At 35.9% G+C, this 72089-nt stretch overlaps 1 protein-coding gene, 1 long non-coding RNA gene and 1 pseudogene across 2 annotated transcripts; 2 read left to right on the top strand and 1 right to left on the bottom strand.

Moving 5' to 3' along the window:
• LOC116537305 overlaps nt 1-14453 on the bottom strand; it is a 22637-nt pseudogene extending 8184 nt beyond the window's left edge.
• Nucleotides 14454-19756: 5303 nt separating this feature from the next.
• LOC116537254 (UDP-glucuronosyltransferase 2B4-like) lies at nt 19757-36360 on the top strand. The gene is made up of 6 exons (XM_032259310.1): nt 19757-20526; nt 22127-22275; nt 26389-26520; nt 29169-29256; nt 30184-30403; nt 35905-36360. Exons 1-6 carry the CDS (start codon nt 19776-19778, stop codon nt 36182-36184), a joined length of 1620 nt encoding a protein of 539 aa, XP_032115201.1. The 5' UTR covers nt 19757-19775; the 3' UTR covers nt 36185-36360.
• A 6107-nt stretch (nt 36361-42467) lies between these two features.
• LOC116537263 lies at nt 42468-48930 on the top strand. Its single transcript, XR_004263047.1, has 2 exons — nt 42468-42551; nt 48762-48930. It is a non-coding gene; the product is annotated as an uncharacterized LOC116537263 (long non-coding RNA).
• The last annotated feature ends 23159 nt before the right edge of the window (nt 48931-72089 follow it).

Here is a 72089-nt window from a genome sequence, read left to right as displayed (position 1 = left end):
TCAGAGCAGAACTGAAAGATATAGAGACACGAAAGGCCTTCAAAAAATCAATAAATTCAGGAGCCAGTTTTTGAAAAGATCAACAAAATAGATAGACTGCTAGCCAGATTATTAAAGAAGAAAAAAAAAGGGGAAGAATCAAATAGACAAATAAAAATGATAAAGGGTATATCACCATCAATCCCACAGAAATACAAACTACCATCAGAGAATACTATAAACACCTCTACACAAATAAACTAGAAAATCTAGAATAAATTGATAAATTCCTGGATACATACACCCTCCAAAGACTAAATCAGGAACAATATACCAATAATATACCAATAATAAATTCTGAAATTGAGGCAGTAATTAATAGCTTACCAACCCAAACAAGTCCAGGATCACACAGATTCATAGCCAAATTCTGCCAGAGGTATAAAGAGGAGCCGGTAGCATTCCTTCTGAAACTATTCCAAACAATAGAAAAAGAGGGACTCCTCCCTAACTCATTTTATGAAGCCAGCATCATCCTGATACCAAAACCTATCAGAGACACAACATCAACAAAGAAAATTTCAGGCCAATATACCTGATGAACATTAATGCAAAAATCCTCAATAAAATACTGGCAATCTGAATCCTGGAACACGTCAAAAAGCTTATCCACCACAATCAAGTCTGCTTCATCCCTGGGATGCAAGGCTGGTTCAACATATGCAATCTGTAAACGTAATCCGTCACTTAAACAGAACCAATTACAAATACCACGATTATCTCAATAGATGCAGAAAAGGCCTCTGATAAACTTCAACACCACTTCATGCTAAAAGCTCTCAATAAACTAGGTATTGATGGAACATATCTCAAAATAATAAGAGCTGTTTATGACAAACCTACAGCCAATTTTACACTGAATGGGCAAAACTGGAAGTGTTTCCTTTGAAAACAGGCACAAGACAAGGATGCCCTCTCACTACTCCTATTCAACATACTATTGGAAGTTCTGGCCAGGGTAATCAGTCAAGAGAAAGAAATAAAGGGTATTCGAATAGGAAGAGAAGAAGTCAAATTGTCTCTGTTTGCAGATGACATGATTGTATATTTAGAAAACCCCATCATCTCAACCCAAAATATGTTTATGCTGATAAGCAACTTCAGCAAGTCTCAAGATACAAACTCAATGTGCAAAAATCACAAGCATTCCTATACACCAATAACAGAAAAATACAGAGCCAGATAATGAGTGAACTTCCATTCACGATTGCTACAAAGAGAATAAAATACCTAGAAATACAACTTACAAGGGATGTGAAAGACTTTTTCAAGGAGAAGTAAAAATGACTGCTCAAGGAAATAAAAGAGGATGCAAACAAATGAAAAAAAAAAATTCCATTCTCATGGATAGGAAGAATCAATATGGTGAAAATGTCCATACTGCCCCAAGTAATTTATAGATTCAGTACTATCCTCATCAAGCTACCACTGCCTTTCTTAACAGAATTAGAAAAAAAAAATTCTTTAAATTTCATAAGGAACAAAATAAGAGCCTATATATCCATATACCCAAGACAATTCTAAGTAAAAGAACAAAGCTGGAGGCATCATGCTTCCTGACTTCAAACTATACTACAAGGCTACAATAACAAAAACAGCATTGTGCTGGTACCAAAACAGATATGTAGACCAACGTAACAGAAGAGAGGCCTCAGAAATAACACCACACATCTACAACCAGCTGTTCTTTGGCAAACCTAACCCAAAAAAGCAATAGGGAAATGATTCCCTATTAATAAATTTTTTCAGGAAAACTGGCTAGCCATATGTAGAAAAATAAAAGTGGACCACTTTCTTACAATTTATACAAAAAATTAACTCAAGATAGATAAAGATTTTAACATAAGACCTAAAACCATAAAAACCCTGAAGAAAACTTAGATAATACCATTCAGGACATAGGCATGGACACAAACTTTATGACTAAAACACCAAAAGCATTGGCAACAAAAGCCAGAATTGACAAATGGGACCTAATTAAACTAAAGAACTTCTGCACAGCAAAATAAATTATCATTAGAGTGAACAAGCAACCTACAGATTTGGAGAACATTTTTTGCAAACTATCCATCTAACAAATGTTTAATATCCATAATCTACAAAGAACTTTAGCAAATTTACAAGAAAAAACAAACAAAAAGTGGGTGAAGGATATGAACAGACACTTCTCAAAGAAGACATTTATGCAACCAAGAAACATACAAAAAAATAAAAATAAAAAAAAATTTAAAACTCATCATTCCTGGTCATTAAGAAATGCAAATCAAAACCACAATGAGACCATGTCATGCCAGTTAGTATGGTAATCATTAAAAAATCAGGTAACAACATGCTGGAGAGGATGTGGAGAAATAGGAACGCTTTTACACTGTTGGTGGAAGGGTAAATTATTTCAACCATTGTGGAAGACAGTGTGGTGGTTCCTCAAGGATCTAGAACCAAAAATACCATTTGATCCAGCAATCCCATTACTGAGTATATAAAACCAAAGGATTATAAATTATTCAACTATAAAGACACATGGACACATATGTTTATTGCAGCACTGTTCACAATAGCAAAAACTTGGAACCAACCAAAATGCCCATCAATGATAGACTGGATAAAGAAAATGTGCCACAAATACACCATAGAATACTATGTAGCCATGAAAAAGGATGAGTTCATGTTCTTTGCAGGAACATGGATGAAACTGAAAATCATTATTCTCAGCAAACTAACACAGGAACAGTTCTAAACACTACATGTTCTGACTCATAAATGGGAGTTGAACAATGAGAGCACGTGGACACAGGAAGAGAAGCATCTCACACCAGGACCTTTCAGGGAGTGGGGGACTAGTGGAGTGATAGCATTAGGAAAAATACCTAATGTAGATTATGGGTTGATGGGTATGGCAAACCACCATGGCAAGTTTATACCTATGTAACGAAACTGCAGTTTCTGCAAATTATCTCAGAACTTAATGTATAATAATAATAAAGTGAAAAAAAGCAAAGAAATAAACAGAGCCTAAGAAATTTTTGAGATATTATCAAATAAACCAAGATACGCACGTGGGAGTCCCAGAAATAGAAGAAATAAAAAACACAAAGAATATTTAAAAATCTAATGGCAGAAAATAACAAAAATGGAATTAAGTACATAAAACTACAAACCCAAGAAGCTCAACAAATCTCAAGAATAAAGTAAAAAAGATTCACACCAAGACACATTATAATCAGGATGCTTGCAGTCAAAACAGTCAGAGAAACGAAAGCAGCAAGTGAGAAATGACTTATCATAAACTAGTCATTCTTCATAAGAATCTCAGCCAATTTCTCATCTGAAACATTAAAGCCAAAAGTACATACTTGAAGTACTAAAAAATGTTAATAAAGAATTGTATGTCTGTAGGAGTTCAGTCAAGGTGGTAGGGTAAATTGTAAAATAGATGCAAACCTTCTTGGAAGGCCAGACGTTCTTGCAAAAGCCTCAGAATGGGATTTGGCTGAAGGCAGCTAGATTCTCCTATCTGGTGCCTGAAAGCTTAGGTTAGATAACAAGGGGATATAAAGAAACTGATTTAAATAAGTTAGTTTACTTAGGCCTCAGAACCTGGCCTTTCATTATCTGTAAAACTGTTGTCTCTGGGGAGGGTAACCATGTTAATTATCCACAAGTGTGTTGACTCAAAGCTCTGTCATTAAATCTATACTGAATAAATGCCCACAGCACCAGCTGGTGAGGCCCTTGGTTGCTGATTCTTTACAGCGCCCTCCTTGGTGCCTGTAAGTGGCCTGGACCCCTAGCCTGCTCTTTCACTGGTTATCTGTGTCTGAGTGCATTTGTTCATTTGTTGCTGAGTCAAGGTCTGTGGGTCAGACCTGACAGCTGATGCCTCACATGAGAAACAGTGTAACAGATCATGGATCATGACAGAACCCTTGAAAACAAAGGTGAAGAAGACTGCACAGTTGGTAAGTCAGTAAGATGGTAAGTCAGTAAGTCATTGGTGCCCGCTTAGGATTCCCAAGTTGGAGAGAATTGTTCCGGCTAGGGTTTCATCAAGGGACAACAGTTGTCAGCACAACAGAAGCAGTATATAAAAGTATTGAAACAGCTTATCTAATGTTATGGACCTTAGTTAAGGCTGCTATGGTCCCACTCTACACAGAAGAATCCAAAAAGGAAAGGGAAGAGGAATGGTCACCTACCTTACGTTCTCCTTCAGCCCAGCAATTACCAGGTAAAAATACCAAAGAGGAAATGGAGATTTTGCCTGAGCCCCCTCCCCCAATAAATTGGAAAAAGGACAGGGTAGACAATATAACTATGGGACTCTGTCTTAGGCAAGTGGCATTAGAAGGCGAGCTCTTGGCCTGCCCAGTAATGCAAGATCAACAAGGCAATCAGGAGTATGCTTACAAAGAGACAAGAAAAAGCATTCGAGAAAATGAAGTGGCTAGCCCATTTGCAAAAGGATTAATGAAGGCCATAGCAAACAACTTTCATATGAGCCCATAGGACTGGTCAGTGCTAGCTAAAACAACTTTAAACACCAGTCAATACATCCTTTGGAGGGCAGAATAGCAGCTAATAAAGACCACTGTTTTTCCTCCTCTATCCCTAACATAGCTGTCTCAAAATCGTATCTGGGTAGAATAAAAGCCTTTAGAAGGAGAGAAATTACAAAGAGCCCATGAATTAATTGAGGAGCAATTAAAAGCCAGCCATATAGAACCATCTAACAGCCCTTGGAGTTTGCCCATTGCCTGCATTCCCAGAGTCTGGCAAATGGAGACTTTTGCATGACTTATAGGCTATTAATGCTAATCTGCAACCTATGCAGCCCCTTCAACAGGAACTCCCCTTCCCCATGGTGATTTCTCAAGCTTGGCCTATAATGGTTATTGACTTAAAAGACATTTTATACGATTTTACTTGCAGAACAGGATAGAGAAAAATACAATACCAGCTATCAATAATGAAAGTCCAGCTTGTCAATTTCATCGGCAAGTGCTTCCTCAAGGAATGCTGAACAGTCCTACCATGTGTCAGCATCATGAAAATCAGGCTTTACTCCCCAGTAGAAAATAATTTTCTAATTGCAAGACTTTTCATTTTACGGATGATATATTACTGGCAGCCCAAAGGAAGCCAGTACTTTTACGTTTATATGCCTCAGTCGTAAAGAATACACAGTTAGGAGGTTTAATCATAGCACCTGAAAAACTGCAGATGTCTTCTCTTTGGAAATATCTTGGGTACATATTAACTTCTTGGTCAGTAAGACCTCAAAACGTTAAATTAAATATTAGTAACTTATATACCTTAAATGATTATCAGAAATTGCTAGGCAATATTAACTGGCTTTGACCCACCTTAGTGATACTGACAGATAAGTTGCAAAACCTGTTCTCCATCATAAAAGGCAATACGGCCTTGGATTCTCCAGGTATTTAACCCATGCTGCAAAAATGGAAATTGAGGGAATAGAATAAGCCATTTCTCACAGGCAACTAGGTGGCATTGACTTGCACTATTCAGTTCAATTGTTTGTCTTTCCTACCAAACACACCCCTACAGGGTTAATAGGACAATTGACCCCAGAGCTACATTTTGTGGAATGGGTTTTTTGCTCACATACAGGACGAAAACACTCTCTCCCTATATCCAGGTAGTTAGTAAAGACATCTATTCAGGCCACAGACGATGGAATCAGTTGCTAGGTTATGACACTGATATTATCAGGATTCCTTTAAGTAAATAGCAATTCAAAAGAGTATTGCCATTTTCTATGGACCTGCAAATAGCTCCTTCTGTACACAGGCCATATAGAGCATGCCTTTCCTGATGACAAGCCTCCTTCAGTTCTTATCTCATACTTCTGTGGTTTTGCTATAAAAGTAGTTCAATCTTCCGTATCTAATGCTTTAACACAGTTTATCAGTGGCTCTGGTAAACATGGAAAAGCAGTTGTTTGATGGAAACCACATAATTCCCTCACTCAGTCTGGATATGCTAGCACTCAGAGAGCTGAAGATGAAGCTTTAACATTGGCCCTGAAAACTTTTTCCACTTGGCCTAACAATACTGTTAGTAACTCTGCTTACTCTATTTATTGCAGAACCTTGAGACAGCCCTCAATAAGTCCACTATGGAGCCCATCTTGTGTGCACTTTTTCTCTAACTTCAGCAATTGCTAGATCAACGCACATATCCTATTTTTATCACATATTCAGGCCCAGAGCTCACTGCCTAGCCCATTGGCTTATGGAAATGATCAAGCAGATCTATAGTTTATGACATCACTGCTTGACCAAGCTGCCTAATTGCAGCAATTTTTCCACCAAGATTGGAGAAACTTAACTAAACAATTTTAACGTACCAAAAGACTAGCTAAATACATTATTCTACAGTGTCCGGATTGTCAGCTCATAGGCACATCCGCTCCTTCAACAGGTGTTAACCCTAGAGGACTAGAACCTAATCAATTATGGCAGACAGATGTTACACACATCGCTGAGTTTGAAAAACTAAGATATGTACATGTATCCATTGATACCAACACTCAGCTAATTAGTGCACACGCCCTTCCTGGAGAGTCCACTTCATATGTCATTAAACTTCGTCCTATAACTTTTGTATTTATGTAGCAGCTCACAAAAATTAAAACTGATAAAGGTCCAGCTTATGTTAGCTCACAATTTCAACAGTTTTGTCATACATAAAACATCCAACATTCCGCAGTCATCCCGTATAACCCCCAAGGACAGGCCATTATAGAACGTGACCACTCCCCCCTTAAAAATATGCTCAGAAAACAAAAAAGTGGGAATATGAGTAAGGACTCTGAAACACTACTAGCACAGCCTTATTTATGCTTATTTTTTTTTAATTTAGATGACAATTTAAATTAGCTATAGAAAAGCACTTTGCTAAAACCTCTCCAGACATAAAACCCACATTTTTATGGAAGGATGTAAATAGTAATAAACGGTATGGTCCAAATGATTTGCTTAAATGAAGAAGAAGATATGCTTGCATTCACACCCCCTAGGTCCTCTCTGGATTCCAGCAGGACAGATCAAACCATACCATGGTGTGGATGGGACACAACTGATACCAGAAATGAAGGAGATGACCCTGTAGGACTCACAGCTCCAGACAATGTGGATTCCTCGGACAACACAGGCCCCAAATAGAATGCTGAAGAAGGCAACTTAGAAGGCTAAGTGAATAACACTCTGGACACAAACACCATTCACTCCAGATAATTTTTTCCTTTTTTATTCTCTCACTCTGCCTGCAACCTGTACCTGCTACACTCTATTGAGCCCATTTTTAAACCTGCTTTTTTCCCCACGTTACTTAGGCAGATACGCCCTTACCAGCCCTCTACCGACATGACTGCTTAACTAAGAGGAATTAACATATCCCCAGTGGTGTCCCTCAGTAATGGCACACATTAGACTGAGGTGCCAAGTAATACTGCATGTCACTCCTTGATTGGAAAAAGATGTTGTTGATTATACTCGTGATTGTCTTATGTTATTTACTAATTCTAGGCTGCAAAGCCAGAATATGAGCAGTGACCGCCACCTGTGACAGATCTGTTGCTCCACACATCTGTGCTCTTCAATCAACAAGACCTTATGCAACAAAAAAAATAAAAAATAAAAGAAGAAGAAGAAGAAGAAGAAGAGGAGAAAAGAAAAGAAAAGAAAAAAAGAAAAGAAAAAAAGAAGATGTAGGAGCTCAGTCATGGTAGTGGAAAAAAATGTAAAATGGACACAAACCTTCTTTGAAGGTCAGAGGATCTTGCAAAAGCCTCAGAATAGGATTTGGCTGAAGGCAGCCAGATTCTCCTATCTGGTGCCTGAAAGCTTAGGTTAGATAACAAGGGGATGTAAAGAAATTTATCTAGATAAGTTAGTTTACTTAGGCCTTGGAACCTGGCCTTTAATCATCTTTAGAACTGCTGTCTCTACGGAGGGTGATCATATTAATTAGCCACAAGCATGTTGACTGAAAGCCTCTGCCATTACATCTATACTGAATAAATGTCTGCAACACCAGCTGGTGAGGGCCATGGCTGTTGACTCTTTACAGCATCCTCCTTGGTGTCTGAGAGTGGCCCAGACCCCTAGTCCACTCTTTCACTGGATATCTATGTCTGAGTGTATTTGCTCATGAGTTGCTGGGTCAGCATCTCTGGGTCAGACACAACATATATCCAGAAAAACTGTTCTTCAAAAATTAGGTAGAAATTAAGACATTTTTAGATCTTAAAAATGCAGAGAAAGTGTACTATTTCCAAACCATATGCAAAAGAAAATATTTTAGTTCTAAATAAATGGCTGCTCTTCAGTAACACAAACACATGTAAAGGAAAAAAGATTTGTAGTGAAGGTAAATTCATGACAATTTTATAAGAAAATACTATTGTAATGTTGCTTTTGATTCTACTTTCTATTTTCTTAATAATTTAGAAAACACTTGCTTAAAAGACAATTAGTAATCCATGTTATTGGGCACCCAATATACAGAGATAATTTGTCACTTGAATAGCTGAAAAAGAAGAGTGATGAAACTATATAGGAGCAGAGTATTTTTATGCTATTAATGTTAACAACCAACAGGTCAAAAAAAAATCACAAGAGTAATTAAAAAATACTTTAAAACCAATGAAAACACAACATATCAAAATTTTGGGGATACAGTGAAAGCAATGCTCAGAGGAATACTTATATCTATAAATGCCTATATTAGAAAATGATTAAGGAAGAAACTCTGATTTTCTATATGTTCACTCGCAACATAGAACTTCCAGCCAGCAATATATGAACGTTTTACCTTCACAATTCAATTTAATTTTCAGCTGACAACTGTTTTTTTCTACAATTTAACTCAATATGACAGTATCTATCAGGCAATAGCACCAGAATCCAGAAATAAAGGGCTTAATTTCACTGCTCTTCAATTCAGATGCCAGTTGCAAGCAGCAGGTCTCCGAGTTATCCACTAACAATTGTCTGTCTTTGCTACAAATTATGACCCCATTCTTTAGCAGAATAATTTACTAGAGTTACTCACAGGCTCTTTCCAGGGGATAGGCTCTAGCATTATCCAACATTGTTTAGACTGCCTGTCCCACTTAGCTAAAGCCTCATTATCTTTCCAGGATGACTCTCATTTTTTATTTCCTGGAAGAAAATTTTCTATAATTATTTTTTTTCCCTGAATGCTGCTTCTCACTAAAAGCAAATCCAGCCATTCCCAGGAGAGATGAAATGGCACTCATCTCTCCTAAGGCACTCTGTTTCATGAACCAGTATCATTTAATCCACTAAGCATGTTGTTTCCACTGTATAGTAATAACCTGAGCAAAGTTAGAATACATGTTTTGCACCCCAAAATATTAGACGCCAGACAATGTGTATAGATAAGTGGTAGTCATACAAAAATGTAATTTAGTTTGGGTATACCAAAAGGCCTCCCATATCCTTCCTTATTTTAAGGTGGAGCTGTCTCCCAGGGGAACTCAGATTCAGCATAAAATGCCTACTGCTTCACTTCTGCCAGGAATCCATTGTTTTTTTACATTCACATTTGTGGATAACTTTCTATCCATAAAATCAAAAGTGATGTGTTTTTAATAAGCACACTGTAGCATGTTGGGCATGCTGTCATTATATCGTGTCCATTATAGAGTTTCTAAGCATTTTGTAATCAAAATGTGCAGGTATGCAATTTTCTGTTTTCTGATAGCCATATAAAAACACAATTTAAAGTTCTAGTAGAAAGAAAATCTCAGAAATTTCTTCCCAAATGACATCCTCTGTAGTAGACAGAGTCTGACAAACAGGAGTCAAAAGACTGGCTATTTACTAGAGTTCCTTTTAGTCATTAACAGTTGGTCCATTAACAGTTCATCAAGGTATGGTACAACAGAGTGTCTCCCAATGTGAGGTCACTCAATGTTACAGGATACCATTTGACTTTGTCAGGTTCTAAAAGTGGGGCTGATCTTGGCAAACATACAGCTTTACACTTCGACATCTAGTATAATTTTGCTAAGAGATAATATGATGCTCTTGCTTTGAGCCTTTCTGGAGATAATAATATATTGCTGGATTACCTTCATTGTGTAACACACTTATTCATTTCATTGTCCTCAGCCATAATTTCTCTTTCTCTCAATCTGTCATTTATTTTTACCCCAAATTTTCTATCTCTAGAAGTGTTGTGAGGTCCACCTGCTGTGCAGGCCCTGGTTGCTAGCATCAATTCTAGTCTAGAAAGTTATTTCTCTTCAGCCTTCTACCATTTTTATAGTATATGGTTCTATAAATACAGAACTAATGGACTTTTTTGACCACTATCCACCATAGTAGTGTTTACTGTTCCAACCTCACCAGGTAGGGTGAATGCACACTCAACTTTATCAGGTCCTTAAAAATTCTGAAACAAAGGTTTAAAGTTATAGTTGCAGATTCTGACTTGGGGATTATCCCTACTTTTGGCAGGGACACTTGCATCCCTGGTCTTGGGACCTCTGTGGCAGGTGCAGAAAAAAAAAAAAGTTGAAATTGAGGGAAAAGTGTATAGTGGCGCCAGCATCCTCCTCATTCCCTCTTTCCCAGAGCCCCCTCCCCCCAGAAAAGTAGGGGTATGTGTGGAGTGGACATCCTTTCTTGGGAGGGATCCCCCTTCATGTTGAGTGTGAGCAGACACTTATGAAGGCATGTAGGCCCATCCTTCCTGTTTTTATATCCCTCTGATTTAGATAGTGTCTTACATTATTTGTGCTGCTTTACAAAATACCTGAAGCTAGGTAATCAATAAAGGACAAAAATTTCTATTTCACATTTGTGGAGGCTGGGAGTCCAAGATCAAGGACCAAGCAGATTCAGTGTCTAGTGAGGGCTGCCCTCGCTTCCAACATAGGCCCTTGTCCCTTTGTCCTCAGGTGGTAGAAGAGACATACGGGACAAACTTGTCCTCAAGTTTTTTTTATAAAACACTACTGCATTTATGAATGTAAAGCCTAATTATCTCTGAAAGGCCCCACCTCTTATTGCTGTTGTGTTGAAGATTTAGCCTCGGCGTTAATTTTGGAGGGAACACACACATTCCAACCATAAGAGAAAGTAAATGTTTTAACTTTACATTTAAATTATGTACTAAACTCTTACTCAGAGAATGATATGCAACATCATATGTTCATCTGAGATAATATTTCTGCCAGCTCCTGGACATGATGGCTGTACAATATGTCTGTACTGTGTGCAAAAAAAAATAATAATCTCAAAGTGTTTCTATTCTCTTACTAAACAACAATCAAAACGGAAGACTTCTGTGACAAAATGTTAATGTGTAGAGGGTGTTCCCCACACATCAAACAAGGAATCAGTTATTCAGTTATTCAGTTATTCAGTAGACAGCAACTGGGTGTCCTCCAATTCAATTCTGATGCTACTTGGAAGATAGCATCAGATTTCACTGGTTGTGGGCTCAGCCAAACAAGACATTCCTTAATGCCAGTTAGAAGCCCCAATATATTTTACCTATGCTTTAACCAACCAGCTGCAAATCAGCATTCCCCCAACTCCTTCCTTGGTTTCAATTAATTTGCTAGTGCACTTCAGATAACTCAGCGAAACACATTTATTAGTTTATTATAAAAATTATTGGCCAGATGCGGTGGCTCATGCCTGTAATCCTGGCACTTTGGGTGCCCAGACGAGTGGATCATGAGGTCAGGAGACAGGGACCATCCTGGCTAACACGGTGAAACCCCGTATCTACTAAAAATACAACAAAAGATGAGCTGGGTGTGGTGACATGCACCTCTGGTTCCAGCTACTCCGGACATGTGCCTCATCCCGCACTGCACAAGGGTTCAAAGACCTAAGAGGTCCTTGAAGAAAGACCCAGACATAGAGATGCAGAAAGCTGCACCATGCGGTCTGAGAGGTGAGAATGTCACTCTCACAGCCCCAGCCTGTCCTAATGTACTTTATTTTATAAGTTCATAAAGCACATAGCAAAGGGAGGGTACAGTTACTTAGAACAGCCTGTGATTATTATTCTCATATTTCAGCTAAAAGCTGTCTTGCAGCAAGGTCAAAGTGGTTATCTCTCTGGGCCTGTCTGTTCTCTCTCAGGCATACACATTCTCCTACTGTGGTTTCACTCCCCTGAAGTTCAACGAAAGTTCACAGCAGCTCTGCTGCTGATCTCTACAGATAGGGTATGTTGCTTCGGCTCCCTACAGGGAGGCTGAGGCAGGAGAATAGCTTGAACCTGGGAGGCAGAGTTTGCAGTGAGCCAAGATCACGCCTTTGCACTTTGGCCTGGGTGACAGAGCAAGACTCCATACCAAAAAAAAAAAAAAAAAAAAAAAATACAGGTACAGTGGAAGAAGTATGGAGCCTGTGCAGCCTCCTGAGATGTGCCATTCTCCAGGAACCTCCATATGTTTACCTCCACATATCTGGAAACTCTATGGATGCTGTCCTTTTGAATTTTTTTTAAAGGCTTCATTATGTAGGCATGGTTGATTAAACCATTGGCCATTGGTGATCAACTTAACCTTTAATTTATCTACCCTTACTGGAAGTTGAGGGATGGAGATGAAAGTCCCAACTCTCTAATCCTGCTTTGGCCTTTCCAAAGACAGTCCTTCATTCTGAAGCTACATAGAAACTGCCAGCCATCGCCAATTAATTAGATTACAAAAACACATCATTTTGCAGATTCTAATGACTTTCGTAGTTTTATGACAGAATACTGGGTGGAAGACCAAATATGTATTTTTCAATATCACACCTACATTAAATTTTTCTTACAATATCACTCTTCATGAACTTTGTGAATGTCTTTTTCATTGTGATAATATGCCACACATTACCTCTAAATAAAGAATACATTTTTCAAGATGAGAGTTACGTAAATAACTTCATTGGTATTAACACGGGTATTGCACTTGAACTTAAGTTTCAACTTAATTTTACTCACACTGCCCCAAAAACTCATCTCATTGAAATGTAGCATAAAGTCACAGACTAAGGAACAAGTTAAATGTTTTTTTCCTCAAAAAGTTACATGACTATGTAAACAAAATATATTAGACAGGATAGTAAGAATTTTAAATCTCCAAACTTGTCTATCTATCTTGACTGACAGAAGGTGTCCTCTTCCCAGTGATATTCCTTAGAGGGACCCAGGGAGCTGAGTACATGGAATACTCAATGAGAAATAGCTTGATGATGTTGTGGCAGGTTAGGCTTTTTTTCACAATCTCCAGACAGGTACTGGGAATTGTTGTTATATCCCACTTCCTTTGTTTCAAAAAATCTAAATTAGGTTACATGGTTAGAGCTCCATCATGATTCTTAAATGCTTCTTGCCTTGCCATATTCTGAACTTTCCATTGAGAGGTGGCCATGTGTTTATTAGGATAGTCCGTTTCACAGAAGTAATATAAATCAATAATTGAGTTTAGGGTCAAATAACTTTACACCTAAAAAATCTCCCACACAAGGCCATTGAAATAAATAGTCACAAACAGGATGTATCAGCTTTTGTGATATTTTGAAAACACATACTATAGTATGCCCAATCACTTAAAGCAATTAACTCTATATTGGTAGATTGATTAACTAAAAGCTAAAAGATGATATCTTCTATAATGAAAAAAATTATGTCCTTCTTGTCCTAAAGAAGGAGGTCAATGTAGCATGTTATCACCTCTGCAAGTAGAATGCGTAAGTCTGGAACTAAGAAGTGGATGTAGCCCCTTATACTATTGCAAGCAATAGATGTTGTAGTAATTTATTTGTACAGTCTTCAAGACCTTAGGGTTTAGTAGATTCTGAAGTCCTATTGTCTGAAGAAGAAATGCATTGTTTAGGAATTAAATGCACTATTCTGTGAAACTGTAAGCTGAACCTGTCCTTTCTTCATTCTGAGCAAACTGGCACAAGAACAGAAAACCAAACACCACGTGTTCTTACTCATAAGTGGGTGTTGAACAATGAGAACAGTTGAACACAGGGAGGGGAACATCACATACTGGGGCCTGTTGGGGGGTGGGGGAGCTAGGAAAGGGATAGCAGGGGGTGAGGGGATTGGGGAGGGATAATATTAGGAGAAATACCTAATGTGGGTGATGGGGGTATGGATGCAGCAAACCACTATGGCATGTGTATACCTATGTAACAATCCTGCACAATATGCACATGTACCCCAGAACTTAAAGTATAATAACAACAACAACAACAACAAAGAAATTAGCAACGTGAAAGTCAGGAAGTTGCTATTCAATGAACACAGAACACTATTTTGAATCCAGAACACTCACTGGAATGCTTCTTGGTACTATCATGTTTAATATTAGTTGTCAATAGAAAGCTGTGGTAACCCATTGTGGGCATAACCACTAAGAACTTGGATTTGATATCTGCTCCATTTTCTTGCCCTTAACAGCTCCTAAAGTTGCTGTTCCAGAATTCTACATTATCCTTTGATGGTATCTTGCAGAGATATTTAGAATATTCAGCAATAATTATTTATCATTAATTTTTTTAATTAAAACATTTATAATCAAAGTACGAAAAAGAAGCAAATACTGTAAAAGGCGTTAAAATACTATCTGGGCTTGTATCCTTTACACAAAATGTATGACTATAGATATACTCTGCTGTAGTTAATCATGTGTCTGGTGCTCTATTCAATGACAGTATGGTCCAACAATGGCTAGTGGATCCAAAAGGACCTAAATCCTTCCCCAGATCACAAATTCTTCACTGTCATTATATGAAAGGTTAAAGATATATACACAATAAAATAATATATTAAAGGAAATTATTATTTTTTCACTAACTATGTTTATACTCATAAAATCAAGTGTATACCTCTCTGAGAAAATGATGACCATTTTTCATCCATATGTAACTGATCCTTACATCACCTAACACACATCCAGGTTTGACTACCAGAGACCAAACAATTAAAGCAATTAACCTCAGACTTTAAACAAAGCCATGGTGACAAAATAACATCAGTTTTTGTGTTTGTAAATAGTTAACTGTACACACAAAATGAGTAACTATTTTGGAAATTATAGCTCAATAAAGATGACATACAAATGAAAACTGCATGTATTTAAAAATTCTTTCTATACCATTATAAAGCTCACAATTTTTTTTCTAGTTTGTAAATGGAAGGATCTCACAAGCTAAACTTGGCAACATGCTTATAATGTTTGTGAGGAAAATGTCTACTTAAATATCAAGTTATTTATAAAGGCAGATCCTAAGTAGATCCTAAGTGAAAACTAAGAGTGAAGGTTTTTCATAGCTTTTTTCTCATAAACTCCTTTAGTTCAGAGATAATGGTTAGATGTTTTATGCAGCAATTAACACAAAAGAAGTACCATCCTGTGTGACCTCCATCATGTCGGGGTCACCACCTGAGACGTCATCCACCACTTGCGGAGGTCTGGCCTGCAGACTCTGACTCAACTACGCATGGTTGAATGCACTCTCACACCACTACGGTGATTCAAGTGGGCTAGGGATGGTCGCCAGCTGCTTTCAGAGAATGAACTGCAGCCAATTGACCAGGATTCCCTCTCCATCATTACATATATTCAGTCAGATTTTACAATGCAGGTTCTAAGTTAACACACTTGTGCATAATTAACATGGTTAAAAGAGTGGTTTTATGAATGATAAAAGCTTTAGGTTTTGATCCCAGAGTAAACATTATTAACAGATAATTCTTCTTTGCTTTCCTCCTGAGAGGGTCATCAATACAAAATTTACTTGAGTAAACAGAATAGAGACAAAGGGATATGGAGTAAACAGACATAACTGGGAAAGCCTTTTATTCTCTCTCTTTCCTATGCTAACGTAAATGCCTCCCACTGCCTTCAGTCTGTCCCAGTAAAACATTTTTACCTTCCAAAAGTTTGAGATTACAATCTATAACTATTCCTAATATTTAATGTTATGCCAGCTACCCTGAGTGAATCTCAACCATCCTGTGCCTTAGTCCATTTGTGTTGCTTTAACAAAGTACCATACTGGGTAAAATACAAAAATAGATATGTGTTTTTCACAATTCTGGAGGCTGAGTATGCAGGATCAAACCTGTAGTGGGTTTATCATGTGGTGATAGCTGTTCTCTGCTTGGAAAAATGCTGCCTATTCTTGCATCCTCTGAAAAGAAAAATACTGTGTTCTCAAATGGTGTAAGTTAGAAGGGCAAAAAGGCTAAACGCTGCGTAAATCTTCTTCTATGTGGGCCTGAGTTACAATCTCTAGTGAGAAACCCTCATGTCCTAATTGCCTTTTTAAGGCCCCACTTCATAACACCATCACACTGGCCATTGTTTCAATATGAAGAGTAGTGCACACAAAGTTCTTCTTTATGTAGATTGCAGTTACCTAACAGAGCAATTATTTTCTTACAAAAATAAGGAGGTGTAAACTCTGTGACTCTAATTCTTTTGAAAGATGTGAAAGAAATCTGAAATGCCTACATACAAGAAAAGTAAATCAGTGTAATAATAATTATACCAGACATAGGAGGGGTTTATAAGTGGTCCTGGAAGTTATGGATTATCTCTTAATTCTGCTTTCCAGGAAAAAAAAAAAAAGCTTATCTTTATCAATTTCTAATGACTATAATCCATTTCCATGAACTGTTTACTTGCCTACCAATACAGTTTGAATACTTGTCCTCATCCAAATTTCATGTTGAATAGTAATTCCCAATGGTAGAGGTGTGGCCTGGTTGGAAGTGTTTGGATCATGGGGGTGGATGCCTTGTCGCTTGGTGTTGTCCTCACAATAGTGAGTTTTCATGTAAGATCTGGTTGTTTAAAAGTATGTGAGACCATTCCCCATCCCTAGGTTGACTCTTGCTCCTGCTTTTGCCATGTGATGTGCTTACCCCACCTGTCCACCCCTTGCTTTCTGCTATAATGGTAAGCTTCCCGAGGCCATCACAGAACCCAAGCAGTTGCCAGCACCAGGCTTCCTGTAAAGGTTGTAGAACCATAAACAATTAAACTCCATTTCTTTGCAAAGTACCCTATCAGGGGCATTTATATATAGCAATGTCAAACTTGCTTAATACACGTAATTTATTTGTAGTTTAAGGGATATAGACCTCATATCATGCACTGTCCTAGGGAGAAGAAATGGGCAGTCTTAGGACTTAGACTGGCTTGTAAGATGGGGGTAAGACATATAATTCTAATCCTTTTTCAGCAGTAAGGAGAAAGATGTGAAGAACACATCTATAGAAAAGGTTCTGAAGATTCCAGAATCATTATCAGCCTGTCTGAGGAGGAGTTTCCCTTCCAAAACAAGTCCATAACGAGTAGAAGAGATGATTGCTTCCTCAAATACAGACACCAAAGAAAAGCTATTAGAAACATTAAAAAATAGGACGATATGGATCTTCTGATGAAACAAAACAAATCTTCAATAATTAATCATAAAGAAATTGAGATCAATAAATTTATGGCAAAAAATTCTAAATAACCATCTTATAAACATCAAAAAGCCACAAATGAACAGCATAAATAGAACTGAATGAATTCAGGAAAACAATACATAAAGAAAATGAGATATCAAAACCCACCCATGCAGATATGCACTAAGCAAAGCTGTGTGAGGAGTTTCTGTGGGTTCCGGGGAGCTGCAGTATGGGGCTGGAACACAGACTGGTGCACAGTCATAGGGGCTGCCTCACTGGAGCTCTCTATTGCTGAGGCATGGTTCTCTGGTGCAGCAGCTGTGGTGTGGGCCACCAGGGCACCCAAGACTGTCATGTAAGTAGGCATGCACGGAAAGGCTGGGGCCCCAGGAGAGGGTAGAAGATCAAGGAGTGCTGAAATTAGACCAGCCTTGTCTGATGTGCAGGAACACCATGCAGGAATCAGGTCTGACTGTTACCCAAGGTCTAGGGTCTCTTATTCATGAAAGTTGAACTTAGAAAGATGGCCATTCCTGGCCACACTGTGCTACAGATTCTCCTGCACCCACCCCTCTAGGCTCCACATCAGTTGGCTTCCTGCTTTGCTACTTTGTTTACTCCTGTGGCTTCATTTCTGAGAGATGCAAGTCAGCGGTGGCTAAGTGTCCTTGCTCCTTTGGCCAAGGGAGGCGAGGAAACATCCATTGCAGAGGCTGTGACAGAGAGGCTTTCTGTTGCCCCGGGGTCTCTCTCCAGAGAAGAGCCAAGTTGGTGCTAGCTAGATAGCTTGGACAGGGGATGGCTAGAGACCCAGGCCAGGAAGATCTTCCTGAGGAGTCCATATGGAAATAGGCACCTACATTACACTCTAATCACTTTTCCGTGGGGCTGCTGTGGTATGCTGAGACCTACTCCAGTCACTAGTCACCTCAGATTTTCTAGTACCCGGAGGTATCACCTGTGAAGGCTGAGAAACAGCAAGAAAGGCAGCCTAGACTTTTCTCTGGTAGCTCCATCCCAGGGAGGTATGGACCTATTTCTGGCACAAACACACCTCTAAGAGGTGGCTGGAGACCCCAGTTGGGAGATAAGAACCCTTGTCAGAAGGAATGGCATCAGGGACCTGCTTCAGGTAGTCTAACCACATTTTGGTTAAGCCGCTGTGCTGTGCTGGGGGTACACTTCAGCCTTTGGTTGCCTTGGACACTCCAAATCTAGAAGGCTGAAATGGCTAAGTTGCCCAAACAGCAAAGATGTCAGCCTGCCCTGCCCCCTGGGATCCTTTTACCAGGAAGGGCCTGGAACCTCTGTCAACCAGGGAATACCAGTGGTGGTAGACAGAGATCCTAGTTGGAAGGCTCCACCCAGTGATGAGGATGGGGGTCAGGGACTCAATTAAAAAGGCAGTCTGGCCACATTTTTATATGGCTGTTGTGCTGTCCTGATGTATCATTTTCAACCCAGCCAGCTTGGACTCTTGAAAGCTTACAGATTGGAATTGATAAGACACTCAAACAGCAAAGACGCTGGCCCATACCTCTTTCTGGGAGCTCTGTCACAGGGAGTTTTCAAATTTCTGAAAACTGTTTCAAATTTCCCACCACTGTTTCAGGAACAGTGGTGGGAGTGGCTAGAGTCCCCTATTGGGAAGTCCCACCCAGTGAGGAGGACCAGGATCTAGTACCTGCTTAAAGAAGCAGTCCGGCCACATTTTTGTAGGGCAGATGCACAGCAACTGGTGGATTCCTTCCACCACCAGTACATTTGAACTCTCCAAAGCTCAAAGGACAGAACAGCTAAGTTGCCCAAACAGCAAAAATGGCAGCCTGCCCTGCACACCATGCCTCAGTTGATAGTGCAAGTGGTATATAAGTTACATGTGAACAAAATATGCAAAAAATTATTTGATCCGTGTTTTGTTATTTTGTCTTCAGTTCTGTGTCAAATAGAATGCAGAAACATGAACCTCCCATGGCCAAGGTTCTGGAAACTCTTCTAAAATATATTATATAAGACTAGTGATGTGTCCATACGAGAACGTTGATATTAGCTGAAAGACAGCACTTATAAACATAAAAGGGACATCAAACACACTTGTGGAAACAGGTCATCAACCTTCACTTATCTCCTTGCCATCTACATGCTCAGACTGTTAATCTGATGGTAATGTATTTACTTTGAAATGTGAGTTACATTTTAACTTCCTGATTGATTTATCCATGAATATAACCACAGGAAATGACAGAAAGAAACAGCAGATGGAAAAAAAAGCATTGCACTGCACCAGAATGTCTGTGAAATGGACTTCAGTTTTTCTGCTCATACAGCTGAGCTGTTACATTAACTCTGGGGACTGTGGAAAGGTGCTGGTGTGGCCCACAGAATTCAGCCATTGGATGAATATGAGGACAATCCTGGATGAACTTGTCCAGAGAGGGCATGAGGTGACTGTGCTGGCATCTTCAGCTTCCATTCTTTCTGATCCCAACAGCCAATCTACTCTTAAACTTGAAGTGTATCCAACATCTTTAACTAAAACTGAGTTTGAGGATATCATCCTGCAACAGGTCAACAGATGGATAAACCTTCCTAAAGACACATTTTGGTCATTCTTTTCACAAATTCAAGAAATCATGTGGACATTTAGCGACATAGTTATAAAATTCTGCAAGGATGTAGTTTCAAATAAGAAACTTATGAAAAAACTACAGGAGTCAAAATTTGATGTCGTTTTTGCAGATGCTATTTTTCCCGGTGGTGAGCTGCTGGCTGAGCTACTAAACATACCCTTCGTGTACAGTCTCCGCTTCTCTCCTGGTTACACTATTGAAAAGCACAGTGGAGGATTTCCATTTCCTCCTGCCTATGCACCTGTTGTTATGTCAGAATTAAGTGATCAAATGACTTTCATGGAGAGGGTAAAAAATATGATCTATGTGCTTTATTTTCAATTTTGGTTCCAAATATTTAATATGAAGAAGTGGGACCAGTTTTACAGTGAAGTTCTAGGTAAGTAATTTTTTCAGTGGATATCATGGAGACCTAACTTTCTTATGCCTTTGAAGCTGTTTCCTGTGCCTTTAAAGCTGAGCTTATATAAAGCAAAAAAGTCAGGATACTGGAGTTTTTTTGTTTTTTGTTTGTTTTATTTTGTTTTGTAGTCTTGCTCTCTCTCCCAGTCTGTCAGGTTGAAGTACTGGAGTGCAGTGGTACAATCCCTGCTCAGTGCTGGGATTACAGGTGTGTGTCACCAAGCTCAGCTAATTTTTTCTATTTTTATTAGAGATACGGTTTCACCATGTTGGCCAGGCTGGTCTCGCACTCCTGAACTGAAGTGATCCACCTGCCTTAGCCTCCCAAAAAGTGCTGGGATTACAGGTGTGAGCCCCCATGCCTGGCCATAGTGAAGTTTTTGTAAGTGAATTTATGAAATGAAAACACAAGATGATCTGTCAATTGCACAAATACTGTAGAAATGCTGATGTTATAAGGTCATTTAAAACCCTGTGGCCACTGCTCATACGAAACAGTCTAGGAAGCCATAAACCGATATATTAGTGTACTTAATATTGCTTTAAACTATCACACATCTGTTTTACTATGCATTTTTTTCATCTTAAAACAGTCAGACCTGTCAACAACATCTTGCCGAATGCATACATGTAGATTGAGCAGTCACACATTTTTCTACAACAATTACTTATGTAACATTCCAGAAATTGTTTCTTGTATACCTCAGTTTCCATATTCTGAAATTATAATCTGTACCCATGTTACCAGAAGATTTCCTTTACATTTGAGAGAAATAGTGTCTCTGTCTCAAATGCAAACACTAATAAGGTAATTTGTAGTTTCTAGTGTCTCTACATTCCTTCACTAAAAGATTGGAAACCATTCATTTTAAGGCAATCATCTTGTTGAAGTCTGAACATTGTATATCTGTATAGGTTTTTTTTTTTTTTGAAACTATGTCTGGTCATTTAAAAATATGAGCCAAATTTAGGTTAAGTATAAATCTCTACTTCAATAATTTTTCAACATTTTCTAGCTGTAATTTACTAATGTATTTACTTAAAAGCTAATATTATTAATATCTTAGGATGAGTCAAAAGCAGTAGTGGGTATAAGGATTTCAGCCGTACTCTCAATATAGCCCACAGTTCACTTGAATAACTAAAGATGAAAGAATTAACTTCATGAATTGTGGAAACTAGATTATTCCTTAGAAAATTGTTTTGTAGGTACAGCAAAGTTAGTTGATCATGGGGCTCAAAGAGTTGTTTAAATATTTATATGCTACTATTGAAGCTTTAAAGGGAAGTGGATGTTTAGTTCTCTGGGGATTATTTTAATAATTGTTTATGATTATGAGTATACTGATGTGGCATCAGCAAGTCATTTACCCTCAAAGTACTCTTGTCACTTTGCCTTTATTACAAATACACATGGGCAAATTATGTAATTCACAAAAATTAAATTATGCCTATATTTGAATATATGTTTATGTATTTCAAAGCACAGACACTTTGCCTACATTGTTCTTTTCCTTTTCAGAAAGTTACCTAGTGTAATTATCCTGTGTCATCTACCTTTTCTTTATACCTGTCAGGAAGACCCACTACCTTATCTGAGACAATGGGGAAAGCTGACATATGGCTTATTCGAAACTCCTGGGATTTTCAATTTCCTCATCCACTCTTACCAAATGTTGATTTTGTTGGAGGACTCCACTGCAAACCTGCCAAACCCCTACCTAAGGTAAAGAAAAATTTTTGGATTTTGATTTGTTTGCTTTGAATTTTTCATAGGAATGACTCTACAGTCTTCATTCAGAGTAACTGACTTACAGGGAAAGAAAGAAGGGAAGTGGGCAGGGTGAAGCGGATGCCAATTAGAAACTCATGTACATGTTGATTTGTTGATACCATCACAATTACATGAGCTTAATCATTATTCTAGATAGAGGGGAAAACAAAGAAGACTTTGAAAATAGGGTTCGTTAAGTTAAACCCTTGATTATACAACACATAAGAAGGTATTTGTCATTCATTGAAAGAGTATTTACAAAAAGTTTAGCACAAACCACAGGCAACAGAAAAAAGTAGACAGTTTCTGTCTCCACACACATTATATTCTACTCTGAAAGATAGAATATGTGCAATTAATAAAAATTGTGCAAAAGCTATTATCTCGAGGAAAAACCCAAAGCAAAGAAAGCATCAGTGGAGATAATAGAAAGTATCCTGGAGTCACTGATAATTAAGATGAGAACTGAACAATGCGCAGAAATCAGTGAAAGAACGAGTGGGACAGGAAGACACAAAACGAAAAAGAAGATAAAGTGTTTGGGACAGTTCTCAAGGCTCCAAGTTGAGTTTTCAGGGCAAGGCTGAGTGAGACTCAGATGATACTGAGAGGCAAGTTAGAGCCAGATATTTATTAGGAGTTAAAATATTTATTAAATGCTGTTGGGAACTACTCAAAGAGTAAAGAAATGATGATATGTGAAAAGATTTTTTTAATATAAAGAAAGAGCATACCAAGAGTTAAGAAATGATGATATGCGATAAGATCACCTTTTTTAAAAAAAGAAAGGAAACACAGACCATTCAGAACGTTTTGCATGAAACCTGGTAGCAGATGATGGAAAAGTGAACTAGAGTGTTGATAGAAATAATTTTGCCTACATTTACAGTAGTAGTACCCAATTCATATTGTGTTGTATGGAAAAAAAGTTAATATAGACAAAACTCTTAAAATGTCTCTGTTATATAGTCAGTGATTCAGAAATATTATTAATTTTGCAATTATGGTTATTTTATTATCATTACTAATACACTAATTACTTAACATGTGCAAGTCACTTGAGATATCATTCTTCATTTAATAGAACCAGAGTGTTTGGCACATCAAGATTACATTCTCATGCAAAGCCATAGAAGGCAGATATCCTGCAAACTTGGATAAAAGTAGACATACTAGTTTTGCCAGTAGGATGAGCAAGTTGAAATTCTAAAATTCTACAGTAAGGGATAAGGATCTTAAGTATTGTAGCTTAAAATAAAATAATTATTTAACAATATAAATGTGTACCCCTAATAATATTTGCAGCCAAACTCAGTGTTCGTCTGATTTTACTCAAGGATGTAACTCATTCTACACTGAGATCCCGGAGATTTACATTGTAGAACATAAACACACCCTATTAGCGTAGGTGTTTTCAGCCTTTTGACAAGAAACTCAGTAAAGCTTCCTGGGGGAACTTGTGTCTAGACACCATAGCTGCCTATAGAGAAGCGGGGAGAAAATGAAGAATGAACATACAGTAAAGGCCAAATAAATTCTATCACTTGTATCTGAATAGTAACAGTTTACAATAACAAAATATTTCTGTCTGCATAGAAGATGATATTCCTTATAAAGGAACACAAGAATCTCATATATTTTAAATTAATATCATACTTTTAAGACATATGTAGAAAGTAAGCATTCTTTAACACACTATTAAGTAATCTCTTAAGATCTTTATCTACATAAAACTGAGAATTTATTCCATGGTTAAAATCCAATATCTATGTTGAATGCAAATTGTATGTGCTTTATATTGTAACTTTCAAAAGAGACAAAAGCTGAGATAAGATTAATAAAAATTCTATGCCACCCTGGCCTACTATTGAAAGATTTCCGTATACACATTAAGGGACAGTGACAGTGCCAGTAGGAGGGAAAAGAAAGTAGGAGGTGTAGAAGGATAAGAAAAAGGATGACTAGTAGACAGTAGTGATAAGTACTAATACTAGCTGTTGTTATTAACTTGCATAAAGATTTGAATGCAAGTCAGTGGTTGTAAAATCAGTTCTCTAATTGTTTATTATGTGAAATAATTGTTAAGACAAGTCACTGTCTTTTAAATTAAATATTAGATCCTCAGATAACATATATATATATATATACAAAAAAACACTTGACCAAATGTATCAAGTGTTTTAAAAATGCACATAGCCTTTGGTTTTACAACATGTTCACATGAAATCATACAGAGAAAAGTAAATCAAGGTGTACATAAATATTTATGGAAAATATTTATTAAACTGACATAGGAAGTAATCCAACATCTTAAATTAAGGAATGATTGAAAACTTAGACTATGTGCATACAATAGCATTACAATAATTTTATCAATCAAAGATTCAATTACACTGCCAGTCGTAATACAAGCAAAGTGAGGAAGAAAATTATAAATATAACAAAATGACAAGATTTTTGTAGGAGAAAAAAGGTATATACAATAAGGCTAAATTTTATAAATAAATGTCACGTGTACATGTGTAAATAGAACAAAAGCCGTGATGAGAACATACACATTTTAAATTGATAATATCTCTAGATAGAAATTCTAGAAAAATTTTATTTTATTTTTAAACTTTTCATGCTTTTATCAAATTACTTACATTTATTTTGCATTATTTTTATGAAATTGTCCGGAATGTTAAACGACCAGTCCACATCAGTGATGAATCGGTAAAAAGGTCAGATTACTTCAACATTGGGTGGAGAAAGAAGGCTCTGGGCATCAACCCAATGAGAGTAAACACTAAACGCGAGTTACTTTAAATGTGGCAACAGGTAGTTGCAATCACACAAAATACCTAGATGCCCCATGTATTACATGGAATAGCAATACAGCAACTCTCACATTAACACTGATGTCTGATTAAAAATTATATTTTAAAAAATACACAGCAATATATGGTCTTCAAAGTCAATATTTGGATTTTTTTTTCTTTGTTTTATAAACAACAGTTTAAAAAGTTTTACTCCAGTGATTAAATCTGAAAGTATATAAATTTAAATATTGGCATAGATTGGAAAAAGAAAATCAGAATAATTATCAATCAATTTTTGCCAAGCACATCTTCACCAGGAGTTTATGTAGTGTGAGTGAGCTACTCATGAGGGTGACCAGATCTCCCACGTGGGAAAGCCTAGTGTCCTCTTGTATTATGGTGCAAGTGCTGCCTCTGAGACACAGCAAAGTAATGATGAGAGTTCCTCATATGCAGTTAGAAATAGTGCATCAATTTAATGGTGTGATTTCAGGGAAAAAATTGTTCCACCCAAAAATAACCTGAAAAATATTATCATACAACTATCTAACTATATACTATACAATCCTGTATTACAAATGAGACTCTCAGGACTAATTCACAGAAATTTCAAATCAAAACCTGACTCCAGAATGTCAGTGATTCTTAACCACCATCTTTTATGATTATTTTTTCCTTGTTTGAAAAAAGACTGGAAAACTCTGACAAAATTTAAGTGAAGTGTAAAGGATTATAGAGTAAGATAAATGTAGACATAAACTCATCCCAACTGTAACTTTTCCTCAGTACTTATAGTTAGGAAAGAAACCACTGATGGCTTCAAACTAAAAGAATTCTGTAAAAAAATCCACCTGAAATAAAGATATGTGACCTAGTAGAATGACAATATAAAATTAAAGCCAAGTAGTACAATTTTCCAAGAACCTATATTAGTAACTATCATAAGAGAAGAGTCTGTGTATAATATTTTTAGCATTATGTTCCTAACTACTTTGTAAATAGCTCCATTTCTTTTCTCACTTAAACACACACACACACAAATGCATATATATTTACACAAATACCCTTAGTAGAGGCCACCCGTCTCATATTATCCATCTTCTTGATAAGAAACTGAGTGATTGAGTCAGTTAAAAGCTATAATTTACTCCAACAACTCTTGATAATACTTGATTTTCTCTCTTTAGTTATATGTACCAATTCTTTCAGTAGTGCTTGCTGAGCTCATACTCTTTTGTGATGGAACAAATTCTTTTTTTCACAGGAAATGGAAGAGTTTGTCCAGAGCTCTGGAGAAAATGGTGTTGTGGTGTTTTCTCTGGGGTCAATGGTCAGTAACATGACAGAAGAAAGGGCCAACGTAATTGCATCAGCCCTTGCCAAGATCCCACAAAAGGTTTGATAAATTGCCTTACTGGTATAGAAAACTACTGAAAGAGGCTTTCAAAATCTGTAAATAATCCAATTACAGAAATTTCCTGCCTAAACATTTAGCTGTTGGGATAGCACTAATTATCAGATATTAGTTCAAAATCAGAAATATACATGGAAGATGCTAAAATAATACAGAGGGTATTTTCATGGATGATAAATTTGTCATTAATATAGTGATCAGGAATAAATATATTTAAGAGGTGTAGGGAAAGTTTGGTATTACCATGATATTGGGGTCAGGTAAGAGATATCACCAAATTCTTCCCCTGTCATTTGATCCTTATGTTTAAGGATTCCTGAGGGCATCATATACACTACAGATGTTATCAGAAGAAATTACATTTAAAGGGGTAACTTCACTAGCACCGTAACAATAGCAGGTATTTCAAAATGTGTAACATGAGTCATGCAGTTTAGGCTTGCCATGTAATCCAGCCTTATATACATCCTGTACATTTTGGAATAGGCATAGTTGTGTGATGTTCAGGGTACTATTCAGAGAAAGGACGGCCTAGGCTGCTATACAACTAGTCCACATTCCCACCCAACCAGGAAGATTTAGAGAAAGAGAAAAAGCAGCCTCCCTTGCTGGACCGATCCCAGCCAATGTCTGAAGCCAATGTCTGGTTAACAACTTGTCCCAATGGAAGCAACAGAAGGAAATATAGGAAGGAGTCAAACAGAAGGAAGCCAGGCACGGGGATAGGCTCAGTCGGCCCCTCTATAGAACATAGTAGGAACATATTTTCTTCTGTATGGAATGCACCTGTGTGTATTTGTCAATTACTTTTTAGTTCCTTATCTGATATAGTCTTCTTGTAATGACCTATACTGACATTTTTGCTGAAAGCTCAGTTGCTTTAATACTGATAAAGCAAATAAAAGTTAAACAGCCTAAGTTATGAAGTTCATGAGGATTGCTTGGAAATTCTAAAATTAGTAACTTAAACATAAAAATGTCTTTGCTACAGCAGAACATATTAATCACTGTTGTCAAGCTTTGTAGCACATTGTCTAAGTGTTTACAATGAGTTGAACAAATTCAGCAAAATACAAGTTTGAATTTATTCAAAACTGCCTATTTATGATACCAACAGTTTCCTAATTTCAATGCTGAAAAAAAATCTAAAATTAGCAATACTGATAATATTCTGAATTTATCTCAAAAATTGTCCCTTGAAATTTCTCCTAGAAGTAGTGCTTGATAATTCACAATTTCAAAGAAGTTATACATGCTACCTTTGTAGCATTAACTTATTTCTTACAAGTAGTTTATTTTATCAACTTGCTTTTCTGTCAAAGGACACTAAACTCTAATGTAATTACTTATAGACAAGTAAAATGCATGAAATACTTCCCATATTACTAAAAAATGGATACATTAATATTTGATTTGGAAGATAAAAGCTAGTATAATGTACATCAAACAAAATAAACATATAGGTCATTTCTGAATTGTTACTATCTTTCTCACTAGAATTGTAATGACTACTTAAATTTCTTTCATACATATAATTTTTTATAATTTTTGTGTATTAATTTTATCTTTTAACTTTTAAGTTCAGGGATACATGTGTAGGTTTGTTACATAGATAAACTTGTGTCATTGGGGCTTGTTTTACAGATTGTTTTATCACTCAGGCATTAAGTCCGGTACCCATTAGTTATTTTACCTCATCTTCTCTCTCCTCCCACCCTTCACCCTCCAATACACCCCAGTGTATGTTGTTCTCCCATGTTTCCGTGTGTTCTTATCTTTTAACTTCCATTTAATCGTGAGAATATGTAGTATTTGGATTTCTATTTCTATACTACTTTGCTAAGCATAATAGCCTCCAACTTCATCTACGTCCCTGTAAATATAAAATCTTGTTCTTTTTTATGGCTCCATAGTATTCCATGGTTTATATGTACCCCGTTTTCTTTATTTAGTCAACCATTGATGGACTTTAGGTTTATTCCATGTCTTTACTATTGTAACTACTGCTGCTATGAATATACATGCACATGTGCCTTTATGAGAGAGTGATTCACCATCCTTTGGTTATATACTCAGTAAAGGCATTTCTGGGTTGAATTGTATTTTAGCCTCTAGGTTTTAGACGAAGTGCCACAGTGACTTCCATAATGGTTGAATTAACTTACAGTCCCACTAGCAGAGTATAAGCATTCCTTTTCCTACACAACCTTGCCAGCATCTATTACTTTTTGAGTTTAATAATAGCCATTATGGCTGGTATGAGATGGTATATATTGTGGTTTTGATTTGCATTTCTCTAGTGAGCAGTGATGTTGAGCTTTTTTTTCATATGATGATTGGCCACATGTAGGTCTTCTTTTGAAAAGAGTAACAATTTTTTAAATATTTGAACTTTTCATTGATAATCTCATTTTTCTAAGCTATTATTTTGGAAAATCCTGGTTTCCTTATATACTTAACTAATTATAAAAGTTAAGAAAATAAAATATAAGTATTCTATTTATGTCAGTCTTTGAGTAGTCTTTATTACCTAACATCCCTTGACCTCATTCTTAGTCTGTTTAGGCTGCTAACATTCTATAACTTTGGAGCTTCACTCATGGAATAAGATGTTTTCTTTATTGTAACAGGTTCTGTGGAGATTTGATGGAAATAAACCTCATGCCTTAGGACACAATACACGGGTGTACAAGTGGATACCCCAGAATGACCTTCTTGGTATGACTCTGGAGAACAAATAATGAATATGTTAGTAACTGCCCATTAGAGTGTTAATAATTCATAATGAAATAAGATTGTTATGGAAAAACTTAAAAATACAATGAAACTTCTTTATATTTATTCCAGTCCTATAGGAACAATAATAAACAGTAATTGTCAGCATTTTATGACATATGCTCACATTCTTTATGGTCAAAATCAGAGTATCTTTCAGGTATTATAATGTCTTACTGAATTTTTTAATAACTTCATGGGTTGTCTCTTTGTCTCCTATTTCTACAACTTTACACCTGTTCTTTCCTTTTATGCAGGGTTGTTTATAATGTCACTAAAGTAACAGCTCTTCTGCTATCACCAGGACCTCTGCATTTTCTGTAGAATTAAATTCCTAATCTGAATCATAAAGTGATGACACATTTCTTGATGAACTGTGACTTGTGCTTTCTCAATCCTGACATCACCGCCACGCAACTGTCTGATGCCTTACACATGTCATATCACATTCTGTGACTGCATTTAAGAGAACACATTCTTACGTGCCCATCTCTTTCCTTTGGTTTCTTTCTTTCTTCCTTTCTTTTCCTTGCTTTCTTTTTCTTGCTTTCTTTTTCTTGCTTTCTTTTTCTTACTTTCTTTCTTGCTTTCTTTTTCTTTTGGACATTTTATTTCTTTTATTTAGATTGCATTTTTTCTTTAGTCCAACTGGTAAGCTTGTATTAATTATTTCAGTCTGAAATCACACGCACCATATCACTTTCACTTACATCTCCATCAAAAGTAGGTGCTCTTTCCTCTGAAGCTGAAATACAATTGTAATTTAGTTCAGTATTTTAGCTAGAAAACACTGTCACTTTAAGAGCCTTTAGTTGTGTACTTCTCATTTTATTCTTATAAATAATTTTGCTAAAATTAATTCAATCCTAGGTCATCCAAAAACCAGAGCTTTTATAACTCATGGTGGATCCAATGGCATCTACGAGGCAATCTACCATGGGATCCCTATGGTGGGCATTCCGTTGTTTGCGGATCAACCTGATAACATTGCTCACATGAAGGTCAAGGGTGCAGCTATTGGATTGGACTTCAATACAATGTCGAGTACAGACTTGTTGAATGCACTGAGGACTGTAATTAATGATCCTTTGTGAGTATAATAATAATTTTTACTAGTGGTATTTATAGGCAGTTTATCTTGTCAATAGCAAGTATGAATTTCATCCTTTTTGCAAGAGACTAATTTTGAAAGAAGTTAAATGATGTAGCCAATCTGAAATCTTCTTGTATTTTTGAGCAGTTATTTAAAAATTGTGTTTGAACCCCATACATTTGTGGGTATCCAATTAGTGGAACAATTTTCTACACAAATATAACTGATAATATTAAAAGACATTAAAAATAATGCAGTTAATTTATAATAGGAAGAATAAACTTGAAAAAATGTCATAAAATATTTTAATTAAATATCTAAAATGTCTAAAAGTATAACTATTTTCTTGATGAAAAATTCACTTTTGTTGTTATAATTATTGTAATAGATTTGACAATTAGATATAATTTCCATAACATAAACCCCATCTATTTACAGTATAAAATCTCTATATATTTAGAATGCTTACAGAGTCATAAAGCCATCTGGAATCATACAGTTTAGGGTTTTGTGTAAATGAGTTCTTTCACCTAGCATAATTTTTTTATTTTTTTAATGGTTTTTAGATTCATTCATGTTGTAGTGTGTATTAATACTTCACTTCTTTTTACAGCAGTGTGATATTTTATAGTATGGATATGCCATATTTTATTTGTTCACTTATCAGTTCATTGGCCTTTTGATTGTTTCCAATTGTGACTATTAGGAGTATTGCTACACATGTTTTTGCATAAACATGTTTTCCTTTCTTTTGGGTTAATACTGGAAGTGGAATTCCTGGCTGATGTGGGAACTGTATGTTTATGAAGAACTGCTAAACTGTTTTCCAAATGACTTGTTCCATTAGCCATTACCACCAGCAGTACAAGGGGGTTCCAATTTTTCCACAGTGTTGCCAACACCTGTTACTGTCTTTTTGTTGTAGCCTTTTTAGTGGAGGTGAAATGATCTCTCATTGTGCTTTTGAATTGCAAATGTTGAGCATTGTTGTATGTGATATTGGACGTATATCTTCTTTGGAAAAATGTCTAGTCCAATCCTTGGAAAACTTTTAAACTTTGCTCCCTGTCTAATTATTGAGTTTTAAGAACTGTTTATATTTTATGGACATAATCTTATATCAGATATATAATTTTCAAATATTTTGTTTTATTCTGGGTGTGCTAACGTTTTACTTTTTTGATGATGCTTTTTAAAGCACACAAATTTTAATTTTCATAAGTTAAATTTTTAATAATTGATTTATTTTTATTCCAAATGCAACAATGTAAAAAATGCCTAAAATTCCCAGTCCAGATACCATCAATTCAGCATTTATAAGTACTAACAATAACGTTTTTTTAAATAAAGATATCACCTAAAGGAATACTTTTAAAACAGGTTGGACCAATATAAAAGAAATATAAAATAAGTTGTTATATTTAAACGTGAATATGCAAATACTTCCACTAAATCAAAACATACCTTATAAAGAGGAGCAAATAATTAGTAGGGACATAAAACATTAGAAAAACAGAGTTAACAAATGGAACCTCATACTGGAACAAAATACACCTTCACATATATATATATATATATATATATATATGTTTAAATATACACACATATATATGTATAAACACACACATATGTATTATATGTGTCAACTGGAAGACACATTTTCTTAGAGCCTGTTGAACTGTTAGTAGTTATTTGAAATGACATTTGGTGGGCTGTAAATCCAGACTCAGTAAATATAAAAAGGTTCAATATAAAAAGTGTGTATAATCCAGACTTAGTGGAAGTAAAGGAGATTATAAAAACGATAACTAAAATAACTTCAATTTTGGAAATTAAAAAATACACTTCAAAAAAATTTAAAGTCCTGCCTCAGCCTCCAGAGTAGCTGGGATTAGAGGCATGCATCACCACGCCCAACTAATTTTGTATTTTTAGTAAAGACAGAGTTTTGCCATGTTGATTAGGCTGGTCTCAAATACCTGACCTCAGGTGATCCACCTGCATTGGCCTCCCAAAGTGCTGGGATACAGGTGTGAGCCATCACTTGAACCTGGAAGATGGAGGTTGCAGTGAGCCAGGATCATGCCATTGCACTCCAGCCTAGGCAACAACAGAAGAACTCCGTCAAAAAAAAAAAAAAAGTAAAAAATTAAAAATTAAAGTCACAAAGTAAATCATGACTATGCATGCATTTTTATCTCAGCAATGCTACTTTCAATTATATACCCAACAGATAAGTATAAATATGTAAATCTAGTGCTATATATGATGTGGACAGGAAACAGGAAAATACTGGGTAAAAGAGGTCAGTTCCCCAGCAAAGTTTCCACCTTCAAGCCTGAAAACTCATGGCCCTACATGAGAACACACATTCCTGTTTTTGAGCCCCGAAGTTGCCTTTTGGTCCCACATCCACCAATTCTGTACCTGTATAAACCCCAACCCCCCAGCTCCACAAGGAGATGAATAGAAGAGCAGAAAAACGGCAGAATGGTGCATTAGAGAGAAGAGAAGGAGTTTCTGAATAGTGAGAATAGTTCAGCCAGGTACAGCCGGAGGAGAGAGATTGGACGCTGGATGGCCAAACTCCAGGGGAAGATCATCTTCCCACTCTGTTACCATTTGAGCTCCCCATACATCTGACTGAGAGCTACCTCCACCAGTCAATAAAAGCCATGCATTCTGTCATAAACATTTACATGTCATCCTTCAATTCCATGTGCGACCTGATTCTTCCTAAATGCCAGACAAGAACCTGAGTACTAACAGGGCACTGAACTGGTTAACACTTAAGCCATCAGAAAAGGGCAAGCCTAAAAGAGTACCCTGTAACACTACCCACTTGGGCTTCAGGAGTTGCAGACACCCACCCCTGGTTGCTGCCTTGAGGCAAGAGGCTAGGGGTGCTCACCCAGGCTCCTGCACCTGGCTGTCTACATCCTCTCCCTCCTGTAAGGGCTTTGTGTGTGCATGGGGAGTGAACAGATGAGCCACAAACCACTGGACATCTTGGGAGGGGGGCCATGAAACTCTAGCATTTCACATACAAAAATGTTTATGACAGAATTATTACTACTTTCCAAAAATTGTTAACAACCCAAATGTCTATTGCTCATAAAATGATGACATAATCCGTGTGTTAGCAATCAACAAAATACTACACAGCAACGGAATTAATCAACAATTGCCACCCAAAGATTTTATAAAATGACCTGATGAATACATACTATAAAATTCAATTATATAAACAAGCAAAACTAACATATGATATTTGAAGTCAGGCTAATACTTAATTGGAGGACAAAGCTAATGACTAAATGGTTCAGGAAAAGAGAATTATTCTAGGTAGGTTGTGATATCCTGTACCATGAACTGAACAGTAGATAAATTGGTATTTTCTCTTCAAGATAATGTTGAAGACGATCTTACACTTTTGACCTATTCACTTTGTGTATGTATATTTATCTTCTGGTTTTAATATTTAAAGATTTATTTTATAAGCTATAAAATATATTTTAAATTCTAGGAATCAAATGTCAAAATAATCATAAAACAATCGAGAAAATCCTAGGGGTTCCATCTTAGTGTGGCCAAGAAAAGCCTCTCTTAACATTTCAAGGGAAGCCTCAAAATGAGAGAGAAGCAAGCCTTGGTTGTTGCAAGAAAGAATGCTCCAAGAATGGGAGAGAGGGTCCAAAATGTGTAAAGGTGCTGAGATGAGAACACCTGTGGGAGCTTAAAGAAAAATAGAAGGACACTAGAAGACCTAGTGTCCATGGAAAAAGTGTTAGGAGAAGAGTTTGCCAGTGTTTGACATTGCAGGGTCCTGTGGAGTAAATAACAGTGTTGGATTTTATTCTTATTTTATTTTTTCATTATACTTTACGTCCTGGGGTACATGCACAGATCATGCAGGATTGTTACATAGGTATACACATGCCATGCTGCATCCATCCCCCTGTCATTTACATTAGGTATTTTTTCTAATGTTATCCCTCCCCAATCCCCCAACCCACTGCTATCCCTTCCCTAACTCTCCCACCCTGCAACAGACCCCAGTGTGTGATATTCCTCTCCCTGTGTCCGGTGTTCTCATTGTTCCACACCCACTTATGAGTGAGAACACGCAGTATTTGGTTTTCTGTTCTTCCGTCAGCTTGCTGAGAATTACGGTTTTCATCCTCTTGTATGGCTGTATAGTATTCCATGGTGTCTATGTGCCATATTATCTTTATCCAGTCTATTACAGATGGCCATTTGGGTTGGCTCCAAGTTTTGCTACTGTGAACAGCGCTGCAATGAACATACTTGTGCATGTGTCTTTAAAATAGAATGATTTATAATCCTTTGGGTATGTACCCAGTAATGGGATTGCTGGATCAAATGGAATTTCTATATCTAGGTCTTTGAGGAATCACCACAGTGGTGTCCACAATGGTTGAACTAATTTGCACTCCCAAAACACTGTAAAAGTGTTCCTATTTGTCCACCTCCTCCATAGCATCTGTTGTCTCCAGATATTGTAATGATAGCCATTCTAACTGGTGTGAGATGGTATCTCAATGTGGTTTTGATTTGCATTTCTCTAATGACCAGTGATGGTGAGCATTTTTTCATGTTTGTTGGCTGCATAAATGCCTTATTTCAAAAAAATGCATTTATGTTCTGTTCATATCCTTTACCCACTTTTTGATGGGGTTTTATTCTTAATACGATGAGAAGTCAGGCAAAAATCTTACTCAAGGGAGTGTCAAAATCTGACTTTTATTTCAAAAATATCATTCTGGCTACTGGATAGGAAACAGTAGGAGACACAGGGGTAGGGCAAAAGCAGAGTGACTAGCTATGAGGCATTTCACTCACCATGACCACAATTCCTTTTCAGAACTTAAAAATGATGTTTCTCAAATTATATTTTCATTCTTTCTTAAAGCACTTAAAATTGCGTATGATATTGAGCATATTCTCATGTGCCTATTCCAGCGCTGAAAGGGTATAATTGGATTGCTCATAACACAAAGGAGAAATGCTTAAGAGAAGGATACCTTATTCTCCATGATATGATTATTTCACATTGCAGGCTGTATCAAAACATCTCATGCAAGTCATAGATATATACACCTACTATGTGCCCCCAAATTAAAAATTAACAAATTTAAAAAATAATAATAAAATAACTCATATTTGCTTTGCTTCAGAGAAATTAGTTTTCTCACCTGACTTTCCATTTTTACTTTAAAAATACTTATCAATGATAAAATTCCAATTTAAAATTCCAGTTTTCATGATGACTCAATTAAATTGCATAAATTCTGTGTCAGGGGCTACTGCGAGCTGAGATACTGCCACTACACTCGAGTCTGGGCAACAGAGTGAGACTGTGTCTCTAAACAACAAATAAATAAATAAATGTAAAAAATAAAAACCTTTCATGGACTTGATATGCTCAGACAAATTAACCTACTTTCAATATTGGTGTCTCTTTGTTTATTCTTCAGATATAAAGAGAACACTATGAAATTATCAAGAATCCAACGTGATCAACCAGTGAAGCCCCTGGATCGAGCAGTCTTCTGGATTGAGTTTGTCATGCGCCACAAAGGAGCCAAACACCTTCGGGTTGCAGCCCACGACCTCACCTGGTTCCAGTACCATTCTTTCGATGTGATTGGGTTCTTCCTGGCCTGCATGGCAGCTGTGATATTTATCATCACAAAATGTTGTCTGTTTTGTTTCTGGAAATTTGTTAGAACTGGAAAGAAGGCAAAAAAAGATTAGTTGTATTTGAGGCTTGAAGCTGGGAAACCTGATAGATGGGACTTCTTCAGTTTATTTCAACAAAAAAGATTGTGATGCAAGGTTTCTTTCTTTCCGTGACAGAACATCATTTCAAAACACGCTTACCTTGTCAAGTAAAAACTGCTTCCTACAGTAAAATTTAACTATTTTACAAAGTTTTTGGTTGTATGCGTCAATTCAGGCTTTGCCAACTCAGATATTCCATATGATATCAACAAAATCAATACACGTCTGTCAAAAAACAAATTTAAAATGGAGAAATGAGTGAGTGAGTGGTGGAAAGAACACTGGGCTAAAAGTCAGGAGAGTTGAGATACAGTTCCATTTTTCTGCTGAGCCAGTCTTTCACCATGAGCCTCACTTTACCCATGTTTTCTGGTCATTTAAAAATATTCTGTAAATGTCTATTAGGTTTGCTTGGTCCAGGACTGAGTTCAAGTTCTGGATATCCTTGTTAATTTTCTGTCTGGTTGACATGTCTAATATTGACAATGGGGTGTTAAAGTCTCCCACTATAATTGTGTGGGAGTCTAAATCTCTTTGTAAGTCATTAAGAACTTGCCTTATGTATCTGGGTGCTCCTGTATTGGGTGCGTATATATTTAGGATCATTAGCTCTTCTTGTTGTATTGATCCTTTTACCATTATGTAATGTCCTTCTTTGTCTCTTTTGATCTTTGTTGCTTTAAAGTCTAATTTATCAGAGATGAGAATTGCAACTCCTCTTTTTTTTGCTCTCCATTTGCTTGGTAAATCTTCCTCTATCCCTTTATTTTGAGACTTTGTGTATCCTTGTATTTGAGATGGGTTTCCTGGATAAAGCACACCGATGGGTTTTGGCTTTTTATCCAATTTGCCATTCTGTGTCTTTTGATTTGGGGCATTTATTCCATTTACATTTAGGGTTAATATTGTTATGTGTGAATTTGATACTGCCATTTTGGTGCTAGCTGGCTGTTTTGCCCGTTAGTTGACACAGATTCTTCATTGTGTTGATTCTCTTTACCATTTGGCATGTTTTTGGAGTGGTTGGTACTGGTTGTTCCTTTATATGTGTAGAGCCTCTTTCAGAAGCTCTTGTAAAGCAAATCTCTGACAAAATCTCTGAGTACTTGCATGTTCACAAAGGATTTTATTTTTCCTTCGCTTATGAAGCTTAGTTTGGCTGGATAGGAGATTCTGGGTTGAAAGTTCTTTTCTTTAAGGATGTTGAATATTGGCCCCCATTCTCTTCTGGCTTGTAGGGTTTCTGCTGAGAGATCTGCTATGAGTCTGATGGGCTTCCCTTTGTGGGTAACCCGACCTTTCTCTCTGGCTGCCCTTAGTATTTTCTCTTTCATTTCAACCCTGGTGAATCTGATGATTATGTGCCTTGGGGTTGCTCTTCTTGATGAATATCTTTGTGGTGTTCTCTGTATTTCCTGGACTTGAATATTTGCCTGCCTTGCTAGGCTGGGGAAGTTTTCCTGGATAATATCCTGAAGAGTATTTTCCAGCTTGGATTCATTCTCTTCATTGACAAGAAGAGCTAACGATCCTAAATATATATGCACCAAATACAGGAGCACCCAGATACATAAGGCAAGTTCTTAATGACTTACAAAGAGACTTAGACTCCCACACAATTGTAGTGGGAGACTTTAACACGCCATTGTCAATATTAGACAGATCAACCAGACAGAAAATTAACAAGGATATCCAGGACTTGAACTCAGACCTGAAACAAGCAAACCTAATAGACATTTACAGAACTCTCCACCCCAAATCCACAGAATATACATTCTTCTCAGCACCACATCACACCTACTCTAAAATTGACCACATAATTGGGAGTAAATCACTCCTCAGCAAATGTAAAATAACGGAAATCGTAACAAACAGTATCTCAGACCACAGTGCAATCAAGTTAGAACTCAGAATTCAAAAACTAACCCAGAACTGCACAGCTTCATGGAAACTGAACAACTTGCTCTTGAATGTTGACTGGATAAACAATGAAATGAAGACAGAAATAAAGATGTTCTTTGAAACCAATGAGAATGTAGACATAACATACCAGAATTTCTGGGACACATTTAAAGCAGTCTCTAGAGGAAAATATGTAGCAATAAGTGCCCACATGAGAAGCAAGGAGAGATCAAAAATTGACACCCTATCGTCAAAACTGAAAGAGCTAGAGGAGCAAGATCAAAAATACTCAAAGTCTAGCAGAAGACAAGAAATAGCTAAGATCAGAGCAGAACTGAAGGAGATAAAGACACAAAAAACCCTTCAAAAAATCAATAAATCCAGGAGATGTTTTTTTGAAAAAATCAACAAAATAGACAGACCACTAGCCAGATTAATAAACAAGAAAAGAGAGAATAACCAAATTGATGCAATAAAAACGATAAAGGGGATATCACCACAGATTCCACAGAAATTCAAACCATCATCAGAGATTATTGCAAACAACTCTATGCACAAAAAATAGTAAACCTGGAAGAAATGGATAAATTCCTGGACACTTGCTTGCTTCCAAGCCTCAACCAGGAAGAAGCCGAAACCCTGAACAGACCCATAACAAGGTCTGAAGTGGAAGCAGCAATTAAGAGCTTACCACCCAAAAAAAGCCCAGGTCCAGATGGGTTCACACCCAAATTCTAACAGACATACAAAGAGGAGCTGGTACCATTCCTTCTGAAACTATTCCAAACAATACAAAAAGAGTGAATTCTTCCCAAATCATTTTATGAGACCAACATCATCTTGATTCCAAAACCCGGCAGAGACTCAACAAGAAAAGAAAACTTCAGGCCAATATCCATGATGAACATAGACGCAAAAATCTTCAATAAAATACTGACAAGCCAATTGCAACAGCACATCAAAAAGCATCCACCACGATCAAGTAGGCTTCATCCCAGGGATGCAAGCCTGGTTCAATACATGCAAGTCTATAAACGTAATTCACCACATAAACAGAACCAACGACAGAAACCACATGATTATCTCAATTGATGCAGAGAAGGACTTTGACAAAATTCAACAGGCCTTTATGTTAAAAACTCTCAATAAGCTAGGTATTGACGGAACATATCTCAAAATAATAAAAGCTATTTCCTGCAAACCAACAGCCAATATCATAATGAATGGGCAAAAACTGGAAGCATTCCCCTTGAAATCTGGCACCAGACAAGGATGCCCGCTCTCACCACTGCTGTTCAATATAGTATTAGAAGTTCTAACCAGAGCAATCAGGCAAGAAAAAGAAATAAAGGGCATTCAAATAGGAAAGGGGGAAGTCAAATTGTCTCTATTTGCAGACAACATGATTGTATATCTAGAAGACCCCATCGTCTCAGCCCCAAATCTCCTGAAACTGATAAACAACTTCAGCAAAGTCTCAGGATACAAATCAATGTGCAAAAATCACATGCATTCCTATACACCAATAACAGACTAAAAGAGAGCCAAATCAAGAACAAACTTCCATTCACAATTGCCACAAAGAGAATAAAATACCTAGGAATACAACTAACAAGGAACATAAAGGACCTCTTCAAGGAGAACTACAAGCCACTGCTCAACGAAATAAGAGAGGACACAAACAGATGGAGAAACATTCCATGTTCATGGTTAGGAAGAATCAATATCGTGAAAATGGCCATACTGCCCAAAGTAATTTACAGATTCAATGCTATCCCCATCAAGCTACCAATGACCTTCTTCACAGAACTGGAAAAAAAAACACATTAAACTTCATATGGAACCAAAAGAGAGCCCACATAGCCAAGCCAATTCTAAGCAAAAAGAACAAAGCAGGAGGCATCACACTACCGGACCTCAAACTATACTACAAGTCTACAGTAATCAAAACAGCATGGTACTGGTACCAAAACAGAGATATAGACCAATGAAACAGAACAGAGGTCTCGGAGGCAATGCAACATATCTGAAACCATCTGATCTTTGACAAACCTGACAAAAACAAGCAATGGGGAAAGAATGCCCTGTTTAATAAATGGTGTTGGGAAAACTGGCTAGCCATGTGCAGAAAGCAGATACTGGGCCCCTTCCTGACACCTTACACTAAAATTAACTCCAGATGGATTAAAGACAAACATAAGATGTAACACCATAAAAACCCTAGAAGAAAATTAAGGCAAAACCATTCAGGACATAGGTGTAGGCAAAGACTTCATGACTAAAACACCAAAAGCATTGACAGCAAAAGCCAAAATAGACAAACGGGACCTAATCAAACTCCACAGCTTCTGCACAGCAAAAGAAGCAGTCATTAGAGTGAATCGGCAACCAACAGAACGGGAAAAAATTTTTGCAGGTTACCCATCTGACAAAGGACTGATATCCAGAATTTACAAAGAACTAAAACAGATTTACAAGAAAAAAAACTAACAAGCCCATTCAAAAGTCGGCAAAGGATATGAACAGATACTTTACAAAAGAAGACATACATGAGGCCAACAAACATACGAAAAAATGCTCATCATCACTGGTCATCAGAGAAATGCAAATCACAACAACATTGAGATACCATCTCATGCCAGTTAGAATGGCGATCATCAAAAAATCTGGAGACAACAGGTGCTGGAGAGGATGTGGAGAAATAGGAACACTTTTACACTGTTGGTGGGAGTGTAAATTAGTTCAACCATTGTGGAAGACAGTGTGGCGATTCCTCAAGGACCTAGAAATAGAAATTCCATTTAACCCAGCAATCCCATTACTGGGTATATATCCAAAGGATTATAAATCGTTCTACTATAAGGACACGTGCACATGAATGTTCATTGTAGCACTGTTTACAATAGCAAAGGCCTGGAACCAACCCAAATGCCCATCGATGATAGTCTGGACAGGGAAAATGTAGCACATATACACCATGGAATATCATGCAGCCATCAAAAACGATGAGTTTGCATCCTTTGTAGGGACATAGATGAACCTGGAAACCATCATTCTCAGCAAACTGACAGAAGAGCAGAAGATCAAACACCACATGTTCTCACTCATAGGCGGGTGTTGAACAATGAGAACACATGGACACAGGGAGGGGAGCACGACACAGTGGGGTCAGTTGGGGGGAAATAAGGGAGGGATGGTGGAGGGTGGGGAGCTGGGGAGAGATAGCAAGGGGATAGATGCCAGATGTAGGTGATGGGGAGGAAGGCAGCAAATCACACTGCTGCATGTGTACCTATGCAACAATCTTGCATGTTCTTCACATGTACCCCAAAACCTAAAATGCAATAAAATAAATAAATGAGAAAAAAAAATATTCATCTGGTTGATTTTATTCTCATTTTAAAATTATTTCAATACTTTTTAGGGAACAGGTGGTGTTTGATTAGATGGATAAGTTCTTTAGTTGTGATTTCTGAAATTTTGGTACACTCATCACCTGAGCAGTGTACAGAGCACCCAGTGTATGGTCTGTTATCCCTCTCCCCACTCCAACTGTTCCCTGAGTCCTGAGAGTCGTTTTTATTATTCTTATGTCTTTGTATTTTCATAGCTTGGCTCCCACTTATAATTGACAAGATTCAAGTTTTGGTTATGTAAGCCTGAATTACTTCATTTAGAATAATGGTGTCCAACTCCATCCAGGTTGCTATTAATAGCTTTATTTTGTTCTGTATTATGACTGAGTAGTATTCCATGGGGTGTGTGTGTGTGTGTGTGTATTACATTTTCTTTATCCATTGGTTGAAGGACATTTGGGTTTGTTCCATATTTTTATGATTGGGATTTGTACTGCTATAAAATGTGTGTGCATAAATCTTTGCATATAATGGCTTCTTTTTCTCTGGGTAGATACCCAATAGTAGAATAACTGGGTCAAAATGTAGATCTACTGTTAGTTTTCTAAGGAATCTCCTTACTGTTTTCTACAATGATTATAGTAGCTTATAGTCTCACCAGCAGTGTAAAAGTGCTCCCTTTTACCAAATCCATGCCAAGACTGTAATATTTTTTGGATTTTTAAATGATGTTCATTCTTAAAGGTGGACGGTGGTATTCAATTTTGGTTTTGATTTGGATTTCCCTGATGATTACTGATGTTGAGCATTTTTTTATGTTCATTGGCCATTTGTAATTTTCTTTTGAGAATTGTCCATTCATGATCTTAGCCTACTTTTTGATGGTATTATTTGTTTTTATCTTGTTGTTTTGTTTGAACTCTGTGTAGATTCTGGATTTTAATCCTATAACAGATGCATAGTTTGTGAATATTTTCTCCCACTTTGTGAGTTGTCTGTTTACTCAGCTGATTATTTCTTCTTCTGTGCAGAAGCTTTCTCCACTCTATGTTTTTGTTTGCTTTGCCAAAGAGCAGTTGGCTGTAAGTATTTGACTTTATTTCTGGATTCTCTATTCTGTTCCATTGGTCTACATGCCTGTTTTTATACCAGTGTCATCCTGTTTCAGTAGCTACAGACTTGTAGTAGTTTGAAGTGAGGTAATCTGATACCTTCAGATTTATTATTTTTGCTTAGTCTTGCTTTAGCTGTGCAGGCTTCAAGCTGAGAATCAAATCAAGAATTCATCCTTTTTTACAACAGCTGAATCAAAAAGAAAAAAAAAGCATAAAATACTTAGGAATATATTCCATGAAGTAGGTGAAACGCCTCTGCTAGGAAAACTACAAAATATTGCCAAAAATAAGAAAAAAAAAACAGAACTAAAATAACATTAATAACGGAGTGCTTATGGCATGAAAAGAAAAAAAGTCAACAAAAAATCCTATGTTCTACAAAATTATCTTTCAAAAGGTAAAATAAAGACTTTCCTAAACAAACAAAAAATAGAACTTATTGCTAAGTAATCTGTCTGCCTTACAAAATTTCCAAAGAAATTTTCCAGGCTGAGTAAATAAACACAGAAAAAAATTTAATCCACATAAAAAAAGGAGCACCTGAAAAAATAATTATGGAAATTAACAAATTGTATAAATACATGTTTATTCAACTTCCCTCAACAAATTTGAGAAGTATGTAAAGCAGATATATAGTTATATTGTTGGGCATTTAACATATACATATGTAATACATTAGCCAATAATAGCACTAAGGTGGTATATAGAGGCAAAACTGTATTGGAGCAAGAAATAATACCAAATGATAACTTGAATTTATAAGAACAAAAAAATGATAAACAAAAACCTATATAATCAATGATATAGGTATATATTTGCTCTTAATTTTTTTTTCACTTCTCAAAAGATGTGACATTATATAATGTAGTAACAATGTTATTTTGGTTTGTAAATGTGATATATACATTTAAGTGTAATAAATACAAAAGAAACAGCACACAACAGAAGAGGAAATAAAGATTTGTATGAGATGTCAATATTTAAAAATAATAACAAATTGAGTAACAAATACATTAATAATAAACAATGTATTCTTATAAGTCAAAGTTGAAATTAAAAAAAAAAAAACCTTTGGTAAAAGTTGAAGAATACAAAAACCAAAAAAGATACAAAAAGTTGTGAAAAAGGAGTTATTAAGGGGAAAATTTACACCTGTAGAAAAAAAAAATCCAAAGCTAGCAGGAAAAAAGAAAATATGAATTAGTGCCAAAATAACCAGACTGAAGAATAAGGAATCCAGAAATATAGCCAAACATAGGGTCAACTACTCTTTGACAGGAATGTTAAAGCTATGCAGTTGAGAAAGAAGAATCTCTTTAGCAAATACCAGTGGGTAAACTAATTAGCCTTATACAAATGAATAAAATTGGACCTCTGTCCTCAAATAATGTACAAAAATAAACCCAAAATAGATGAAACACTGAAATGTAAGATCTAGAAATATAAAATTCATAGCAGGAAGAATTTGGGTATAACATTATAACCTTGAATCTGGTAAGGTTTTAGCTATAACACCAGCAGCAGAAGCAACCAAAATAATATTGATAAATTGGATTTTAAAAATTAAAATATTTTCACATCAAAGAACACCATCAATAAAGTCAAAAGAGAAACCAGAGTTTGAAATATATATTTGCAAGTTACATACCTGATAAATGACCTGTATAAAAAATATATAAAGAATGCTTACAGCTCAATGTTAAAAAGACAACCTAATCAAAAAATGTTTAAAAGATCTAAACAGAAATTTTACCAAAGAATATGTAAATGTCCACTAAGAACATAAAACAAATGTTTTATGTTGGATTATACAGTTGAGAGAAATACATAATGTCTTCCCAATGACCAGTGACTTTTCCTTAGTGATCATAGTCAGGGAAATCAATGTCACGACTAAACTAACATAATTGTTCAGAAAAATCACCTAGAATGTACACAAGTTATTTAGCAGAATTATAACAATATAAAATTCAAGATAAATAAATAGTGGTAGTATTCTTAAGAATCCATGTTAATTATTAAAATATTTTAATAAAGAGTCTGGTTCACATATTTTTTAACACTATCTCTCCCCATTAGTGTGTAAAGATGCTATTTTAATTCTTATCATACATACTCAGTCAAATACACACACAGGCACATTGCATGACTATGCATTAATAATAGAGGAAATTTATTTTGTAGCACATAATTCCTTCTGAAGGAACTTAATGATGAGGTTTCTTTAAAAATTTGACACTACTAATATGTGACATTGGTCACGTTGGGGTACCACCTGTGGGAGTCTGTCCTGCAGACCTTGCTTCTACAATAGATGAATAAATACACTCAAACACAGAGTACAGTGAAAGAGTGGACTAGGTGTCATGTACTTCCCGAAGAGTAAAATTGCAGCAACACAACCCCCACTAGTTCTCCTTCCTCACATTTATTCAGTATAGATTTCACAACAAAGGCTTTGAGTAAATACACTTGTGGATAATTAACATGGTTAAGAGAGCAGTCCTTTGAAAGATTAAAGCTTGGGTGCAGGTGCCCAGAGCAAACACCATTAAAGGATAATCTCCCTGGTCAACCTCCCCTACTCCCCACCCCAGAGGGCCATCTGGCTCAAAGATTACATGAGTAAAAAAGCTAGTTAGAGTAGAAACAAAGGAATGTGGGGAGTTTATCTTATCTAATTAAAGGGACAAAGCTGATTTCAGCCAAGTAATAGAAAACTCTTTGGCCTTCCAAAAGGGTTTGTGACTATATTCTATAAATTTCCTTTAATATTTCTGCCACCACCCTGAGTGAACCCCAACATATACCCGTTCTATGCTTTTACTATCAGGCTCTGTTGACTGATAGGCACCAATGCACTCAGTCATGGGTCTGTCAGGTGAGGCAGTCATTGCTCTTATTCTGGCTTTGCATCCTAGAATTAACAAATAACATAAGGCAATTATGAGTACAGTAGGAAACATTCTTTTCAAGTCTCAGCTCCCAGGAACAGGGGTCTAACCAGGAGAGATGATTTACACACCTTTTCATATGGCTGTTTGTTGTTGGATGTGTGGTTCTATAGTGTGAAGGGATTTTAAAATTTTGGTTTTAAGTTGCTTTACATCTGCAGTTGAATTGTAATAAAAAGTTCCCCAGAAGTCTTGTTTCACCTCATCCCAACTATGTATTGAATGATTCCATGGTAGAGAAGTGACACAGATATGTTTGTGTTTCCAGTCACAGATTAATTGCTATTGGAATGCCAGTGCATCCTGTCCCTCCCCCACATATTCCACAGCAGCCTTGAGGGCTTGCAGATGTGCAAAAACTTTTTGATGTATACCTTGCTGTAAGAGAAGTTCGTTAGACGTATTTTTGCCCAGATTATTACAAAAGCAGCTGTTTGTACTGACTCGCTAATAGATGCCACTGCAACACTGGCAGTTGCTAGGATGGCTATGGCTGAGACTATAACGGCTATGAGTGCAACTATGAATCTTTTGTGTCTGACTTGAAGCAGAGCACATTCTAAGGTGACAAGGGTAGAGGAACCTTGCCAATAGTGTGTTAAATTGAGTGGTAGGAATGCCTCAGATTGTCTTCTTAATACCATGACACTAGCACTTTTTAAATTAGATATGTAGTGACTAGTGATACATGAGGCAAACCAAGCCTATCCCTGCACCCAGATCACAAATGTGGAGTTTTGGGGTGCAATGGAAATGTTAGTTCCCTTAAGGAAAACATATGGATCAGGCACTGATCCATGTGATTATGAATAAAGGTTATAGTTTAGTTGCAACTGGAATTATGATATGTCGCATGGCAGGTGTTAAGGAAGGTACTAAAATATCCCAAGCACCATGAGGTGCCTTGGGTGGCATGGATTTTACTCAGGGTCTGGGATATTCCATCCCCTCATTAGCCCAAATTATAGGGGAACAAGATGTGGTTATGAAACTGTGATTGATGCTATAGTGGATGAAGACATTACAAGGCTGCCCTGCAATCTGCCATGGGGGCTCCAGTCTAAACTGGTATAATTGCCTAACTGGAGTCTATGGGTTTGTTTCCCCTGACAGACTTCCCAGCTAAAGAGGAATCCATTATTTCCTGGCTTTGTTCTTTAGCACAGGAAGGAATGTTTGGGAAAGCAGCATGGATTACATTGTCTGGTTTGAGGGCTACCTGCCACTAAGAATCTTAAGGTATCTCCGTTACCATAATGTAGCCGTACATTACCATAATGTAACCGTTTTGGAGCAGGTACACAGTAGGGGTTAGAACCTTTATAACTTACACATAGTGGGAGGATAGTGGAGTGATATGTAGTGTTATCTGGCACTTTAGTCCAATGTGTGCCATTATTGAGGGACCCCAGTGGGGGCAAATCTATCCCTCCTAGCCAAGCAGTTGTACTGTTAGAAGCTGAAAAAGGGGATGTTTGTTTAAGCAACAGGGCAGAAAAAAAGCAGATTTAGAGGATGGTCTCAATAGACTGTGGCAGATACAGGTTGTAGGCAAAGTGAGAGAATAAAAAATAAATTACCTGGAGTGAATGGTGTCTGTGTCCAGAGCAGGATTTACCCCAGCCTCCTGAATTTTCCCCTTCAGCATTCCCCAGGTGACGTCCAGGGCGTTTGTGGTCCTGTAGGGCACTCCTTAGGCTGACTCAAGTGTTTTCTTCATTCCATCGTTCGATCAGGATGCTTTCCAGGCTGATGCTGGTGTACTGGAAATGCTATGGTTGTGGCTGTGCTAAGAGACCTTTTATAATCTTTGTAAAAGAGCAGGTTAGTACTTTAAGAAAAACTTGTTGTGTTTATATTTTAATCCAGCTTACAGAAAAACTGAATGATACTTCTTTAACTTTAGCTAATATGTTTACACATAGAATTTATTTTACAATTAACGATTGTAAAACTTCATTAGACCTTTAAAACAAAAACCATACATTTCTTGCATAAAATTCCTTGCTATGACATTGTTTACGACTCTCACAATCTCCAACATGCCTCACCTTTGTTTTTCTTTCTCTTTCTTTCTTTACCTCTCCTTTTCTCTTTGCATCCCTATCTTTTTCTCCCTCTTTCTCTCTCTCTTTCTTTTTACACTATCTTTTTCCTTAGCTTCATTTCCTGTGTCTATCTCTAATCTCTGTCTCTTCTGGTCTCTCTCTTGCTCATTCTTTCCTTCTGTTTCTCTCTACAACCTTTCTCTTTCTGTCTTGAGAGGTTTTAGCAAAGTGCTTTTCCTACAGTTGATTGTGATTTGTCATCCAAATTTGAAAAATTAAGCATAAATATGGCTTGTGTCAATAGTGTGGCCTTTTGAGATAGAGAACAGGTTTTGCAACTTATCAGTCAATGAGGAAATTCTTTTCTACTGAGGAGCAAAGCTGTATGGCTGGCTTTTAATTATTCTTTAATTCATGGGCTTACTGTTATTTCTCTCCTTCAGAAACTATTGTTTTACTCTAATAGGATTTTGAGATAGCCATTTTAAAGGGTAGGGTTGGAATAACAACAGTGGCCATTATCAGAACAAGGTCTTACAAGTTCTCAAATTTTACTCAAATCTTAGCAGAGCTTAGTGTTACCATACGATGCACAATCCCTCTTCTGGGTATTTATCCATAAGAATTAAAATCAGGATTTCAAAGAGATATTTGCACATTTGTATTCATAACAGCACTATTAAGAAAGTTAAGCCCTCAAAACAATCCCAGCATTATTAAGGAATGAACAGATAGACACTATGTGGCTTATGCTACAATGTGGATGAAACTTGATGTAGTTAGGCTAGATGAATAAATCATAAAAAGACAAACTGTAATTCCTTTTATAGAAGGTATCTAGCCAAATTCATTAAAAAGAAAAGTAGAATGGTGACTACCACATGAAAAGGCATCATAAAATGAAAAGTTGTTGTTTATAGCAGAGAGTTTTAACTTTACAAGAAGAAAACGTTTTGGAGATTGGTTGCATAAGATTGTGTATCTAGTAGTGCTATGTGCACACTTAGAAGTGGTTAAGATGGAAAATTTCATATTATGTATGTTTTATAATAGCTTCTACTCCAACAATTCCAGCTAATATTTGATATTCCATCCTTAGTTGCTTGCAGCGTTCTTTTCAATAGTGTTTGCTGTGTTAATGCTCTTTTGTGATAGAGCAAATTCTTTCTTCATAGGAAATGGACATTTTCTCAGAGCTCTGGAGAAAATAGCATTGCAGCGTTTCATCTGGGATTGATGGTCAGGAACATCACAGAAGAAAAGGTTGATGTGACTGCATCAGCCCTTGCCCAGTTCCCACAAAAGTTTAAAGTGCCATAATGGTGGAAAACTAAAAGAATATTATATTATGTAAAGAGTTAAAGGGTGAAAATTTCCTGCCTGAAAAGTTAACTTTTAGGATAATTTACCTCAGATGTCAGTTTAAAAACAACAGACATGACAGAAGATAAAATAGCACAAAGAGTGTTTTTGATTAATAATACTTTGGCATTATTTTCTCTGATTTTGATCAGAGAAAAATCCATAATGAGGAGGTGCAGTGTGGCATTTCGGTATTATCATGATAGTGGAGGTAGGTAACAGATAGCACTAAATTCTGCTCTGCCATTTGGTTCTATTCCTTACAGAATTCCTGAGGACACTGTATACACTACAAATGTTATAAGAAATGCATTATATTTTATGGGTAACTTCAGTAGAATGTAACAATAACTAGATATTGAAAAAAATCTGAAACGTATCATGGAGTTCAGGCTTCCCATGTAATCTGGGTCTCTTTCCCTAATTTTGAAATAGGCATATTTGTTGTGTTGGTTAGAAGGCTATTCAGAGAAAGGAAGCCCAAACTCACCCACTCTGAGTCTAGACATCCACTTAGCCAAGTAAATTTAGAGAAATAGAAAAACCAAACTGCCTGGGTGGACTGGACTTTGCCAATGTCCAAAAGGAGGATGTAACAGAAAGGAGGGAGATCAGATCTTGCCCTTAAGGTACATAGAATCTCACTCACTCTGCAGCCCAAACTGAAATACAGTGGAGTGATCTTGACTCACTGCAATGTACACCTCCTGGGTTCATGTGATTCTCCTGCCTCTGCCTCCTGAGTAGCTGGGATTACATGTGTGTTCCACCATGCATGGCTAATTTTTGTATTTTTAGTAAAGATGTTGTTTTCCAATATTGGCCAGGCTTATCTTGAACTCATTACCTCATGTGATTCATTCTCAACCTCCCACAGTGCTGGGATTACAGGCATGAGCCACCTATATAGCCCGGCCTATAGCAGACCCTATTAATCACTACTGTCAACGTTTTAGAGTGTACCATCAAAGAGTTAACAGCAGAACAAAATTTAGCATCATCACAATTTTTTTCAACAGCTCTATTATTTATAAACTGCCAATTAGTATTTTTACATATAAATCATTTCCGGTGGTAGCAATTGTGATAATATCCTGGATATATGTAAAAAATATCACTTGAAATATTTTCTTGGAAGAAGTGTTTAATAATTTGTCATCAGAAACAAATTATATGTACTTTCTAAATAGATTAATGTATTTCTCATACACAGATAATCCCATAGATTTGCTTTTTTTATAAATTCTTAAATATCAGACTCTAACTTATGGAACAAGTGAATATAAATAAACTCCCTCCCATTTCATTGTTTTTCAAATGAAAAGCTTACTATTATATTTGTAAGATTAATGTGAATATAGTAAATACATTTGTAAAAAGGCAGAGACTATTAGTAATTTTTTACTCTCATTTATGCTAGAATTATGTCTGCCTAACAATTATGTAAATATTTAAATTTTTCATTTATTATCACAATTGTCTAAGTCATTACATATGAAACATCATGGTTGCATTTAGCCTGACAACATAAAAATTAGACAAGATAATATAGTTGTTCTATTTCTTCAGTCTCCTAGCAGTTCTCATTATTTAACCTGCCTTGTTCTCATTTCCTTATTAGCTGTATGGAAGACATTTCACTAGTTGATCTCAATCTTTTTAGAATCCTAACAAACATGCTATAATTTGAATTTTATTCATAGAACAAGGAACTTCATTTTTTAAAGCTTTTAAGTTCATGGGTACATGATTAAGATTTGTTAAGATTTGTTGCATGTGTAAACTTGTGTCATGGGGGTTTGTTTTCCAGATTATTTCATCACCCAGGCATTAAGCTTAGTACCCATTACTGTAGTTAGTTTTTCTAATCCTCTTCCTCATCTCACCCTCCAACCTTTGAAAGGTCCCAGTGTGTATTGTTGCCCTCTATGTGTCCATGTGTTCTTATCGTTAGGCTCCCTTATCTACATATTTCTATGGAAATTTGATGACAGGAAATCAGATACTTTAGTACCAATACTCAACTACATAATCGGTAGTCAACAATGACCTTTCAGGTAAGACTTTGAGGAACAAATATTGAAAACTTAGGAAACACCATATGAGGATGAAAATGATTCAACAGAAAACAAACCATGAGAAATGATTCACATTTTATTATTTAAAAACTCAAAAATATTTGCATTTCTCTGATGACCAGTGATGATGAGCATTTTTTCATATGTTTGTTGGCCTCACGTATGTCTTCTTTTGAGAAGTGTCTGTTCATATCCTTTGCCCACTTTTGAATGGGCTTGTTAGTTTTTTTCTTGTAAATCTGCTTTAGTTCTTTGTAAATTACGGATATCAGCCCTTTGTCAGATGGGTAAACTGCAAAAATTTTTTCCCAATCTGTTGGTTGCCGATTCACTCTAATGATTGTTTCTTTTGCTGTGCAGAAGCTGTGGAGTTTGATTAGGTCCCATTTGTCTATTTTGGCTTTTGTTGTCAATGCGTTTGGCGTTTTGGTCATGAAGTCCTTGCCTACACCTACGTCCTGAATGGTTTTGCCTAGATTTTCTTCTAGGGTTTTTATGGTGTTAGGTCTTATGTTTAAGTCTTTAATCCATCTGGAGTTAAATTTAGTGTAAGGTGTCAGGAAGGGGTCCAGTTTCTGCTTTCTGCACATGGCTAAAATGCAAATCAAAACTACACTGAGATACCATCTCACGCCGGTTAGAATGGCGATCATTAAAAAATCTGGAGACAACAGATGCTGGAGAGGATGTGGAGAAATAGGAACACTTTTGCACTGTTGGTGGGAGTGTAAATTAGTGCAACCATTGTGGAAGACAGTGTGGCGATTCCTCAAGGACCTAGAAATAGATATTCCATTTGACCCAGCAATCCCATTACTGGGTATATATCCAAAGGATTACAAGTCGTTCTACTATAAGGACACGTGTACACGAATGTTCATTGCAGCACTGTTTACAATAGCAAAGACCTGGAACCAACCCAAATGCCCATCGACGATAGACTGGATAGGGAAAATGTGGCACATATACACCATGGAATATTATGCAGCCATCAGAAACGATGAGTTTGGGTCCTTTGTAGGGACATGGATGAACCTGGAAACCATCATTCTCAGCAAACTGACAGAAGAGCAGAAGATCAAACACCGCATGTTCTCACTCATAGGCGGGTGTTGAACAATGAGAACACATGGACACAGGGAGGGGAGCACTACACACTGGGGTCAGTTGGGGGGAAATAGGGGAGGGAGGGTGGGGGGTGGGAAGCTGGGGAGAGATAGCAAGGGGAGAAATGCCAGATGTAGGTGATGGGGAGGAAGGCAGCAAATCACACTGCCACGTGTGTTCCTATGCAACAATTTTGCATGTTCTTCACATGTACCCCAAAATGTAAAATGCAATAAAATAAATAAATGGGAAAAAAAAAAAAACTCAAAAATAAAATTTAACTTCTTTACATTTATCTTCCAGTCATGGAGAAAATAAAGTAAACTACAAGGGGTTGGCATTTTATTATACACAGTCACATTCTTTATGGCTAGAAACAAACTATCTTTAGTTCAAATGTAGTTACCTTTCAAAAAAAAATCAATAATTTCCTGTGTTGTCTGTCTCCTAATTTGATCATTACACCTACTCTTTCTCTTAATGCATAGATATTGCAAATGCAACTGAAAAATGACAGCTTTTCTTTCATTACCAGCTGCCTCATTTTCTATGGGAATAAATCCCCAGTCTTTATCATGGAATGCTGGTAACACATTTTATGATGGAGTGTGACCTGTCCTTCCTCTATTCAAGTACCACCACCACCGCACTCCCTGCTGCCCTGGATACTGTGCCCTATCATACTCAGTGACTGCACCATTTCTCTAAGAGAACATGTTCTGGCATGTATCCTACTTTTTTGGGGAGGGTGGTGATGGGAAGTAGGTGATATGCAGTTATCTTTACCAACAGTGTGCGCTACTTGTCCATGTGACAATCTTATTTTAATTCTTTAAGTCTCAAGTCAAGTACCACTTCTTAATATGTAGCTTTTACTTATTGCCCCAGAGGACTTGATGTTTCTTCCTCAGTGATCTGAAAGAGATTTTAATGCAGTTTTAGTGTTACAGTAATTTGTCATCTAGAGAACACTGCCCATTTCATTGCCTCATATTGTGCATTGCTCATTTTATTTCTAAGACTTACAATGCAAAATTTTTCAAAAAATCTTAGGTCATCCCCAAACCAAAGTTTCTCTAACTCATGATAGAGCCAATGGAATTTATGAGAGAATCTACCATGGAATCCCTATGGTGGGCCTTCCTTTATTAGCAGATCAACCTGATAATTTGCTTACACAAAGGCTAAGGAGGAAACTGTTAGATTGGACTCAAAAACGTTGCAAATTACAAATTCGCTCAATGCATTAAAGGCAGTCACTAATGACCCTACATGAATGAAAACTTGTTTAGCCACATAGCATGTATTCATAATTTCTTACATGAAAGCCCAGGGAGCAGCAGTGACTCTGAACATGAGCACAATGCTGAGTATATATATGATTTGTAATGCTTAAAGGCCATGATTAATACACCATTGTATCAAAATGTTTTTTGTTGCTGTTGTTGTTTCAGTGAAAAACATTTGACAGAGATTTTAGAATCATGCATAAGTTCTAAAATAGCCAAAATTAAAATAAAAGGAACTGCTAAAGATGGTAACAGAAGGGTTATAAAGAAAATTGATAACACAGTTGAAGCAGGGAACCATAAATATTATTACAATACTGACTAATTTTCAGCACATTTATGTGGCCTTTCAGCATGAAAGCTCAGCAAATGTTCATTTAAAAATTTTTTAATATATATATATATTTTTCCCCATTTATTTATTTTATTGCATTTTAGGTTTTGGGGTACATGTGAAGAACATGTAAAATTGTTGCATAGGAACACACGTGGCAGTGTGATTTGCTGCCTTCCTCCCCATCACCTACATCTGGCATTTCTCCCCTTGCTATCTCTCCCCAGCTTCCCACCCCCCACCGTGCCTCCCCTATTTCCCCCCAACTGACCACAGTGTTGAAGATATACAAAGTGATATTATGGAATAAAAATACATATTAAAAAGGTTACCATAATGAAGCAAATATTTCATGATCTCACATTAGTTACTTTTTTGTTGTTTTTAAAACTTTTCTAAAATGACTTATTTTCAGTAATCAGCACAACATAATCAATCTCTAATTCCCATTACATTTAATGTTTTCCAAATTTTTATGCTAACATTTTGATCTCATCATTAATAAATTACAAACTACTAAAGCTTCCAAATTTGCCTTTTCAAAATTACTGAAGAGATATTAGTATAAATGTAGCCATTGCTTTTTTCTTACAGTGGTGGTTGCTTGGTTATTTGGAAGAATTATAAAAACAAACTATAGTTGACCAGAAATAGATAAGTTGGAATATTTCTGTTTAATAGTAAAATTTTGAAACCAGAAATATGTAGTTGATATGTTATTTTAGTACATATATTAATTTCAGTTATGCTATTGCTATTATATTGTTAATATCAATAATTTTTGATGAACAATGCTGGTGTTGAAAAATAAATATAATTTCTAATTAGTTGATACATAAATGTGTATGACATGTTATTTTAGTAAATACATGAATTTCAGTTATGCTATTACTATAATATTGGTAATATCAATAATTTTTGATAAACAATGCTGGTGTTGAAAAATAAATATAATTTCTAATTAGTTGTTACATAAATGTGTATGACATGGCATATATTTTATTGGTTATTTATTTACATTTATTTATTTATTATATTTTTGATTATACTTTAAGTTCTGGTGTAAATGTGCAGAACATGCAGATTTGTAACATAGGTATACATGTGCCATGGTGGTTTGCTGCATCCATCACCCTGACATCTACATTAGGTATTTCTCCTAATGCAATCCCACCCATAAGCCCCCACTCCCTGACAGGTTCCAGTGTATGATGTTCCCTTCCCTGTGTCCATGTGTTCTGATTATTTGACACCCACTTATGAGTGAGAACATGCAGTGTTTGAGTTTCTGTTCTTGTGTTAGTTTTCTGAGATTGATGGTTTCCAGCTTCATCCATGTCCCTACAAAGTATAGGAAATCATACATTTTTATGGCTGCATAGTAATCCATGGTGTAAATGTGACACATTTTCTTTACCCAGTTTGTCATTGATGGGCATTTGGGTTGATTCCAAGTCTTTGCTATTGTGAACAGTGCCACAATAAACATACATGTGCATGTGTCTTTATAACAGAATGATTTATCACCTTTTGGGTATATGCTCAGTAATGAGGTTGCCGGGTCAAATGGTATTTCTAGTTCTAGATCCTTGATTAATCGCCACACTGTCTTCCACAATGTTTGAACTAATATACACTCCCACCAACAGTGTAAAAGTGTTCCTATTTCTCCACATCTTCTCCAGCATGTTGTTTCCTGACTTTTTAATGATCGCCATTCTAACTGGTGTGAGATGGTATCTCATTGTGGCTTTGATTTGCATTTCTCTAATCATCAGTGATGATAAGCTTTTTTCCACATGTTTGTCAGATGCATAAATGCCTTCTTCTGAGAAGTGTCTGTTCATATTCTTTGTCCGCTTTTTGATGGGGTTGTTTGTTTTTTTCTTGTGAATTTGTTTAAGTTCGCCATAGATTCTGGTTATTAACCCTTTGTCAGATGGGTAGATTACAAAAATTTTCTTCCATTCTATAACTTGCCAGTTCACTCTAATGATAGTTTCTTTTGCTTTGCAGAACCTTTTAAGTTTAATTAAATTCCATTTTTCTGTTTTGGATTTTGCTGTCATTGCTTTTGGTGTTTTAATCCTGAAGTCCTGGTCTGAGCGTATGTCCTGAAAGGTATTGCATAGGTTTTCTTCTAGGGTTTTTATGGTTTTAGATCTTACATTTAAATCTTTAATCCATTTTGAGTTAATTTTTGTATAAGGTGTAAGGAAGGGATTCAGCTTCAGCTTTCTGCATAGGGCTAGCCAGTTTTCCCAACACCATTTGTTTACATGGAATCCTTTCCCCATTGCTTGTTTTTGTCAGGTTTGTCAAAGATCAGATGATTGTAAATGCGTGGTGTTATTTCTGAGGCCTCTGCTTTGTTCCATTGGTCCATATCTCTGTTTTGTTGTTGCTATGGTTGTTGTTGTTTGAGATGGATCTCTGTCTTTTGCCAGGCTGGAGTGCAGTGATGCAGTCTTGGCTCACTGCAACCTCTGACTCCCTGTTTTATGCAGTTCTCCTGCCTTGCTCTCCTGATAGCTGGGATTACAGGCACAAGCCATTATGCACAGCTAATTTTTGCATTTTTAGTAGAGACAGGTTTCACCATGTTGACCAGGATAGTCTCAATCTCCCGACCTCATGATCTGCCTGCCTTGGCCTTCCAAAGTGCTGAAATTACAGGCAGGAGCCACTGCCCTTGGCCTGGTTCTTTGTATCATGTAACTTCCTTGTTGTCTTTCCCAATTGTATGAAAATACGTATCAGAATTAGTGCCCTCCTCTGAAAAACACAGTCCTCCCACTGTGTTTTTTAAATAACAAGGAGAAAAGTTACCTCCATTGCTGTTGCTACATGCCATGCTTTAGTAATTTTGGTTTCAATTTGGTAAGCAAGACACTTATATGCACTCATTTTCTTTTGCTATTAGTCCATAATTCTTTAAACATTAGAAAAAAAATGGAACTACAATGACTTAAAGTAACATATTGAAAGCCACATAGATTCTAAAATTACAATACAAGAAAAACCAGTAAAAAAAAAAAGTAAATATTTATTGACAATCACTATATGGTGAGAATAATTCTACCAGGCATTCTAAGAATCATTACATTACTACTCACACTAATCAGGCAAGAAAGATAAGATTCTTATTCATTCAATTTAACAACAAAAAATTCATAACAGATACATTTAAAAAAAAAAAAAAAAAAGACCACTAGGTATCTGGCTAGTATTCAAACCAAGGCCATCTGCTTTCATACTTTCAACCACAAATCCACTGATATAATGTTCATACTAACCCTTGGTCAGTGTGAACTTCTTATGCACTTTGCCCCAACGTGAACCTGACCTTATCAGATTTGTCTCCTATCTCTAGACTTTGATATTATTTCAAAACTTGTGCACTAGGTCCATTAAAAATTGTACTGGATAATTTAACCTCTGTACTCTCAAATATTTTTTAACCCTTTGGAGTTATCTGATTTTAACTTCTACTCTAAAAATACTTGTTTATTCTTAAATTATCTCATCACATCTTTAAATCTTATGTATCCAATAAATTCTAGCCCATAAAGTAAAATTGATATAACCACCATGAAATAAAATAATTTATTTTTTATCCAGTTTTATGCGGCACTCATTTTTAACATCTACACAAAATCTTAACATATTTTCTGGTTCATTATATAAGTTGGTGTCTATTTTATGTTATTTTAGCTGTAAAGAGAAAGTTATGTGGTTATCAATCATTGATTATGATAAGTCTCTAAAGATCAAAACTCTTCTGGATTGAGCTTCTCATGCACCACAATGGGGGCAAGTACCTGCTGCCATCTTCACACAACCTCACATGGTGCCAGTACTGCTCTCTGAGTGTGTTGGCTTGTGTGGCAATTGTTACTCTATTTGTCATAATATGTTGCTTGATTATCAAAAGTTCATGAAGACAAGAAAGAAGGAATAGAGTGAAGCACTGTTTGACATCTAAGGTAGGCAGGCATGATACAGAAGATCATGCCAATTAAGGTCACCACTATGCGTCAAGATACCTACCAAATTCTTGGCTACATTTTATAAGACCTGTGCCTTCTAGATTTCTTCAAAATTTTTAATCTTTATTAAACATTAAGTAGTGTACAATTTTAATTTCAGAAAACCTATAATAATTCAATCTTAATGCTTAATTATGCATATTTTAAAACTGAAAATAAAATGAGATTCACTTGAAATTCAGTCTGTTTTCTTGAGAAGATCAGAAAGGCTGGTTTTGCTATGCATTTTTTGGAATCCTCTTGCTTTATACATATATTTTACATATTTGTATATTTTATATGTATTTACATATTATATATTTATATTTTATATAATAAATTTATATATATTATATATATATATTTATAATATGTTTATATATTATATATTTATTGTTTTATTTCAACTTTTAAATTGAGAAGTATATGTGAAGGATATGCATGTTTGTTATATAAGTAAGAAAACCTCTTCTATATAAGCAAATGCAATCACATGGAATATATGTGTCCTTGTAAACAACAACAAAAAAAAAAAACAGAGAAAGATCCTTGTTAAAAACTGTAAGACAAATTTTACTTTGACTACTGAGGCAGGAGATAGAGACTGCTGTATGAACTGAGCTCAACTTCAGCCAAGACAAAGGTAACTGAAACTTTTCAAGAAAATCTGTTCAGGAATAAAAAGGGAATATGAGGAAATAAAAATAAAGAAACCAAAAAAGGAGTGGTGGGCTCTATGGAAATAGAAAATTACATAAAAATTCAGTGAAAAATGACTGACAATTATTGGACAAGATGAGTTAAACAGTGTAATTTTGCAATTTGGCAGGATCACATTTTATTGAGCAAAGCCTCAGTATGAAAGCTAGGGTCACCTTCAGGACAAATCCATGACATAGTGCACAAACAAGCCGGACGAAACTTGACCAAGTCTCCTAGCATGGCGTTTAGGCAAGTCCTTTGTGTTACATGGCAGTTTCCAATTCATATCCTTCATGAAATACTAAATATTTCCGCACAAAAAGTTTTTTTTTGTTTAAAAACTCTAGATGGTCATAACTGGCTTAATATCTAAAACTATGCCACATGGTAAAATCTTTTATTAGAAAGACTAAAGTTGTTTTGCACATGAAGCCCTGAATATGCTTAAGTTACTATTTTTGCTTTAGTAATGACCCTTTGTAATTGGATAGTAATCCACAAAATAAAAGGCTAGCTCCCTTTAGTTAGGGATTATAGATATGATCAAGCAAGCTTAGTCCAGTCTCTCTAGATTATGTTACATGATTTCTCTCCTGCAATAAGATCTCACATTTCTTGCCTTTACCTTGTGAGGTATGATATTTCCAACTACTTCAATACCTGAAATACTGAGGATATACAACCAGAAATGTATACAATTATTTTACTTATTCTCTCCTCATAAGGACAAATAAATTGTACATGGAATAAAAAGCCAAATATTCTATGCAAAAATTTTTAAAGTCTATACTGGAGACAACATAAGAAATGGCAAAAGCTCTCCAATACTTGCATTTAAATATTGCTCATTACAGCCTTTGGACTCAGAACAAGGTTTGAAAAGCAAGTAACAGACAAGAAGGGAACTAACTTCAGAGCAGTTCTGACAGGAGTTATGTCTAAAACAGTTGAATGAGAGAGGTGTAGTGATTACTTCTGACACATGAAATACATTTTTGTAGTACTCTTCTCTATGAAAAAATATTTTGGCAATAACTGATAATAAAATGAATTCTTATGTCTACAAAAGAAATATACTCTAAATATTTTTCTTTATTAAACTTTGAACATATACTCATGTCATTAGAAAAAAAATCGCAAAGTTAAAAAAAAATGTAATGCATTAGTGCTCTTCGTAGTAATGTCTTCTTTATAAAACAGGGGAAACCTTATATATAAAGATTAGTCTGCGAAAATAATGAAGCTCAACATGTACTACACAAACTAAATTTCAGTCTACTTTTATTTTCTTAATGAAACAACTTCTGAAAATGCATCAAGGGCTTTACTAAAATGGATCTATTTTGCAATTCTTAGACCATATATCCAGATATAAAAATCTATGTCTATTGATGAGTTATAAAAGAATAATTTCATTTCTTTGAATTTTAAGAAGCCTTTTCACATAAAGCACTTTGTACACATATAGTTAGGAAAGTATGTAAACATGAAGGTTTACTTGATAGAGACACATAAAAGCACATAGCATGTTAATTTCCAAAAATTACAATATTGTGCATGAGTCTGTTTCTTTGAGATTGATTCTACAAGCTTTAAATATCAGCAGTTAACAAAATTTAAACACAGACACTCTTTACTCCAATTTCTGTGGCATTGTTGATTTCTCAAATGGAATGACTGAATTGAAAATAGCATTATTCATCATTGTGATAATCTTTTTCTATAAAATTTTGAATATGCTGCTTAAAGACTGGAACATGCAAGCACCACAGAAGTTGACAACAAAAAATAATTATGAATTTAATCATGAAGGTAATGTATGCATCTAACTCTATCTAGGTGAAGGACAAATGGTTTATGCAGGGGTTTCTCAACTAATATCTGTGCAGAATGTAATGTTTCTTAAAATATAAAGAAAATGTGCTAATTAGATATTTCCTTTCAATATTCTTTAAATATATTCTTTAATATTCTTAAATAATATTCATACATATTCTTAAAACCCAACAATAATCATAAAAATTACTGAATAAAAATAAAGAGTAGGATCTTAGAATATGGGATATGTCTTGCTGCATCTACCACTGGACAATCACTCCAGTGTTTTCTATTGATGAAGCTTAACATTCAACTAGCTGGCCAAGAATGAATGTTTATGGGATCCTGATTCAGTATCATAAAGCTATATTTTCACCCAAGGAACAAAAATTGAGAACTTGTAAAGCATAACGTTTCAAATTTCTCATTTGTTACCATTCTAAAAGTCATTGTTCCTTCAGACAGTCAATCTTGGTAAAATTCGGATGAATAGGAGGCATGACTTTCTTTTGAAAACAACATTTTTGAAAGTTGGGGCATGTAGAGGTTCTGAGAAAAATTAGCTTAGAGTTGACCCACTGGGTTTACCATCCCACTGGTGGTCGCTTCCCTAATGTCCAAATGTATAATAAGAAATGAGTTACTAGCAGATTGGATTTTTAATTTCAATAGTATCTAGCTTGGACTTAGAGGGAGTCTCATGCTGGGCCCAAGTGTACCTTCCCCTATCACCAGTCTACTCATACTCCCAACAAACCAACACTGGCGTAGCAAGTTATTTGGTGCCTTTCTTATGATGGATGTTAACTTTCACCAATTCAAACCACATCAAGATGCATCACTGATTTCATTGTAAGTTCCTAATTATTAGGTTGATTAATCTCCTTTTTGGTTTATGATCCAGTGAGAATTTTGTTTATCTACTGCACTCATTTTTTCAAGTGATGTTTTTCTTTGATTCTTCTTTGGTATAGAGACTTTATTAAGGATGAGTTCATCTTCGTAAAGATCTAGAATCCTGACTCCGTATGACAGTGGTTCAAGTGATTGAGAAAAAAAAAAAAAAAAGATTAATAAAGGGGAGGTAAACAAGTGAAATTTAATGCATAATCCTTAGTCAGATAAGGTGAACTTTGCTGTTTGGATTGATCAGTCATAATGAGGACACGCAGTTCCCAGAGGCAGAACAGAATGAAATAAAAAATGAGACGAATACATTGAATCAAGTCATAAATGCTTTAACAAAGCATGTAACTGGTTGTTAAGACCAAGAAAACAAAATCAAGAAGGCTTTGGAAGAAAAACAGGTAAACAGGAAATTTTTAATATAAGGTATTAATAAGCAACACTGTTAGGTTTTAATCAGTTTACTACAATTTCTGGGGCATTGTTGATTTCTCCTGAGGGCTCTATCAGTCAAGCATTTGGTTTCATTTTATTTCGTGTAATCAACAAACATTTCATATAATTAGGAAGCCCTTTTCTGATTTCAAAAATATCTAATTATGTTTGTATTCATCCTTCTCATCTTATCCTGTTCCTGTTTTATATTAGCGACTCTTGCATCTCTGAATGTTTTAATCATGCCCATTTAAAAATCTCATTTTGTTCAGGCATGTTGTCAAATCTGTAAGCCCAACACTTTGGGATGTTGAAATGGGAGGATTGTTTGAGCCCAGGAGTCTGAGATCAGCCTGGACATCATAATAAGAGTTCATCACTACAAAAAAATTAAAATACTAGTTGAGTCTGGTGGCATACAACTCTGGTACCAGCCACTTGGGGAGCTGAGGTGAGAGAATCACTTGAGCTTGGTAGGTTTAGGCTGTAGTGGTCTCCCTGATCACACTACTGCACGTCAGCCTAGACTACAGAGCAACACCTTGTCTTAAATATATATATATTTATCTCAAAAATTAAAGTCCCATTCTGATTGTTTCCTCCATCTAAAATCCTAGGGTGAAAATCTTCCCATATGTATAACTGGCTATTTCCTTATGTGGTTTTCTTGAGGAAAATTTCAACAGGTGTTGATTTCTGCAATATTCCTCATATTCTTGTGCTGGTCCCATGTGTACCCTTCACCTATCACTAGTCTATTCATACTCCCAAAGCATTGTAAGAGCACTTCTTCACTATATTTAAAATTGCCTCTCTTGCAGTCTTGGGAGATCTCTAGTTCCACTCATATTTTGTTATTTATTTTTTTCACAGAATTCAGAGCACTCCATAAATTTTTGTTCCTTACTTCTAAGTACTATGTCTCATTTGGTTTCTTCCCAAACATCATTTTTTCATAGTTTTTACAAGTGACTATTTACAGAATTCCTTCCATTTTAACAACTTGTGGAATCCATACTTCATTTTATACTAGCTTTTATGTGTTGTCCAATGTCATTTTTTCTGTTGCTTGTGTATGTTTCTGGAGCAGGAGAGGGAGAAAGTCACTTATGATCACCTCAGTATACTACATTGTTTAATTTATTTAAGGGTAGTTTTTAGAACACCAATTTCATATATAAAGCCCTATGAGTAAATATTTTAAAATGCTTAATACATGTTGCAGTAGTTGTAAAAATATAAATTCACACAATTTTTAAGATTTTGTTGTGTTTTTAATGTCCATATGTCATGAATTTCATAGGTGCTTAGAGGCTTCTGTTGACCAAATCAAAGCTTATATTTGTGGAATTTTGAGACATCACTGCAAATACTTTCACATTCTTATCAAACCCTTGTCCCTCCCTTTGAAGTGTGGCAAGGCTTGTGGCTTTCTCAGAAAGAGAGTATAGTGAAAGTGACAACAAAATTTTGAAAACTGTTAGAAAAGGCAGTACATTATCTCTGCCTCTCTGTCTCTGTTTGTCTGTCTGTCCCTGTCTTTTATTTATCTCTTTTTGTTCCTCTCTCTGTCTTTCTCCTTCTCCCTCTCTCTCTTTTACTTCCTCTATACACTTTAGACCCAGTGTCACATCCAAAGTCCTGATGATCAATGACAATTTCGGGGAGAGATGCAAAGAGGAGGCTAGGAAGTTACGACTATTCAGTCCCATAGGAATTAGTCTTGGACCTCAATCACCAAGTATGTGAATGAGTGACCTTCAGATAATTACATCCCAGCCACCATATGAAAGTAATGGTCTGAGAAATACAGTGTATGAACCACGTAGCTGAGCCCACCCAATACTCATGATATGGGAGCTGTAATAAAATGCTTGTTTTTCAAAGTCTCCACAATTGAGGGCAGTTTGTTATAAAGTTATAAATAACTACAAAGATATCTCTAAAAATTTAATTATACATTTATAATAATTTACAGTTAAGGTAGAGTCAAGAAAATGGAATTACAAATGTAGCATTTTGAAAATAACTGTAAAGCAGAAAGGGAAGTCGGCACAGGATGTTGGTTAAGAGCTCTTGCACTCGGGATCCAGTTAGCCTGAATTCAAGTCCCTGCAAAACAATTACAAAATTTTGTGGGATTAGGCAAGTAGCCTCACCTCTATGCCTCAACTTCTCTATCAGTGAAACAGAGATGAAATAATGCCATTATCTGCCTCATGTGGCTGATCAAAGGATAGACTCATTAACTTGGTAAAGCACTACAAACAGTTGCTGTACATAGCAAATTAAATTTACATTAATTACAGTCATTATTAAATAGACAGAAAAACTTCCACAATGATTTGAGTCATTATCTAAATTGCTTCATATATTTTTAAATGTAACATGGTTCAAGTGGATATGAAATAAAAATAACAGCATTTGCTATTTTAAAATATGTAGGGATTACATTTATTGTTGTTTAATTAACCAAGGGCTGACAAATCAGTGCCTCTGAACAAAATCTGGCCAGCCACATGTTTTTAATATTTGAGGTAAAAATCACACAAAATAAAATGTACATTTTAATAATTTTAAAGTGAACAATTCAGCAGCATTCACAGTAATGTGTAACTATCATTGTGATCTAGATCCAAAACTGTCACCAACCCAAAAGGATCTGTATGCACATTAGATAGTCACTTACCATTCAAGCAGTCTGTAGCCTGGTAACCTGAAATTTTGTGTTAAAATCATTCTGTACTATGTTAGGAGATTTTTTAAAGGCATACCTCAATATAATTTTGAACTAAAAGTTTTTTTTCTTAATTTTTGCATGTCCCATTTGTTCTTAAATTGAAATTTTCTGGTTTACAAAAACTTACTTTTCATGTATTTTGCCCAAGTTTTTTCCTTTTATATTGTACTTTAGGTTCTGGGGTACCTGTGCAGATCATGCAGGATTGTTGCATAGGAACAAACATGGCAAGGTGGTCTGCTGCGTTCATGTCCCCATCGCCTACATCTGGTATTTCTCCCCGTTATTCCTCCCCATGCTCCCCACCCCTTGCTGTCCCTCCCCTAGCCCAAATTTTAGGGAGTTGTTTGTTTTGTTTTGATTTTTGTAAATGTGTTTAAATTCCGTATAGATGCTGGATATTAGACCTTTGTCAGATGCATAGTTAGCAAACATTTTCTCTCATCCTATGGATCATCTGTTTATTATTGATAGTTTCTTTCGTTGTACAGAAACTCTTTAGTTTGATTGAGTGTCATTGTCGATTTTTGCTTTTGTTGTAGTTGCTTTTGGTTTCCTCATTATGAAAAGCTAACTCATTTCTATCTCTAGGATGGTATAGCCTAGCCAATACACATTTGAAAAATTAAAAAAAAAAAAAAAAGCTCAATGTTACTGATCATTAGAGAAATGTAAGTCAAAACCGCAATGATATTCCACCTCACACAAGTCAGAATAAAATCTCACTTCAGGTAGTGGTGAGGATGCAGAGAAAAAGGAGTGCCCATATACTGTTAATAGGAGTGCAAATTGGCACAGACACTGTGGAAAGCTGAATGTAGTGATCCCTTGAAGGCCTAAAAGGGGAACTATCACTAAATTCACCAATTGCATTCCTAGGTAGGTACCCAACAGAATATATATCATTCTATTTTAAAGACACCTGCACATGTATGTTCATTGTAGGACTATTCACAATAGCAACAACATAGAATTAATCTAAATGCCCGTCAATGACTGACTAGACAAAGAAAATGTGGTACATATATACTGTAGAACACTAGGCAGCCATGAAAACAAACAAGGTTACTTCCTTGGTGGAAGCATGGATAGAGCTAGATGCCATGATTCTTAACAAACTAATGCAGGAGCAGAAAATGAAATATCACATGTTCTCACTTATATTGGGAACTAAATGATGAGAACACATCAACACAGAGAGAAAAATAACAGACTTAATGGAGGATAGAGGATGGGAGGAGAGAGAAAGGATAAGAATAATTAAAAATGTCTCATGGGTTTTAGGTTTAATACCTAATGATGAAATAATATGTACAACAAACCTCTGTGACATGAGTTTACCTATATAACAAAACTGCACATGTATTCCTGAACTTAAAAAATGCTTTTTTCTCCTTGATTGTTGGTTTATTTTTTCTTAAATATATTCAGAAGGTAGAGATACTTTACAAGAAATTTTGTTGCAGTCCCTTCTCAGATGGTAGCATTAGAAATTCCGTGAACTAAATTTCAAGTGAAACAGTAATAACTAGCGAAAATTGTGTTTTAAAACAACCATTTGATGTCTCTAGAAATAACCCTGAATGAATACAACAAATAAAGTAACATCTGATGAAGAAAATTCGCTAATCTGTGGGGAAAATAGTGAGAGTCTTTGGCATTTAAACCACAACATGCTTACTTGCCCATCCTCCTAATTCACAATGATAGAGATTCCCTTTGCTCCAGGGAGATGCTGACACCACCACACGGCTCCCAATCTCTAAAGCTCCCAGTTGAGGCACAGGGTATGCTGTTGAGAGGAGATGTCTCTCAGAATCTCTTACCTACGCCCTGTGCGGCATATGCTACAGGAGCTAAATACCAGGCAATGTGGCTAAGAAGTTTCTCCCATCTTTTATCCAGCCACAGTCATAACTCAGAGGTTTAACTCAAGAATGGCACAGAGAATCCTGAGTACCAAATAATTATGCCACCAGCTCATTCATAGGATGGAGTTGCCATGATGGGAGGGAATAACTAAGAATGAAGGCCAGAGTCTTACTCTTTCTATATTTTTATTGTACTTTAGGTTCTGAGGTACCTGTACAGAACGTGCAGGTTTGTTACATAAGTATACACCTGCCATGGTGGTTTGCTGCATCCATCTCTCTGTAATCTATGTTAGAAATTTCTCCTAATCCTATCCATCTCCTACCCCCCACCACCTGCTATTCCTCCCCTAGTCCCCCCCAAGTGACGGTCGCCGGTGTGTGATGTTCCCCTCCCTGTGTTCATGTGTTCTAATTGTTCAACACCCACTTATGAGTGAGAACATGCAGTGTTTGGTTTTCTGTACCTGTGTCAATATGCTGAGAATGATGGTTTCCAGCTGCATCCATGTCTCTGCGAAGGACATCAACTCATCCTTTTTTTGTGGCTGCATGGTATTCCATGTTGTATAGGTGCCACATTTTCTCTAACCAGTCTATCATTGATGTGCATTTGGGTTGGTTCCAAGCCTTTGCTATTGTAAACAGTACCACAAAAAACATATGTGTGCTTGTGTCTTCATAATAGAATAATTTATGATCATTTCATTATATACCCAGTAATGGGATAGAGAGAAATGTGTTGCTGTCTCTGCCCCCACCTCTATAGCCAAAGTTAAGACATGCTGCACAGGGAGAGTCAGGCCATAAACACATAGCTCCAAATCTATTCCCAAAGAAACCAGTTTTATTTTTGAAAATGTGAGAAGTTTTGTTTTAAAAAATGTGAGAAGCTTTAGAGCACTCTAAAAATGTAGATATTGGTTCATATGTATAATTAATACACATTTATTTTTTGTTGTGTTTATTTAAAAATATGAAGTTTTTCATTTTCTCAATTAATACTTTGACCTGAATTATGTCTACTCTGATAAAATTTTTGCTTTTTCTTTTTTCATTTATTATGTTAACCTCATATTTCTTAGTCCACATCATATTTTTTGAACTAATAAAAAGCTTTTCTTTCCTTAGTTCCTGTACACTATTCTCTTTAATTTTCACACCAAGTATTTTTAGAGATTATATTTAGCCTGCTATTGAGCTCTCAAAATAAGGTGAGATCTATGTTATAAGCAGCTAAACTTTTTTTTCACAAAATTTACTGTGTAATGAAAATATTTTCACTTGACTAGAGTTAGAATTTGTCATCATGCCATAATTAGAAATCTTTAAAAGGCATATTATAGGACCTCATGTTACTTCATAATCACAATTGGATTATAATAAACAATTGGATTAATATATTGCTATAACATAAATTGCCAGAGTTTAAGTGTATCATCACACACTCCTTATGCAAAGATTGAGAACATGACCTAATTTCTACATAAAGTGTGACAAATGGGAAGTGTGGATTTGATTTTACATACTTTACATGAATTGCATATAACCAGAGTAACTAGTAAAAATTGAGTATACAAAAGTGAAATTAAGTGAGAGTGTTATTATTTGGGAATAATGATGAAAATAAAACACCAATGTAAATTTTAGAAACATAAAGATATATGTGAAAAGGGCATAACTAATATGTATGAAACAAATTGACATATTAAGTATAAAGAAGGCAGGAACTAACACTTTGGTAATCTCTAATATCAGAAATTATCTTTAATTTACTGTTTTTAAAGTTTTTATATAAAATCATTTGTATGTAAAATATATTCATAAATAATTTATTATAAAGTTTCACATGGAATGTTAAAATTACCCAATTTTTGAGCCATCATTAAAGTGACTCAAGCAGAAAAGATGTAAACTGGAATGTCCTAAAAATTTGGGGCCTATTAAAACACTCTTTATGTTATTTAACATGTATAGATGCTTTTTGCAAAATATATATATTTCATGCAAAAAATTTCTAAATTTCTTTTGATTATATAGCTCAGTAAAGTCTTAAATTGAAAGTGGCAGTTTGAGAATTTTAAAAATTGTTTCCAGTAGGACCTATGGTGCACAATCATACATCTATTCTATAAATATAGCATATTTAATGTTATTTACTTTAGTGCATGAGACTTTCCTAGTATATTTTATTACTTGGCACTTGTACTACGCTTATGCATTGTGATGATGAGAGACACACACCCACATAATAGCCAACTACAAAGACGTGGGTCAGTCAACTGTAAAGCATGCTAATGGCTTTTAGGATCAGCCAGGTTCCTAGAGTTTTATATGCACATGAACATGGGCAAGACCTGCTGAGACCAGCTCTGCTACCCTAGATCAAAATTGTGAGAAGAACCATGAAACCATGAGCTAAACAGGCTTTTTGTTTTTTGGTTTTTTTTTAACATACAAAAGATTGGGTAGTTTGTCATGTAGCAACAGAAAACTCATAAAAGGCTACTTTCTTTGAGTTATCCTACTTGATAAATCTTAGAATCTACTTTTACTCTACATATGGACTCTGTTTTCTGCATTTTAGTAGCTAGTGATGTGCTATTAATGTTTAGCAGCTACTTCTTCAGTAAATAAAATAAAAAAGAAAAAGTATTTTATAACACTTTGCCAATTTTGGTAATGTAAATCACCCCATTATGTCTAATAAAATTAATGTTATAGCAACCAGCTAAGGAAAAAACTTGAAAATTAGTGACCAACTCTTATGAGTCTGTTAGAGTGAGTATAAGATAATTATATAAATTTAGCATATTAATCATATAATCATATCAATATTGGGCACTAGCCTTGAGTCATTCATATGCTCAAATTTTATGAACACAACTTTTATTATTTGGAACTATTTAGTTTTCTTCAACTCATGCTGCAAATTCATATCTAAGCCTATGAATTTTATCTTGAAGACTTTATTTTTCTTTATACACCAAATATAAGCACATAAAGTCATATCACCACTATATATTCCATAAGTATACACAATTACAATGTGTCAATATGTAATGAAGATAACTCAATACATTTTTAAAAATCATTTACATAGAAATGTAGAAACTTCTCTTTCTCAGGGAAATCTAATCTCCACGAGGAATTTTAAGGAATAAATACATGCCCATATGCACAGTTTTTTTCATGTCTACAACACTCCCCATCTGAAATTATGCTTACTATCAACATGTGTTCTTTCAACACATATCATGTTTTTACCTCTCGAAAATTGTTACTCTTTTAATATTTCAATAAACTTATGTAGGTATTCCACATTTTTGAAAAACCTGTCCAAATACTACTTAAAATATTATCTCTATGAAAGATTATTTTTCTAGGGAAAAATATGTAATCACAAAGTACTCTAGGAAAGAATCACTACAACATGTGACACCTTGAACATTTCAACAAGATGTTTGCAATTTCTATTAAAATAGGTTCAAAGAACTATATTTTGATAGATGGTGAAAAAGAAATGAAAAGTGTTGTATATCTCAAACAATACTTTTAATTCTTTTATTTAAAAAATAGAAATTCCTTTCAGAATTTCGTTTTACTGAATCTGCCAACTGTTCTCCAGCTGGCATCAGTGAAGTCCTTCATATTAGCTGGCATCAGTGAGGTCCTTCAGACCAGCTGAGTCAGTAGATTTATCAGTGTGCTGGACCTGAAGGAATACCTCAAGAGGAAAACTGATCCTTTTATAATGTTAGTTATTATCTACAGAACAGTTAAGAGGAACTATAATCTTGTAACAAGTCTGCATAATTCTAGGACAGTAGCCAAATAACACTGAGGAAGTGAGTCAGAGAGCAAGCTAACCTAATGATTAATGCTGAATGTACTACAAGCTAGTTTACTTTTTTCTTCTTCTCCCTTTATCTTTGATTATTTTAACAAAGTTTATAAAGACAGTATCATCTTGAAACTCTCAACATCTTGCATGATGGCTGTAAGAATCAACAAGTATATGTTATATAATAAATTAAGGTTTAAAATATTATGCTACATAAAAGAAGCCAGGCACCATAGCCTTGTAATATAGTTTGAAGTCAGGTAGGGTGATGCCTCTAGCTTTGTTATTTTTACTTAGAATTGTCTTGGCTATATGGGCTCTTTTTTGGTTTCATATGAAATTTAAAGCAGGTTTTTTTTTTCCAATTCTGTGAAGAAAGTTGATGGTAGCTTGATGGGAATAGCATTGGATCTATAAATTACTTTGGAGAGTATGGCCATTTTCACAATATTGATTCTTTCTAACCATGAGCATGGGATGTTTATCCATCTAGTTGTGTTCTCTCTTATTTCCTTGAGCAGTGGTTTGTAGTTCTGCTTTAAGAGGCCTTTCACATCCTGTGTATGTTGTATTTCTAGGTCTTTTATACTACAAACCTACAGTAACAAAAATAGCATAGTACTGGTACCAAAACAAACATATAGACAAATAGAACAGAACAGAGGTCTCAGAAATAATGTCACACATCTATCCATCTGACAAACGGCTAATATCCAGGATCTAAAAAGAACTTAAACAAATTTGCAAGAAAAAAACAAGCAACCTCATTAAAAAGTGGGTGAAGGATATGAACAGATACTTCTCCAAAGAAGACATTTATGCAGCCAACAAACATTCTTCAAGGATCTAAACTAGAGATACCATTTGACCCAGCAATCCCATTACTGCATATATATCCAAAGGATTATAAATCATTCTACTATAAAGGCACATGCACACGTATGTTTATTGCCACACTGTTCACAATCTCAAAGACTTGGAACCAACCCAAATGCCCATCAATGATAGACTGGATAAAGAAAGCGTGGCACATATATACTATGGAATATTATGCAGCCATAAAAAAATAATGAGTTCATGTCCTTTGCAGGGACATGGCTGAAGCTGGAAACCATCGTTCTCAGCAAACTAACACAAGAACAGAAAACCAAACACCACATATTCTCATTCATAAGTGGGAATTGAACAATGAGAACACATGGACACAGGGAGGGGAGCCTCACACACAGGCCTGTAGGAGTGTGCAGGTAGGGGAAGGATAGCATTAGGAGAAATACCTAATGTAGATGACAGGTTGTTGGGTGCAGCAAACCACCATGGTACGTGTATACCTATGTAACAAACCTGCACAATCTGCACATGTACCCCAGTAAAGTATAATAGTAATAATAATAATAATAATAATAAAGACAGTCACAAAATATCACATGCTATCTGATTCCATGTATTTAAAAAATTGTCCAGAATAGGCAAATCTATAGGGGAAATGCAGAAACTAGGGGTGGAGAGAAAATGGCTGAATTCTATTGGGCTTATTTTGGGGTGATATAAGGGCTCTCAAACTGATTGTTATGGTAGGTGCACAATTCTGTAAATATACAATGGAACATTAAATTTTATGCAATAATTGATAAATTGTATGATACATAAATTATATGTCAACAAAGTTTACAAAATATCTTTGAACCACGTTTAGTTATTTTATCTTTTATTTGTGTCAAATGGACTGCAGAAACATGAGCCTCTCGCTGCTACTGTTCTGGACACTCTTCTAAAATGTATTATTTTAGACAGGTGGCTTCTCCATACAAGATCATTTATATTAGCTGAGGGACAGCACCTATAAACATAAAAGAGACCTTAAACATACCTTTGTACATAGGTCATTTGCATTCATATGCCTCCTTGCCATCCACGTGCTCAGACTGTTGATTAATTGATAATGTATGTACTTTGAACTATTAGGGTTACATTTTAACTTCTTGACTA

The sequence above is a fragment of the Sapajus apella genome, unplaced genomic scaffold (genome assembly GCF_009761245.1).
Source record: "Sapajus apella isolate SASKATOON/1434 unplaced genomic scaffold, GSC_monkey_1.0 scaffold108, whole genome shotgun sequence".
NCBI classification, from domain to species: domain Eukaryota; kingdom Metazoa; phylum Chordata; class Mammalia; order Primates; family Cebidae; genus Sapajus; species Sapajus apella.
Note: the sequence above shows the minus strand (reverse complement) of the source record. Positions and strands in the feature narration are given on the sequence as shown.

What these genes read in the sequence shown, in the direction of transcription:
- LOC116537254 (XM_032259310.1), top strand. Translation starts at nt 19,776, where the DNA reads ATGGAAAAAAAAGCATTGCACTGCACCAGAATGTCTGTGAAATGGACT. An exon ending in CTGCCAAACCCCTACCTAAG is followed by an intron (nt 22,276 to 26,388) that starts GTAAAGAAAAAT and finishes TTTTTTTCACAG; the next exon opens with GAAATGGAAGAGTTTGTCCA. An exon ending in TTGCCAAGATCCCACAAAAG is followed by an intron (nt 26,521 to 29,168) that starts GTTTGATAAATT and finishes TTATTGTAACAG; the next exon opens with GTTCTGTGGAGATTTGATGG.